The 64,200-nt window shown below is 35.9% G+C and overlaps 1 protein-coding gene and 1 long non-coding RNA gene across 2 annotated transcripts; one reads left to right on the top strand and one right to left on the bottom strand.

The window, feature by feature from the left end:
• Nucleotides 1-5,328: 5,328 nt before the first annotated feature.
• Nucleotides 5,329-61,121, top strand: LOC141567303 (uncharacterized). The gene is made up of 2 exons (XR_012489865.1): nt 5,329-5,479; nt 61,052-61,121. It is a non-coding gene; the product is annotated as an uncharacterized LOC141567303 (long non-coding RNA).
• Nucleotides 34,978-51,399, bottom strand: GABRA6 (gamma-aminobutyric acid type A receptor subunit alpha6). Its single transcript, XM_019740780.2, has 9 exons — nt 50,988-51,399; nt 50,667-50,785; nt 49,998-50,065; nt 47,907-48,127; nt 47,740-47,822; nt 47,305-47,448; nt 46,740-46,892; nt 45,226-45,485; nt 34,978-36,535 (listed from the first exon to the last, which is right to left on the bottom strand). Exons 1-9 carry the CDS (start codon nt 51,023-51,025, stop codon nt 36,260-36,262), a joined length of 1,362 nt encoding a protein of 453 aa, XP_019596339.2. The 5' UTR covers nt 51,026-51,399; the 3' UTR covers nt 34,978-36,259.
• Nucleotides 61,122-64,200: the final 3,079 nt, after the last annotated feature.

The raw sequence follows: 64,200 nt of genomic DNA, 5'->3' as shown, positions 1-64,200 counted from the left end.
AATTACAGACTTTTTTTTTTTTTAAATAACGGAAAAACTTCTTATTTTAAGGCATTTCCTTGAACAAGAGGGCTTCTGTAAAATGTGAATTTAAAAGACATGTATAGTATAGCACATTTGATAACAAAACAAATTATGACTTTAGCTAGCTACCACAGAAAATTTCCAGGGTTCCTTTTTGAAATTGTAACGAAAAAAAAGGCCTATATTGCAAAATACAGTGAAATGTATCAGGTAGATATAAGTTTAGATAAAATAAATCTGTTAGATAACCTGCATTTTATTGTTGTTTTACTATACAAATGGTATTTGAAAATTCTGTGTCATATATGATACTATAAAATTTTAAGCTTTTTGTCTGACTGCATTAATTATTAGTTATATAAACTGAAGGCATAGTCTGATCTCAAAATTTGATAGACTGTACTAAAGTATTATAGCAATAAACTCTGCTTTAGTCTGACTACCAGTGTAATCTCATCTCTTCCTTTTCCTTTTCCTTACCAAGTGAAAGGAGAAAATTTGTGAGAGATGATGGTGGAGGGCAAGTAGGCACCAGATTATACAGGACATTGTAAGTAATAGTAGAGACTAAACTTCTTATTTAAAACAACGGGGAGCGATTAAAGGGATTTAAATACGTTTACATGGATCAAATTTATGTTTTACACAGATTAGTGTAGCTACAGGTTGGGGAATGGATTATAGAAACACAAGACTGAGTCAAGTAGACCAGTTGGACACGTTTGTAGCTGGAGGAGAATTAACAAACTTGGTGATGGAATTGTGTGTTGCAGGGCACAGGGAATGAAAGTACTAAGTTAAGGATGACTCCTATGTTTGGGTAACTGACCATATGGAAAGAGGTGCCATGCACTGTTAGGTTATTAGAACAAACAATTAGTAATGCCTCCTTTATCATCTTGATCAATTGATGAATTGTGAATATTGTCTATTACATAACACCCCTTATATCATCATTCATTATATTATGATGTAAATATTTATGTCACATAAATTATAAGCAAAAGGATATTTAAAATACCTAAAATATGTTTAAATGCCATTCACAGGTCTTACATAATAGAATAAGACTACATTGTATATTGTCATGAAAGTCATGTAAGTTTTGGACATCAGTTTACCAATTGAGTATAGACTCTTCAAGTTCTCTATGCTTTTTTCTCAAATGTCCAAACTATCTTTAATCCCTCTCAGTGAATTTTACACTTTCAATACTGAATGTTTTAGTTTCAGAAATTCCTTTAGGTTTTACATAATTGATGACTTTCACCCATCTCCTCATTCTGTTCATCTTTTATATCTGTAGGTATTAGAAATTCCTTGTTTGCTAGTTCCACAATCTCTGTCACTTCTGAGTCTTTTCTACTGACTACTTTTTTCTTCTGGCTATAGCTCATATCCCCTCCCCCCCTCCCCTCACACACACTTTCTCACATAACAATTTTACAAGCGATTTTGAGTATCACATTGTTGAGAGTTGTATTTGTTTTCTTACATTAATGCACTTTATTCTGTCTGGCAGTAAGTTTCTTGCAGAACATCTGAATCCTTTCAAAACTCATTCTGATGTTTTGTTAGAGCAGACCTATTATAGCCTTTACACCACTCTATTTACTTTACACTACGGCAAATTTGGCCTTCCTACAAAGTCATGGTCTTCTGTGCTCTTTGCTTAATGGCCTGAGTGTTCAACAAAGAATTCCTTTCCTGGCTTACTTAGAACTTAAGATCCCCCAGATCCAAGCGAACTATAAGAATGTTTTAGTTCTCAGGACCCCAGTTACATTTTGCCCTGCCTTGTAGAGTTTCATTCAAGGTGTGAATGGTTTAGTATTCAACAACAGACACACGGGGCCCCTTTGTAGATTTATGATGCTTTACCTCTGCATGTCTCTTTTCTCTGGTACTTTGACCAGAAATATCAGTTGCCTCAGGCTCTTCAAAGCCCAGTCTCTTGTCTACTCAACTGAATAATCTGCTGTGTTCTACTTGGTTTTCTTATTCCTGAGCTGTGGTCCATAAGGTGCCTCTAGGAAGCCAAGGTAATTGTAGGGCTCACCTCACTTTTTATTCTCTCTCCTGAGGGCTCACAGTCCTACGTAGTGTATTGATCAATGTCTGCAAGCAGTTGATTCATACATTTCTCTACTTTTTCATTTATCATTATGGGACATCAAGTCTGGCTCCACTTCATCATGGCTAGAAATGTCTCATCTATATTTAAGTAACACACAGAGTCTCAATTACTTGTTTGGTTTGGGAAGGTGATATAATTCCTTAATTCTTATTTTATTTATTGATAAATGTGAATCTGGCAGAGACTCTTTTGTGTTCATACACACACAAAAATGTCACTTTCCTCCTGCTCTACTTGCAGTAAGAAGTGGCCATGTGACTGTCCAGTAGACTGTGAATGAAAGTGATGATGGCGTGTCCACTTTCTGGCTTGTACATAGAATACCACTCAGTGGTCCACCCTTTCTCTGTCCCAGTTTGTTGAGTGAATGAAGAATGATCCAAGGATGGGTTTTCAAAACAGAAGGCTGACTGTGCAGAGAGCATTTACATTGCATGAGCGCAAGTGAACGTTGAGTGTGGAGGCCTCTGAACTCTTAGGGCTGTCACTGTCAGCAGGCAGCATATCTTGACTGAATGAGTTAATGAGAATAATACCTAGATAGCACATTGTTTTATCATGCTAATGAAGTTAAATAAAATTAGAAACATATTTAAATAGATACACTAGTTAAGTGCCTGTTAATGACAATTCTTGTTGTTACTATTCTTATTAATCCTATCACATGCCTTACTACTTTTAGTAAAAATAATCATTGGTATTTTAAATCAATATTAACATGCTAGATAATATTTTATAGAGTAAATGCAGAAACACTACAATTTTGTATCTCCACATGTGCAACAAATTTATGTAAAATTTAAGATCTTGAGTTATAACATTTTAAATTGCTTTTGAATGGAAAATTTACTAAATGGAAATTTATCAAAAATAGGAGCTTTCAAGGCTGGCACTGATAGGTTCGTCAAAACCATCCTGTCCTTCGCTGTGCTAATCTAAGATATATTCTGCCTTTAGAAACTTGGGTCTCAAAGCCTCTTAGACGTAATATTGTGTACTCAATATGGCCAGAACAGTCATCTAGAAACCAAAGTAGAGAATTTCATGCTGATGAAGAAACTATTGAAAGTAACTATGAATCAACTCAGATGGTGTGTGAGCAGAGAGGAATAATTATTCCTTCTTGTAACTCCAGGCTTTCTCCTTCAGGTGTATTTTCTATTATTAGCAGTTAAATAGACTTTAGAATGTCACTCGAATTCTCCATCTCAGCACTGTACTTTGATGATTAAGCAGCCACAAGAGGTAGTAATGATCTGAAGTTGCTTTTACTAACAGCTGTGTTTAAGTCAAATCAGGGTGAGGTGGGTGTTTAAGAAGGTGGCAGTTACCTTAACCTGCAGACTAAACAGGTTGCAAAATGTGGTCTGTGCAGGGTGCAGGGGGGTGCCATGGCATATTATGGTATGTTTCCAAGTCCTCTCTGATTCCTGACAGTTACCCCAACAACTGAACATCTCTAACACACTGTAAAAAGCCCAGCTGGTAAAATCACCAGCCACTTATAATATGGTAAAAACCGTACATTCCGCAGCCTTATTGTCAAAGTAATTGGTTGTTAGTGGTTTCCAAGCTTGACACTTTATTTACACTTTATTAAATAAACACTTTATTTAATTTAAGCAAAAAAAATTTTTAATTGTCACAAAAATATTTGTTTGTCTTAGAAAAATCTGTTCATGTTAATAAGTTTGGATAACAAGTTTGTATTCTTCATATCATAAGAGAAAAACAAAGCATTTTGCTTTTGACTGAAAGTTTTCCAACTTTGGTGCCCCCTGGTAAATGGCTGGAAAACCATCATGTCTCTTAGGAATCACTGAAATGGAAATGTGGGAAGAGCAGGTCACAGCATAATCACTTTGAGATAACTGTATAACACTTTATTTCACAGGGTACTTAGAACATACACATAAAAATAATGATGCACTGAAGATAATATGTCTTTACATTTACATAAAACAATGAAATATGTGTAGCTATGTAATATATGTATATTTTGTATATATATGTAATATATATATGTATATTTGTGTGTATGCATGATAGTAAAGTATATGACTGTTACAATGGATCTCTTTTTAAGGGCTCATCAAATTACCTAGCCTAAAATGCCCTGCAGCTGTCCTGAGTCTGACTGTCTGTCTGTCTGTCTCTCAAACGCTCTAAAAACTGAGCAAATTAATGGCATAGCAGCTGGAAGGCCATTGTTGCCCAGGGTGTTAAGTGCCATTCTTCTCCACCAGAGAACTATGCCTGTTTTTGTTTTTGTTTCTCTCATAGTCAAGAAGCATTCAATTTGGTAAGATTTCATTATTCTTTAATAAATATTTAGCAACTTCCTACCATGTGTAGTCAGTCTAGGAAAAGTCGTGCTAGGAAAAGAATGGTGAAGAAAAACAGATCTTCCTACTCCCATGGAAGATCCAGGCCCCTGGGAAAACTTATCAGTTAAAAAAACTCATACAAATACATAAAACTGCATTTTTGATAAGTGTTATGAAGGACTGGTACTTGGTCATGTGAGAATATATAATAAGCAAACTTGGCTGAATAAGGACAGTCAGGAGACACTGTTCCCAGAAACTAATAACTGATTTGAAATCTACATAAAGTAATGAATTAGGCAAAGAGTGGACAAAAAGTTTTCCAAGTCCAGTGAACATACATATGCAGGTTATTTGAATAAGTTGGAAATCTGTGTCCTTCACATGGATTGAAAACTATTTCTATGAAGAGCTACATTTCTGTTGCTCTCATTTATACAGAGCTTAAATAAATCTAATTAGGGAAAGCAAAATGAAAATTAAACCTCAATTTAGCTCCTAACTACATGTTTTTGTTTGTTTTTGAGAAGTCAATGTTGTTTGTTTTAAAGATGAGGTTACATTTTTGGGTGACTTTTTTTTCCCCTGACAATATGCATTTCATTTTTTACATCCATCTGATTTTAATTGCCCTTCTTTATGACAACAATGATAAAAATGCTAGTTCACAAAGGTAGGAAATAAAATAAAAGGTGGAAAAACTTTCATTGTTGGACATTGATACTCATGCATTAATGATTAACAGGATTCTGCCGGACTCGTTGACCGAACTGGACTTGAAGCATTTTCTTTACTCACAAGATTGTTTTTGGCAAATTTCAGGTCATCCGTAATCTGAGAGGTGATAAAGGAAGAGAAGTCCACAGATCAGCTTTAATGTCTTTTAAGAACAATGAACCTTCAGAAAAGTTGGATGCTGCTCCCATGTGCCATTTTCACCTGAAGAGAAGTCAACAGGATTCACCACTAAGAAGAACCTCCTTCAGCACAGGTAAGTCCACTTGATGGCCATTGATAATTCATTGTATTGGTTTAGTGGACATGTTAGGTAGTACTCTGAGGTGGCTGAACGGATGCTGTTGAGTAATAACGTTTATTTTATTCATATGGGTTAAGTAGTTTACTAATTAATCCAAGCAATTTATAAAGTCCTTATTGTCAAACTATTCAAGTTGAACATTTTTCTTCTCAAAGAAGTGAAATGTATGTTTGAATTTCATTCAAATATCTCTTAAGATTTTTTGCTATTAAGCTATAGGTTGTATAGTGTATAGTAGAAAATTCTCTTGACAAAACTTTAATCAGTAACTTTCAAGCCAGTGAGCAAGCATTATTTGAGGATTGCTGACAGCATCTTTTATATCAGTCAATGCCCATGGGTTACAATGATAGAAGACTTTCTTATTCCAAGAGTAGCAATCCAGACTTGTTACCAAGCTCCCAGATGGCCCATACTTTTCTTACAGGTAAAACTTTGCTTGGCAAAGATACTTTTGATCATTTCAAAGATCTCAGTTGCCTTTGCAGTTTCTGAAAGTAGTTTACAAAAGAAGCAAAAAACAAAAACAAAAAAACACACACAAAAAAACGGATTTATTTTGATGTTGTTAGCATGCATACATAAAAGAAAAATCAAGAGTTGATAGCACTGAGTGAAATCAGTAGTTTCTTTGTTGAATGATGGAAGAAAATGGTGTCACTGCAGTTACACTATGTCCTGTGTCAAAGTCTTAGAATGTCAGCAGACATGTAATGGATGCCATCATTTCTTTTTGCTTTATTTTCTTCCTCTGCTCTAAGCCACACACAAGATTAATTTATACACCTTAGTCCACTAGGGTTCCACCAGTCAGAGGTCCTATTTTAAGAAAGCAATAAGCAGTGAAGTGTAATTAAAGTCAAAGCTTTTTTGTTGGGGCAGACCCAGACTTTAGTATATTTTCAGCAATTGCAGAGACTTTATCTCTTCAGAAATGGTTCACATTATCTAAAGTATGTCTCAGCATGGGACAAGATAAAGTGGTTCTTCAGTTTTCATTACTTCATGCTCCTATTGTCAGTAGACTTGCAATGGAGTAAGCGCCATATTGTATGTGTTATATTAGTTAGGGTTCTCCAGAAAAGCAGACCCCGAAGGAGATATGTACATATACATGAAATTTATTATAAGGAACCAACTCATGTGACTGTGGATGCTGAGGAGCCCCAAGATCTTCCCTCTCAAAGCTGGTTATCCAGGAAAGCTGGTGGTGCAATTCGAAGGCCTCAGAGCCAGAGCCAGTGATACAGATTCCAGTCCATGTCTGAAGCCCTGAGAACAGGGATTGCTGAGGGAAGAAGATTAATGTCTCCACTCAGCAGTCAGGTAGACAGCAAATTCAGTCTTCTTCCACTTTTTTGTTCTATTCAGACTCTCCACGGATTGGATAATGACCACCCACATTCCAGAGAGCGACTCACTTTCCTCAGTCTATCAATTGAAATGCTACTCTCTTTCAAAAGCATCCTCACAGACAAACCCCAAAATAATATTTAACTAGGTATCTGGGCATCCTGTGATCCAGTCAAGTTCACATGTAAAATTAACTGTAACAGCAGCCCTGTACATTCAGAAGGCAAAGTAAAAAGCAAGCATATGCAATTTATCAAACTTTGTCTTCTTAAGAAGACCCAAAGCAAATAATGATAATGATAATAAGAACAAGATATCATAGTCATAATGCCAAACTGTCTCATTTTAAATTCCCATCAAAGTGTAACTGTGTGGGTGCCAATATCATGTAAATAATGACAAGTATGTGTTATGTGAGTCTTCCTTCAAAGAGCCTGTCACAGGTTTGGCAAGAAACAAAACCATAATGATGTAAGTTTATATAATAATTAGTTTCTCACAAAGAAGGAGAAAATTGTCCCTGCATCAGTACTCCATAAAATCCATTTATGTTGACATAATTGAGGAGATGCTAAGATCTAACTACCATTCTGGCAGACAAACAGATATCATCAACTTGAAATTAAAATAAGTCCCTGAAGATGAATTAATGAGATAAATGATATTTTCTGGATGTAGTAGTTGTTTCCCCATGGTGTTTATAGCTGTGTCTCCTCCGGACACTGCTGACTTTTCAACCTTAATTGGCTAAACACGTTTGTGAAGTGCCTTATTATCAAACTCATTATTATCGTTGTCAAGAATGTGCCAAACATCGTACTAATTGCTTTGTCAATCTCTCTATATATTTTGTGGCCACATAAGTATTCACCGAGCGAGAGAGAGAATAGATATTACTGTCTTCACTTGGAAGTGTGAGAACTACGGCTCCACCACTCAAAGTCCATAGGGCCTCCTACTCTCAAATAATGTGTATATTATCCGAAAAATGTGTATATTATGATTCATAATTGAATTTATGTTTTCCCACTGACATCATGATTTCAGAGATTATAAATTTTTCTTTCCAAATACTCTTTCATTTCCTAGAGTATCTATTATTTTAAACCTATTTTCATATTTATGCTGGAATCCTTTACATCAGTTCATCAATACTTTGTGACTAAATTAGAAAAAAATATTTATTAAGTAACCTAGATAACCAGAAAATTCACTGACTTTTTTTTATTGATGGAGAATTGTAAAACTTTATTTAGCAGAACAGAAAAACTACTTTAATTTTTAAATTTTTGATAAAATTTCCAATAAACATATTAGCAAATTGAAATGTTTATCACATTAATCGCAGCTACCATTTATTGTTCATCGTGTTCTAATTACCGTACATATATTTTACATATATATGATTTCATTTCGTCTTTTCAACTATACTACAAGGTAAGATGCTCATTTCCATTTTACATGTGAGAGGATAAGAGAATTGAGACTCTCAATAGTTGTATAAATACATATATATGTAATTTACCCAAGATTACAGAGGTAGTGAACAAGTGGGTATTTAAAGCCAAATGAGACTGATTTGAAATAAAATATTTTAATCATAATGCTACACTTTTGTCCATGAAAAATATCTCTATTAATTTAAGCTCGTATTCCCATCATAGAAAGTATAGCCTACTGTTCCTTAATGAACACTACTTCAAAATTTAAGTATTTGATGGTGTCTCATTCTCAACAGACTTAAAGATTAATGCCACCTAAGTGGTCATTATAGCAACTCAATGGATCAAAAGCAATTTTAAAATGAAATAGAATAAAAATAAAAGAAAATATGTGGGTGCAGCAAACATAGTAAAGGCAAATATATATGTTCATGTATATGTATATAAAATACTCGTTTTTATAGTGCACACAATGGAAAATGTGCACCACAATGGATACCTTACAAAATTATTTTGTATGTCTCTCTTGCTTCTAAGTTTTTTATAGTTCTGATAGGGACCTAGGTTATCCTCTGTAGTTTCAAAGTCAAGACAACTTGGAAAATAAAAGAACAAGATGCTGAGATGATCAGCAAACATCTGGGGATACTCTCTTGAATATTCTGAAGTATATGTAACTCAGGAAAATATAAATCCCATAATCCTTCCTTCCTCCTATTTCCTGAAGTAAAGCCTTCTCTGGAAAGCCTCATAAATCTGGTTTTAAATGTACCCCTGTGAGATCAGTATAAGACATCACATTTGATCACTCCTGCACAGTATTGACCTAATGAGAATAATACATTCATCCAAATTCCCAACAAACTCTTTCCCTTGGTTTCTTCAGGGGTATTCACTCTGGGGTCTACCAGCAACCTCTCCTCTTAGAAGGAGGGCCCTGTGAACATAACAGTTTCATTTAAGAATCAGAATGTTGACTTCGTTTGGAAACAAAAACCCTCATTACGGTCATAGGCTGCTTTTCTGCACTTTGAATTTGCCCTTTTCTGGCATTTACTTTTATGTGGAATCTGTTTGTAAATTTAGCACAAGTGCTTTATTATGACTTGATGAAGAAATGACATCACCCCACACCAAGTGACACGAGAGTATAGTTGTTCCTACTCTACAGGCCAATATATTTCACGTATCATCACATTTTGGAATGTTAGAGTTTAACACAACACCCGACCCTAGAGCAGTTTCTTCAGAAAGTGGCAAGTGAGGAAGAAAGGGCAAAACCATGACCCTTTCTTACTAAAAGCCTAACTACTAGATTTTCAAATGAAAATAGATAATAGAGCTTGTATACTCACATCAGGATATATGATTACTTTCCCTATGTAGTGGGCATTTCACATACAACAGACCTATATACCCCGGGGTCCTTTGTATTTGTTAGTCCTTTCTCTTGCAAAATCTGATGTCCTAGAGAGACACACTCCATTTGGAAATTTGGATCCAGCAGTAAAAGTCTCTGCTTTTCAGAGTATCACACATCTTATTTTTAGTACGAGAGGCTAATCTGTGTGACTGTTTCCTTCCTCCCTTTTTCCCTCCCTCCTCCCTCATCCGCATTCCCAACCTTGGAATCTCTATCACTTTCCAGTGTGTTAAGATGCTTCTCACATTTGAAGAGCTGTTATGAGCTGCAGAAAGGAAAGAAATAGCAGGTGTAGACTGGGAGAATGCAGTGTGAAGATTCTGTAGCAAAGATGACGCTTACAGAAAACTTAGAAATAATGAAGCTGATGAACTGTACCTGGTTCCCTGTACATAAGTCAGTATTGGGAAAAGTCCAGTGTAGAAAAATCTCATATACACCACATTTTCATACCATGAGCTCCCAGTGAGTAACAGGCTAAAATTAGTCCCCCTCGAAGTGTCTGTTAACTATCTGAGAGGTCTAGGGTTGATGCTGACTTGTCTTCAGGATCAGGTCATTCTCCCGCTTCTGTCCCCATGCTGCTGCTGTGATGACACTCGTGAATGCACGGTTCTGCAGCATTTCGTGACCACCCCACTGTGTCCCTCCATGAGCTCAGTGGAAGAACTCTGTTTCCACTTTTCTATTCCATCCCAAATGTGGAGAAAGACCATACTGCTGAAAAACCTCAAGATTCTCCTTTCTCATGAGAATTGACTGAAAGCTTGAGGTAATGGCAGGGAAATGTAACACAGACTAAGTTATAGCTTCTCTCTGAGAGCTCTGCCTTCCTGAACTGTTTCCCTGAAGCTCCGAGCTGTGTCCACACACCCAGAGGAAGATCACCGCTCTCCCCCTCCATAGGCCATGCTCTGAGATCAGCCCTGCTCTGGAGTGCAACTTAGGTCTCACTCAGAGAGGAGAACATTTTCTTCGCTACGATTGAGGCTTGCCTCCTGGATTGTCATTTTTCTGCCACAAGTCTGACCTCTTCTCAAGATATTTGACAGTGAAACATTTCATTCCTTTCAGGAGAAACTCATTTCTACCCATAATCATTCACATAATTTTATGACATCAATACTTCTAATCAGGTTTAAATAAAATTACTTAGGGAATGTTGTGAGTACAATTTAGGGGGGCCAAAACAAGCCAATGCCAGTTCCTTTCAGTGTCACTTCATCAACCTTGCAAATATTTGGGGGCTCTTGACTTACTGAAGTTCACCCAACAAGTATCCACTAATATAAAATTTATAAGTTTTGCAGGGTTTAGTTAGCCTGGTATTTTCCTTTTATGAAGCCACTAAAAAAGGATTTTTGAATCCAAATATTAGAAATGTGTTGCAAGAGAAGTATAGTCTGATAATTAAAAACTTTTTTATCAGTCCATGTTCAAAGAAACAACTCATACTCCTATTGTATAATATTTTTATCTAGTTGTTCAGGCAGATTTTTAAGGATTGGACTCTTGACAACATTTTTAAATAAGTCTGAGTTTACTTACTGACAAATGTCAAACTTTTAATATTAAATAGTTGTTAATTGAAATAATGTCCAGGCAATATTTCTAAAATGAAATATTCTGGAATCTCATTTTATTTTTCTCAACCCAGTAAATCAGTGAAATAACTCGTAGGATTTACAAAGACCTTGTAGATTTTAATTATCTATGAATTACCTCTGTTGTGAAGAATCAAAGAAATAGCATGGATTAATGGAACCCCCAGGAAATCTAACAGCCACATTTTATCCAATAAATTCATATGAACTGTTAAGATTTAGTTAGAATGATTAATTTCATATTGATTTACTTTACCTTATTCTAAAAAAAGTATAGGAAATGCTTGACAATATCTAAACAAAAAAGGACTTTCACTGACTGCATTCACATATATGCACACAATGCAACTCACACAATACATACATTATGGGAGAGTGTTTTGGCCTTTAAATTGGCTAGTGTATATAAATTAGTACAAACTAATGAAAATTTGGCAACAGTATGTGAGCGTGTTTCACACTTTTTTCAACCAGGAAATCTATGTCTAGAATATATCTTAAGGAAATCATTGTGGTCATGGACAATAATCTAGCAACAAGAATTACAGCATCTTTAATTTTCCTGAGAACAGAGTATGTATCAGTTTTGTTTGCCATTAAATCTCCAATGCCTCACATGGTACCTAACGCACACTCAGCTGGCAGTCAACATATATTTAATATATGTATAAATGGATAAATAAATGCATGCCCTCAGAGAACTAAGATTTATCTAGAATCAATGGTATTAAGTGTTAAGGATATTAGTGAATAAAAAAGCCAAAGTAAAGAAAATAATGGGCAAAATATAATACGTTTTTCAAATACAAGTGAAATATTGCAATGCATATCTAACAGAATTTCTAAAAGGTGAGAACAGACATAATGAGCTAAATCCAATAACCAAGGAGATAATAGTTATAATTATTAAAAATTGATGAAAACCAAAAAAGAATTAATAGCAATACATCCGTACAAATACACAATATAGTGAAACTTTAGGACCACAAACAACAAATGTATAAGCATCACGCAGAGAAAATATGCATAATTTCATTAGTGTTAAAAAAATGGAAAGAAAGAGATATATACAAAAATCCTATGTAATTTTACATATAATACATTTAAAAACTTTAATAGACAACAAATACTCACCAAAACTCTCTAAAGAAGGGAAAAATCTGAATAAGCTTCTAACTATCAAACAATATGAATCCATAGCTGAAATACAACCTATGATGTTAATAATACCAGATCTAGATAGATTTATAGAAAATTCTTCCAAACTCCAAAAGATAGATAATTTGTATCTCAAAGAAAATATTAAGAGAGTAGAAAATTGGGAAATATTCCCAAATATTCTTATAAGTATAAAATTGATGCCAAAGCAAGGCAAGAATGGTATGAAGAATAAAGTTATAGTCCAATCATACTTGCAAACATAGACCCCAAATTCTTCTAAAATTAAAAAAAAATAGAAAACTCTGATTATCTCATAGATGCAGAAGAAATAATTTTATGAAATTTAAACCAGTCATTATAAGAATTCCTGTAAAACTAGAAATCGATATTTTTAATTTGATAGTGTATCAGATATTTCTTATTTCTACCCCATAACATCTCAGTATCCTTAAATTTTGTCAATTGCTGTGACACCTATGTTTCTGAAGATGTAACCTCATGACTCTTCTCATCTTCAATAAATATTTCTCATTTTCTGCCCCAAAGTCTCTCTGATGTAATGGGTTAACCATCTACAGGAACCTACCTGGTACTAACATATACACGTCTAGGATTGCCGAATCATATGGTAGATCAATTTTTAATGTTTTGAAAAAACTTCCTGTTTTCCATATTAGCTGTATACCAATTTACATTCCCTACAGTCATTGAGGCAGAAGACTCATATTTTCAACATTTAGTCACCAGTGGTCATCTTGTGCAAAAACATGACTCCTTCAGAGTTGGTATATTATCTTTAAACTCTATCAGTCCTAGCATAGAGTCCGGTGTTTAGTAGATTCTCAAATAGAATATGTTATCCAAATGAAAGAAAACAAACAGAAAACCCTGTACCTAAAGAGAGACTTTAAAGAGCTCAAATGGCTTAAATGGCTAGACGAGAGATTTCTGCATCTTGTGCAAAAAATAAAAAATATATTAAAAAATAATTGGATTTTGGATTGGATTGAGTTAATATTCCCAGAACAGAGAAGGCTTAAAGTATTTAAAAACATCTTAATTAGAAATCCCTGAAAATATCTAAAATGAGATTTTTTTTTTTGTAATAAACAGTCCTCGTGTAACCTTAGTGACCATACCATCTGTTAAGCATTTTCGTAACATCAGTTAGAGTGAATTGCATTTTCTAAGTTTGGCCCATCACTCATCTGTTCTGTGTGGTAAATGGCATGGCATTTTTAGCATGTTCAAATTGCAAGTAATTTAGCATTTCTGAAAGTCCCTTGGTGATTTGAGTCATATTCAAATGGTAATTATGATTTGTTTGAAAATGGACCATAATGCGTGATTATTGTATCATATACATTGAAATGCATTTATTGACTTTCTAAGTTTTGAATACAGTAATTACTCTGAAATGAAGGAAAGCCAATTCTACTTGTTTTTATCAACTTCAAAATGTGCAAGTTAATGAGATTTATATACTGACAGTCTTTATTGTTTTACTTGCTCTGACTGTTCCAAACGTTAGCAGCCCAAATCAATACGTTATCCCTTTGAACTGGTGAGCATCAGAGGGATAAGTTAGGTTTTGTCTCATTTTTTGCACATAGGTAACACTTAAAATCTTGAGAACTAGTCAGAATGGAAAGGGTTTACCCCCCTGATCATATATTTTACGATTGCTCAGCAGTAGTGCCCTTCCCATACCCACCTCCCATCAGTCCCACGTAGATTAATGGCAGACTTAGAACCAATGGTGCAATGAAACTAGAACATTTACATTCCTAATACCTCACTAAAAATATAACGGGCAGTCTTTAATTTATTCACTTGTTCTTTCATGTGTATGTATTTAGCAATAACATTATAGAGTACACACCATTGCAGGGATGAAAGAATTCTCAATAGAAATGAAAGACGTGCTGTCTGCCCACACAGAGCTTATCATGTATATGGAGGAAATACAAGTAAAATAGATAATAGGCAGTGAAGTAGTTCCTCTTATCCATTTCAGTTACCCACAGTCAACCTTAGTCTGAAAATATCAAATGGAAAATTCCAGAAATAAACAATCGGTGAATTTTAAATCACATGCTGTTCTGAGTAGCACAATGAAATCTTGCGAGCCCACTTCATCTGGCCCAAGATTCACAAATCATTCCTTTGTCCAATGTCTCCACACTGTGTATGTTCCTTGTCCGTTAGTCACTTTAGTGGCCATCAGATAGACGGGTTATCAGATAGACTGTTGTGGCATCACAGTGTTTGTGTTTAAGTAACGTTTATACCATGTTTCCTCGAAAAGAAGACCTAGCCGGACAATCAGCTCTAATGGGTCTTTTGGAGCAAAAGTTAATATAAAACTCGGTCTTGTCTTACTATAATATACGGACAGGTCTTATATAACATAACATAGTAATATAAGACCCAGTCTTATTTTACTATAATATAATACCGGGTCTTATATTAATTTTTGCTCCAAAAAATGCATTAAAGCTGACTGTCCGGCTAGGTCTTATTTTCAGGGAAATACGGTAACATGTAACATGTAGCCTAATGTTACATTATTACACCTGTGTCATTCACCTCACTCCATATTGTCACATGGGCATTGTATCATCTCATCATCACAAGAAGAGTGAGTACTGTACAATAAGATACTTTGAGAGAGAGACCATGTTCACATAACTTTTATTACAGTATATTATAACCATTCTATGATATTATTGTTGTTAATCTTCTTACCATAACTAATTTATAAATTAAGCTTCACATAAGTATGTTTGTATAGGAGAAAACACAGTATATCTGGGGTTTGGTACTCCTCAGGGTTTTAGGCATCCGCTACGGGCCTTGGCACCGTATCCCCCACAGATAAGGCAGGACTTTTGTACACCAGTGTGTGCTGTTACCCAGGAAATACAAAAAATATAAGAGAATGTTTAGAAAAGACACAAGACTCAGTTTGGAGAAAAGGACAAACTTCCGGTTCGAAGTGACAACTCAGTTGAGAGCTGAAGGACAAATAGGAGGCACCTCCTCACTTGAGTGATACAAGCAGAGATTGATATTAGGTTGGTGCAAAAGTAATTGCGGTTTTTGCAGTTGTTTTTAACCTTTGAAATCGCAGTTACTTTTGCACCAAACCTAGTATTTACAGACTTAATATACTCGTATAAGATCATCCCTGAATCTGAGAGGAGAAGCAGTCTGGATCATGTGGTCCACAGAGGGTCCAAACTGTCATCACTGTTCCTAAACATCACTACGTCCCACCTTCGTTGGAAATTGCTGCATTCATTGTTAAATGAGTCAGGAGCAGGTCTCATCTAGAAGGGATAACCTTGTTGTACTTTGGTTCTCCTTTAAGACAAATGCAGAGTTCTGCAGCCTTTCCCTGTTTAATCATGTGTTGAATCTTAAGAGCTCTTTTTAGGACACTTTCTTTAAATGAGTTCCTTAGCAAATCTAGATGTTAAAAATCACACGTCCTCACCTGAGTACACTTCAGAAGGCTTGGTGCTGTGCATGAGTCCTCATTAGGAAAGTGGCAGAATCTTGACTGTTATTTAATTTAGAGAAAATGATGCCTCGAGTCTGGGCATGCCAGCTCGTGGATTTAAAAATAAATGTGAGCTCTCAGATCAGGTGGACTTAGATAGCTTAGGCTGTGGAATTCTGAATAGGGAAAATGATTCTGTGATTAGGACAACTTAGGGGGACTATTTTTATTCATTCTTTAGTTTTGCATTTTTAAAGGATCTTCATATTATTTGCATATTCACCGCAAGGCATGTTTAGTATATGAGTGAGACTTTTCAAGGCATATATCTTTTTGTATACCAAATTGGAACTGAATATAATTGATCTGTAATTAGAACTGTGTATGATCTTTGGGAGTAAATCTCTTCCGTTCAGAGGGCTTCCGTTTTGTCATCAGTAAAATAAGAGAGTTGATTTAGAGAACAAATGGCAAACACCTGACAGAAACCATAATTTTCACATTTTGCACCCATGGCAGGCAGCACTAGTCCATCACAGTACTCTTCTCTACTGAAGTCAAGTGCAGCTTCAGAATCATTCTTACTACAGTGCCCTAGGCAACTGTGAATCAATTAAAGGTTGACCAGAAGATAAAATATATTTATCATCCTTCAGCCATATCTCTTAGGCATCTGATACCACTAACAGTCGTTAAATAGAATAATTCTATAGAGTACTATATCAGTTTTAGTTTTTAATGTTACTTGTATGAAGGTATAGATATCCATTAAAAAAAAACACCCTCAGATATGAGTGAATTCACATGGTTCTTGACCCTTTCAGTCTCACCTATTGCACATAGCATGATAATCTCAAGATCCATCCATGTTGTTGCAAATTGCAGTATTTCATCTTTCGTTATGGTTGAGTAATATTCCATTGTGTATGTATACCACATCTCCTTTATGTGGTCATCTATTGAAGGACACTTTGGTTGTTTCCATATCTTAGCCACTGTGAATAATGCTGCAGAGAACATTGTGGTATATATACCTTTACGGATACATGTTTTCAGATTTGTGGGATAGGTACCCAGGAGAGGGATTCCTGGGTTATATAGTAATTCTACTCTGAATTTTTGAGGAACCTCCAAACTGTTTTCCATAGTGGCTGTACCAATTTACATTTCCACCAGCAATATATGAGAGTTCCTTTATCTCCACAGCTTCTCCAGCAGTTGTTATTATTTGTCTTGTTGATGACAGCCATTCTAACAGGTGGAATATAAAACTGAAAGCAACAAAGGAACAAGACAATCAAGTAAAGAAACAAAAACTTATAGACACCGACAACAGGTTAGTGGTTACCAGAAGGTAAAGGTGGAAAGTGGGAGGTAGAAGAGGGAAAAGGGAGTCAAGTATATGGTGATGCTAGAAGAACTGACTCTGGGTGGTGCACATACGATGCAATATATAGAGAATGTATTATAGTAATGTCCACTTGAAACCTATATAATTTTTACTAACCAGTGTCACCCCAATAAATTTAATAAGAAAATAAAACCCTCAGGCCATCTAAGACTAGAAGAATAACAATCACTGCGTATCCCATACCTAGCGATAGCTACTATTAATATTTTGAGAATTTTTATGTTTTTAATTTGGATACAGTACTTCCCATATGAGCAAGATTTCTTTATTTTGAACATCAGTAGATTCACATGATACATTCTCAAGTCATTTTGATGATATTCTTTTTCTTTTCTTTAAATGTGAGTTCTCATTTTTACTGGCCAATTCTTGTTTTTCTTTAGGAAAGTAAATACTAATCTGACCACTTAGGGTTTTAATAACTAGATCCCAAAATGGTTCTGTAATGGGAAGGACTTTTATTGCACTGGCCTTAGAAGGCCTCAGATCCCCGTACAGAGGGTCAGTCTGCTGAATCCTATGGCTAGAAGGTACCTGTGGCATGTTTTACCTTCATGATCCAAACTGTGATAATCTCTTTGGAACTTAGGCCAAACTTTCTACTCATTGTTGGTTAATACCTTCTTTTTCATCTTGCTTACAGCAGGAGAGTAATCTGTCTAAAGCTCGCATTGGATCCTGTCACTCTCTGGCATAAAATACCTCTGTGGGCCTCCATTTTTCTCAGAATGAGATACAAATACTGCAGTGTTACATGCTACATTATTTTTGATCTTTGGTGACTTCTTTGTCTTTGTCCTTTGGAGGGTCTATCCCTAACCTGCACTGCAGGCCCACAAAACTGCTTTCAGTGATCAAAGGGACCATGCCCTCTTTAGACCTTTCAGCATGATGTTCCCTCTTTATCTGGCAAACTCCCAACTTCCAGAAGTTTGTCTTCCAAATGTTATAGCTCGATCATCGTTTCTTTGTAAAGTTTTACCCTCAGGGACAAATTTGGTGACTCTGTTTATTCTCCTACATGATTTCAGTAATAATGATTACAACCATTGCAGAGTATAGAAGACATTGTGGGTACTTGGATTCACCTCAAGAACAAAAGGCTTCTTACTGTGAATGTAAATAATTCTTCACCTGAAGACTTTTGGGGTAAGATGCAGGTGCAATGAACCCATGTTTAGGCCCAGTCAGAAGAGAATTACTGTCCTGGGAATCTGTTTTCTCCCAATGGCAGCCTGTGAGTTGGATAAATACCATCAGTTTCCTCACCTCATGGAGTAGACTGGGGGACAACTCTGAGGCGTGACCTTGTGATGTGTACCATCTCCTTGAGTTTCCCTGCGGGTCTGAGCTCACAGTGGGAATATAAGTGCTGTAGCCTCGGAATGTAAGTGCTGTGGGGTCACCTACTGCATAAACTATTTACTCTCAAATCCTTGTCTTAGAATCTGCTTCTGGAGAACCCAAACCAAGACAAAGACCAATGAGACAGCAATTCCTCGCACTGCCATTTAATGAACATTACCTTACTTCAGGTACTATATGAAGCAGATTTCATGCATTATCTCACTTGATCCTAGCAACCGCATCGAGAGACTATTCTCTCAGAACAAATGGAAACTGTTGTTTTTCCTTTGTAGCTTGGATCTTATTTCATCTTATTTTCTGATATTTATTTATTGTCTTTCTACAAGACTGAGCAACTTAAAGGCAGGAGTCATGTCAGTAGATGTCAGCTAACTATGCATGTATTTTGAAAGAATTTTTCTGATTTCTTTAGAAATTTCTTGAAAGCCAAGAATCTTTTGTTTTTTATTTCTGTCTGAGAATAGAAATGTCAGAATAATTAGGCTCATACAAGAAAATGGGTTATTTAAATTGTAATTTTGGCAAGAAGACCTTTTCCTTAATTAAACACTTTTACAGGAAATCTTAATACATTTTTCAAAGATGGTATTGCTTTTGAACAATTTCACTAAGCAAAATCATCTAGGAATGCTCAATTATTTGTTTTTATAACTAAAACCTAGTGTTATAAAGGACATGAAAATAGTCTGAAACACTAAATAAAAGATGTAAAAATAGAAGAATGCTAAAGAGTAGAAAAATTAAGAGGACTGAAAGAAAAGACAATGATAAAAAAAATTGCATCCAAATAAGTTCATTTAGCCCATTTATAACAATAGTGCACTATAGTGAAATAATTTAATCCTGTAATTTGGTCTAATATAGAAATAATTATAATTTATAAATTTTAAAAAGTAAACTCAATTCCTTTTCACTACCTTCTCTCTTGTAAGAAATGCAAGCCTGTAAGTTACATGCCTATATGTTAAGTCAGAGGGAATGTAGTGAAAGGAAATATAGAGAAAAGAGAATCTCTCACTAATATATTTTTAAAATGAAGATACTAGATGATTTGCAGTTTTAAAAACATGATAGTACTTTAAAATGTGCAAATTTTAGAGAAATGAAGTACTCTCTTACAATCTCTCTGTCGAACAACCATGTGATTTACCTCCCAATTAAGTTTCTAGGTTTCTCATAATGTATTTTAGAATATATACATTAGAATATATACATTGTTTTATGTAACAATATGTTATTTTTGTGTGTTATATAATGGTTTGTTTTCTTATTTTTGAGTTTTAAGAGGTCTTTGTATATTTTGAGTAATATTCTTTTATCAGATATGTCTTTTGTAAATATTTCTCCTGTCTGGGACTTGTTTTTTTATTCCCTTGTCAGTGTGTTCACAGACCAGAAATTTTCAATTTTAGTGAAGTCTAGCTTATTTTTTCTTTCTTTTGTTATTGTGTCTTTGGCATTGTATCTAAAAAATTATCGCCAAACCCTAGGCTATCTAGATTTTCTTCTGTGTTAGCTTCTAGTAGTTGTATAGTTCTAATAACTTCTAAGATAGTTCCTTTGGGTTTTATATTCATAAAATCATGTTATGTATTTTTTATCCTCTATTGCTTGTACTTAATATTTTTCCTATATTTGATTGTATTGGCTGATTCTTCCAAAACAACTGTATGCTATTAATGTTGACTTTAGTCCTTTATTTCCTTCCTGTCTTTAATAGGAGTGCCTCTGGTGTTTTGACAGTGGTGATGCTGATTTAGCAGTGTTTTTATTATATATATTTTATATTAGATTGGTGCAAAAATAATTGCAGATTTTGCAATTATTTTTAACCTTTTAAACTGCAGTTACTTTTGTAACAATCGAATAGATACTCTAAAGCTAAGTTTTAAATTTGCTCTTTGGTCCAAGAGTTGTTAAGCAGGGAAAAGTTTTCTTTCTCTGCTCAGATATACTTATTTCTATTTTTCCAATTAGTTTCTGACTAGATTCCACTTTGAACAGTGAACGATTTCTATAAAATGTCTACTTTCTAGAATCTACAAAAGTATTTTTTTCGAAGCCTACTGTGTTTCCCCCAAAATAAGACAGGGTCTTATATTAATTTTTGCTCCGAAAGATACATTCGGGCATATTTTCAGGAGACGTCTTATTTTTTCAAGTACAACAATCTACATTTATTCAAATACAATCATGTCCTCTTTTTCTGGAACATCATCATAATGTACTAAATGCGTCCGTCTGGCTGACGATCTTAACTGGGGCTTATTTTTGGGTTAGGCCCTATTTTCAGGGAAACATATGCGTAATATGTGGTCAACTTTTGTAAATGGCCCACAGTTCCTTGAAAATAAAGTATACTCACTATTCACATAGTTATTATTTATCTTAACTGACATATTATTTATTTTCTTGTTTTTGTCAAGTTGCAATATCGTGGGCTGAGAGAAATGTTAGTTATACTACTGATTTATTTCAGTGAATAAGTCTTTGCTTTTCCTATTGATTTTATACTCTGGATTTTGTTCCTATAACTTTTGATCCATAAAGATTCATCACATAGAGATTGTAAATCCCTTAAAATAGGACTCTTGAAAATCATTAGTTATTCTGATTCTTTGAATAGGATATAAGAAAATACTTATTTTTATATCAAATTTCAGTGTGTGTATGTGTGTGTATATGTGTGTGTGTGTGTGTATTTGCACACCTCTATTTTCAGAATAAAGATCATACTTTCTCTTATCCTGTATATGTTAATGTACTTTTGAGGAGTTGGGAAAGAGCTACCCTTGTTTGTAGGTAAAAAATTTTGATTTTTTTCTACAAAGGTGTTATTTGTACAATTATTACCCTAATGATATTGATCTCAGAGCATGAATTGCCATTGTATTTATCGTAGAAGGAATAATTTTACCTTCATACAACCTCGTTCTTTCAACCAAGTCCTTCATTATGAACATGAATTTCAAAATTATAAGATAGCCATCACAGGTTAGAGGTTTAATCTAAAGTCCATGGAAGAGGATGATTTAACACATGGAAGATTGATCTGTACACTCATCTTACAGAAATATAGGTAGCGATTTTCAATAATTTGTGTCTTGTCCCATAAATATTTGAATGTTTTATTGGTAGTTTATATTAAATATTTTAAAGAAAGGAAAACCAAATTTTGGTAAACACTTGATAATCTTTGCCCTTAATTCTTGAAGAGTCTTATGACATATTACAAAATTTTCTTTCCTAATCTGTGTACGAAACAACCCAAAGAGAGTCAAAACGTGCCTCTATGTATCCCACTGAGATGAGCAAATGAGATCCTTTATAGATGACAGCATTGAGGTTCTGTTACCAGTGCAGAAGTTTATACTACACTTATGATAAATTTTGAACTCCTGACACACTAAGTAAATTTATTAAATTTATGAGTTTTATCTTGCCTGCACATATCCCATGTTAAAAAGATTTCACAGATACATTTGGAATAAATAATTCAGCACAGCAAGTGATATTATATATCTTAAGTTCAGGAATAGAACTGTCACTTGTGTTTTATGACAGTAAAACGTAGCTGTATTGCTAGACTGTGTTTTAACTCCAGCACTTGTATCATTCACACACAACCACACTTAAACTCATTAGTAGGTGAATTTGTTGAGGAAAATAACATTTTAGTGATTATAGATACTGGTGACTATAGCAGTGACACAGATTCTGCAGAGGTCATAACTCAAATTACCAAAGAAATTCTGCTGATGGCAGTTACAGAAAACGCCTTTACATAATAGAGATCCTGTTGTATGTTTAAGATCAAAGCAACAAATATTATTGACCATTATATCATTGACCATTATATCTTGTACAGTACTTTGTGTAGTAGATTCTTGATTCATGCTTGTTGATTGATGGATATATCAGGTTGCTATATACCCAAGCTATTAAAAAGGCATCTCTTTATTATGGATTATCCACTAGCTACTACTTCAATGTGCTATTCTTGGGGAACTATACACACAAAATTTAATGAAACCCTTTCTCTTGGATAGAGAGTTTGTATGTAGAGGAATAATACTTTTCCCTTCTCACTGCAGCGAAATCCTCCATCGATTTTGAGTAAATGAATAATGACTTAATAAAAGTGCACACACACACACACACCACACAATAGTTAAAAATGAGGGGTTGGTTTACAATAAGAACAATACAAGTCAACCTTGTCCTATGGCCACCATGTCACCTTAGACTTAATTAATAGGATAAGAAATGAGATAGTAAACCTTTATATTGGATCAAAATTGGTTGACCAGTTATTTTAAATTCTGAGCCCACACTTAAAAAAAATAAATACATAAAGGCACCTGTCAGCTGGAACTAGGTGGAGGGAGCTAGCAAAGGTGCCCATCCCTGGATACCACCCCAGCAGGCTCCCCAAATGTGTGTCAAATCGGATGCCTGCCCCTCAGACAAGCACTGGCCTCTTCCATACAAAATCCCAGAGCCCCTCCATCTTTACTTCCATGCTAGGCCCTGAGAAGCTCTGAGTTTTGAATCCCATCCCGACTGTGTGTTACCATGCCAGGGCTTGGGTTTAGGGAGAGTTTGTGTCCCAGACTGTCATATCAGCATTCATGTGGACTCTCTCTCATTCGTCCACGCTTAGAAGTTGTTCAGCTGATTTTTAGGTATTTTTGAGAGGAAGTTGTTCCATATGTAGCTGTGGATTCAGTGTGTTCCTATGCAAAGTGTGTTCAGGAGTCACCATCTTGAATCAGAACCTGAGTCCATACTTTTTATTTTGTAGTTTATTTTTTTAAACTAAACTTATTGGAGTAACACTGGATAATAATATTTCAGGTGTAAAATTTTATAATATGGCTTCTATACACCCCATTGTGGGCTCGCCACGTGAAGTCTAATCTACTTCTGTCACTAGTCACCATATATTTGACCCTCTCTACTCTCTTCATCCTTCCCGTATCTCACTTCCCCTCTGGTAACCACCATTCTGTTGTCTGTATCTATGAGTTTGTTTCAAAATTGTAATACTCGATATATACCAATAAAAAAAGGTGAATACCAATCACATTTTACTTCTGCAATTATAAGAGGTGCTCAAAGTGGTTACCATCAGCATAATTTTAATACAGTTTTTTCCTTTCTTAAAATATGTACACATTTTTTTGGCATCCTCTGTATGTATAAATACATATGCATGCATACCATGGCATATATGTTTTAATGTAATATATGTTTTATACACACACACACACACACACACACACACAGTGGGTGGCAAAAACTGTATACACATTTTAAGAAAGGAACAATAACTGTATTAAAATTGTAATAATATATACCGATAACAAAAGATGAATACAAGTCATTGTATACATTTCACCCCCATTATACCACTCTTTCGTAATAATAAACAAAGAGAAGGTTCTAGAAACATAATGAAGGTAAAAATCAACATTTCAGATATAAATGAAATGTAGCTATTTTCAGACTAACGTCTTGGTGATTATAATGCTTTCATTCTGATTTGTTTTCCAAGCTGTCATGAAAAGCATGTTCAAGTGTTATATTATCACATGACGTTACCTGAATATTAACAATTAAGCTGCCTTTAAGAGATACGAAGCGATAGAAATTCTGAGTGTTCTTTTTTTAACTACACTTTTGCATTTACTTGTAGATTTTGGTCAGTAAAATGTTCGCTCAATTATTAAGGTCAACTCATTAATAAAATGTGAAAAAGTTTTTTCCTTCAGCCCTTTTATAAAAAATTCTAGCCCACTGTGAAAAATTCACCCCAGGAATTGCATTATCTAATAGAGCAAAGAGTGGGTTAATTTAAGTTATTATTTTGAAACAATAGCTAGCAATTGAATAAACACTATTAGCCATGCTATATGATGAGAAAACTTCTATCAAGCCCTTATATATACAGCCATATCCCCAGAAAAGAAAATAAGAATGTTGAATATGTCTGCAAGATAAATAGAAGAGGAATATTGGAGCAACATCTCTATAAATAACCTAACAGGATTTTTTCCCCTCAAATTCCCTTGTTTTTAACTATCCTTTAAACTGCTTCAGCATCTCTTTCAGTATTTGCTGCCATTTTAAGATTTTTTTCTCCAACCTCACGACATATAATCTCAAAAATAAATAAACAGTATAAGCTAGAGGTTTAGGGGTTTTTTTGTTTGTTTGTTTGTTTGTTTGTTTGTTTTTCCTCTTCTGTAGTGGCTCAAGAAACACATCAAGAAGAGCTTTGGAAAACAGCGTTCGATCTGCATCATTGTGCCATAAATGGAATTTGATATAGAATTATTGCCTCTCTTAAGATTTACAGAAGGCAGAGAGAAACTGTCTACATTATAAACTTAGCTTTGAATAAATATTCCAAAAGAGTTTTAGAAATGCACAGACATGGGGAAGTAATACATTCCCTTTTCCTTCTTCAAAGATACTTTGAACATTCTTTTCAGTATTTGGGAGCTAGGAAAAATACTTACTATATAAAGGGGAATTTCTGAAGTCTTTGACTTTCCAGAATGCTTCATGTTATGGTCAGCAAAATAGAGATATAAGAATAAAGATTTTCTTCTTATTCAGACAAAACCTATTTCTAGACGAGAGCTTCAATTTGACCTTAAAAAACAGCACACCCCATCATGTACATCTAAAAGGGCTGTGAAATGCTGCTTTCGGCTACTGTAGTTTGTCTGAACCGTATTGTCATATTTTATGTATTTGTATTTGCTTTTTCTGTGAGTTTTGCCCAGGTTTTGAATCAGTTAAAATATCATGGGTAGAATGTTGTAAAATGAACGAAACTGAGAGCCCTCAGTTCAGTTCTATACAAATCACGGTAACTGACTCACTATGAGAAATTCGGAAAATCACTTGAGCACCTGTACCCTCTAGTTTCTTATTTACAAAATGAGAATAATGGTACCTGCTCATGCGGATTTCATCATGATTGTAAGAGGGTAAATTCAGAAAATAGATTTCAAGTGCTTTGAAACGTGTAAAACGATCAAGGATAGCAATAAAATATTATTAATAAAAGCATGAGGATAAGTGACATTTTATACAATGAATAAACCCACAAATAGGGAAGAAGAAGAGAGAAGGGACGCTAGGAAACTTTTGGAGGTAATGACTATGTTTATATCCTCGATTGTGGTGATGGTATCACTGAAGTATGCATATGTCCAAACTCATCAAATTGTATATATTAAATATGTGCAGTGTTTTTTATATAAATTTTACCTCAATGAAACTGCAATTTTTAAAAAATAAAACTAGAGTACATGCACAGATACACAGACATAGATACACATACATACACATACACACACACACACACACAAATACACTAAAGGATAACTATGGATCTCTTTTTTACTACGTCAAAAATAAGTAGATAATCACTATTACAAATTATTGATGTTGCATTCCAAAACTCCTTTCAAATAATCTCAGAATTGTATTGATTTTTAAAAAGAAGAGTAAAATAAATGAAAACGAAACAACAAAACTTGCAGGAAAATTTGTTTTATTATTTATTTTTTTCCTATGGAAGCAAATAAGTCAAATTAAGTAAATATGACCTTATAGATATGATTGCTTGAAAGAAATCTTCTGTACAGCATTATTTAGGTTCCTTTGCTTTGTCTATTAGTTTAAAATGTTAGTCTTTAAAACTAATTATTTTTAAATTATTTGAACTTTCTGGGCTTATCTTTTTGTAATTGACCTTGTAGATAAATACTTGATTGATTCAGAAAGGAAATCAGGCAGGTGCAATTACCATGTCTCTCAGGAGTCTAGAATGTATACTAAAAGAAAAAAGGAAATACTTTTGCCACTCAACAAATGGAGGGAAATACCCATGCATCTATTGATACTCCTAAAAGCTGTTTAAACATTTATTTTCTAGTGGAGACATCATGGTAAATATGAAATGGGGGCTGTCGTTTCTTAAATCATTTAAAGAAGAAACGATTTGATTCACTAATTTGTTGAGCTCAAGAAGCTGGTAAACTGCATTAGTTATAACCTGATGACTTTTTATTTTTACCAAATACATATTCGTAGCGGTGGCCTCTTAGCAATTAGTTCTCTTCAGTGAGTCAGGCATTCTCTCTCCCTTTTTATAAGTCTCACCCTATGGATATTTCTAGCTTTCCCCCATATTTCTTCTGCTAGAGCAGTTTCTACTGAGAAAGTAAATGAACAAATTTGGAGAGTGAGCCAGTTTGGCAAAGGTTGCTCTTTTCTTCCTGGGTTACTTACCACCCCTAGCAGAGCATGGCACTCACTTACCCATGTCTTCTTCATTACTGCCCTATTGTGTTCTAAATATCTCCATTAGCACGTCTTTCCTAGATTCTAATTATTTGTTGATGTTTCTCTCTTTTCACTAGACTGAGTTCCTTGAGGGCATAGGGTACCTTTTACTGTTGTTTTTTTTTTTTTTTTAAATTTCAGTGCAGCTCTGGCACATTATAAGTTCTCAGTATGAATGAGTGAAGTTTATGTTTCACATTAATAATGGAAAATAAATTCAGAAAAAGGGAAACTACAGAAAGCCATATGTACACTATGTATTGAAGCAGAAATCAATCTATGCACAATAGAGACTTTGACACATACAATTTATGGTCACCACACTTGCTAAATTTGTTTCTGTTTCTGTATAGTCCTGTCTCTGTAGGCTCTCTCTTGAACTTGATGGCCACACTTGATATGAATTAAATATTTGCACAATATGTGAAGAATGAGTCACACTCCTTTGACGTAGATTATTCTGTGGATATTTTGGTTTAAAAAACTGCAACCTTCATTTCAATTGGTATTCACCATATGCTATGATTTGTTGATCTCCGAATATATGCCAGGCACTGTAGAGGAATCTCTACATTTAAATTTTAATCCTCATGAATATAATGAAGAAAGTTCAGTACCCTTATTTACAAATGAGTATATTGGAGCATGGAAGTGAAAATTACGATACTAAATTTATAGATAATTGTGTGCATATGTTGGTGTTTCTTTCCTTGTCCAAGTGACTTTCAGACAACCTGCTAATGAATTTCAAAATGGCCTAATCTAAATATGTTTTTGCCAATAACAGTGAGAAAAGAGCCAGCAGTTGGACAATTAACAGGAATTACTATAAGAATAATGTATATACTGGATAATTGGCCCACTTGAATTATCTGTATGGCAAAGGCAAGGGCACTCCATCCTCATCTATTCTAGACTAAGTATCACTTTCGTAAGTCTATCTAGAATAGACTTATAAAAAGGGAGAGAGAATGCCTGATTCACTGAAGAGAACTAATTGCTAAGAGGCCACCGCTACGAACTTGTTAGCATATACAAATGCTTTCTACTGGCTTCCTGCTGCTCGGTATTCTAAGCCCTTTCTCATAAACTAGCTCATGATATGTTGGCTAACAGAGAGAAGCAACAGAGTATCCTGGTTCAGACACCAGATAACCTGGATGCAAATTCTGACTCGGCTTTTCTCTGCTGACTGTGAGCAAGTAATATGAGCTCTTTCCTTGTCTGTAAAATGTGGAGTAAAGATCTTAATGATACCTTCCTTAACAGACTTTTATAAATTAAATAAGTAAACAAATCAATAAATAAAATCAACTGCTTAGTGTATTATATGACCTGTAATAATTCTTTCAGGTAAGCAAAGCTGGTGTTTTAGGTCCATTAGAGATGGAAAAAAAAATACAGCTTTGGAGAAGTAAATGGCATTCATTCAAGAATTTATGGAGCATCTATAAGATATCAGGTATTGCAGTAGGCATAGGGAAATAAAAAAAAAGAGCTCCCAAACATAGCTTTCAGGTGTCCCCACTTCTCAGGGGGCTCCTAAGGGGTAGCTCTGAGGCAGGTACTAACAGTTTTTTCAACACTTAACCATAGGTCAGATGCTATTTTACATACTATATGTATTTACTCATTTGATCTTCCCAACAACCTTATAAGCTAAGAACTATTATTATTACCAGTTTTTAGATGAGAAAATCAAGATTTGAGATTTTAAGTAACTTGCCTAAGATGCCATATTTAAAAAGTGTTTAACTGTGCCAGGTCGCCTTCACAGTGCATGTTTTCTGCTGTGAGATACACAGAAAAGCACAGATCTTTAAAATAAACAAATCTATAAATAGCTATATTCCAAAAGAAGAGAACCCTCTCCATGTGTCAGTATTCCCTTAGTGGGAAGTTGGTTTTCAATTCATGTGGCGGCATAGCAATGGGAATCATATTTAATCAACTTGAATATTCCTGTGGAAACCTGGGCCACCCGCTAAGCAGCAGAATCTATGGCTGCATATAGCAGGGCAGAGGCTGTGTCACTGATCAATGAGCTGTAGCTGCAATGTCACCAGTTATGTGTCCAGCTTTGCAAACCAGAAACGTGCTGGTTGCCTGTGACCCAGGAGTAAAGCAGAAGCACCTGTACAAGTATGTGGAGCTTTCTGTGCAACTTGGGCAGGTGCTTTAAAGGTTTGCAGATGACAAAAATGGATTCTGGATCTGTCCCACCATGAGATACTTGTAGTTTTAACATCACTTGTGTGAGCCTCAGTTTCCTCTTTTGTACATTGGCCGTAAGTAGAATCTACTTCACTGCATAGTGGTAGAGATGAAATCAAATCATACATGTAAATACTTATAAAAATGCCTGACTCATGCTAAATAACAAGTGTTTACTAAAACCATTTTTACTTACTTTAACTGCTTTTGGTAGTAATTTTAAAAGGTGTCACATACTCTTCTGACATCTTAAATGGAGGTCATTGAAAACATTATAAAATTAATATAAAATAATAGACATTTTGGATGTTAGACGACTTTGGAAATCATCTAATCAAGCCCCCCAGTTATACAATTATAGAAATGGAGGCCCAGAGAAGTAAGTGACCTGCCCGTGGGTCACCTAACGTCGTGCACAGATCTCTTCCAAACACTGATGACGTCAGGGCAGTGCCCCCAGTGCACAATGAGCCTGCAATTTTGTGACTGCTTTTTATATTCTTCTGTCTCTGTCATTTGTACTGTTGGTCTGATTCTAAAGTCTCCTTATTTTTCCACATTTTACTCCTCTTAATCACTTTGAGTTAAGAAACAAATTAATTAGTGTGAACTAGGTTTAAAATACGAGTGAGGAGGCTTTGAATGAGGGTAGAGTGACTCTGCTGTGACTACCTGTGTTTTGGTTTATTTAGACTATTCTGCAGTTGTGTTTGGTGGGGGAGTTGAAGTTTTCTGAAAAATTAAAATCCCTAGAAAAGTGACCTACAGATAAAAGTGAGTCATGTTACATTAACATTTGGATAATGCAAAAATTAGACATTGAGAACAAATTAATAAACTATCACCACCATCAAAAAAAACACACAAGAATAACTAATCCAACAAGTAACTAAATTGTGAGGTTGTAATGTATTCAATTAGAACTAAAATATACACATTAAAGAAGGCAGTCTGTCAGTTAATTTTGTAATATTTGAGAAAAAAGCAAATTAATTGTAGAAATGTAGGGAAAGTCTATTCGCATATTATCTTTCTGACTCTGCACATAAGCATCTATTCTGGAAGAATCCCCATTCAGAGGAACATTATATTATCATAGTGCTGATCTCCCGTTTCCCCCACTATTTACCCCCATACTCACTATACATGCGGTCAGAAAGATGAATGTGGCTCGGCGCCTGGAGAATTTAACAATAATCGTCATTTATTTTCTGGGACAGAAAGCATTAGACTGCCAGAATCATGAGTTAAGGATATTATTAAACCATAACACATAATCAAATAGCCAAACTTTATGGGAAGGTCTTTGAAAATGTACCCTTTGGGTTACTAACACCGTGCATCATTCAAACTTTCAACAGTGATTTGTGGTTTTCTTTTGTTTTTGGTGTGATAGCACACATTGTATTTTTGTACCTGCTAATGTTTGTTATACACAGATCCATCATTATATATTTCATAGACCTTACAGGGAGTGCTTTTAACCTTAATTTTATCAATGGTATATTAAGGCTTAATACCAGCACATAGGAAGATGACATAATGATTATAGTATTACTATGGCACCTTATGTATGCCTGGCACTGTTGTAAGCAATTTATATATGCAGACTCATTGGACAGTAACTTACAGAAATGGGATTTTACCAGTAAGTGCTTTCTGACAAGTCTCCCACTCTTGCATTCTTCATGGCCCTCCACCAGCTCATTATGGCTCCTGAAATTCAATCATTTAGGAGGCATTTTAAAGAGCTTAAACTGGACACCAGAATAGTTTAGGTCCCGGTCTGTCTTCCTGTTTAAGCTATTGTCTCTTGGATGTAAATCCACCCTTTTATACTTTATAACACTGGCGCTCAACTACTATTTTCATCTCTCTGTTTAAGATGCTTTCTACTCAGTTCTGAGAGTAGGAGGCGCTATGGGGAGATGAGGCAGAAGGTAAAGGAAGGGACGACCTCATTCCATCCTTAGGCTGTTCTTATATGAGAACTGTCCTGATAGTGACCCGACCCTCTCCCTCCCCACTCTGGCAGCAGCGCATGTTCAGCCTCTAGGTTCTTATTTCGTTCCCAGAACTAGCTTCATCGTAACTGCACTGTCCCATTCTTAAAGGTACTAGCAGTTTTTTCAACACTTACCAGCTCCTTGGGAATCTTCCCCGAGATAATGACCCCAACCCCTTCATTTTCTTCCCCATCCCGAAGGAGAGTAGTTGTTTCTCTATCTGAACTGTACTTCATACTAGGAGATTCTGAGATTTATTTAGTCATGTTTGTGCTCTTTCATGAAGCACTGATCTCCTTTCCAGTGGAAAACAAGACAGTAGTAATTCATAACATGAAGTTGTACCACGATGAATTAAAATGATCACTTCTTGTTTGTTGTAATGAAATGTCCTGAGAACCAAGTGTCTTTAATTTTCCTAGTAGTTACGATGACTACGAGAATTGTGGGTGGGACGGCCTCTTCTGACTGCCCTAGAGAATCTACAGACAGATAAGTATAAGCTTCTGACTTTTAGTTCTTATTTCAAGTAATAGCGAACAAAAGAACTTTTACAGCAGTCTTAAAAGAATATCTTATTTCTTGAAGCTGCAGGGCTGGCTTCTCTTAAAAAGTAGATGTATATTTTAATTGTGCTAATTGTAGAATTACATTATAAATCAAAATCTTACAGTTGTCATGGGAAAGTCAAGACAGTATTTGGGAAGGAAAGTGAGGCTAAAACTTGTATGGTGGCATTTGAGTGGACTCAAACAGTGCTGAGAATCTTAGAACTCCAAGGCTTTCTAAGACTTTTTTAGTGGAAGCAGTGAGAAAACTATCCTACTTGTGGATTAAGACTCTTCAGTAATTCAGCCAGCTAAAAAATCTCCAAATTAAAAGCTGAGCTACTGACTGAAAGAAAAGGATAATAGAAGAAGGAACTTATTTATATCAATGAGTCATGTAACTAATTACAGAAATGGGGAATATAGAAGTATGCATATTTTTCTTTGCTTGCTATTATTTTTGTAGACATAAATATAGCTCTCTCTATCCATAAAGATCACATAGATATTTAGACATATTTGTATTTGTTTATATTAAGTACTTTCTTTTGACTTCCCTTCTCCTGTTACCATACTATTTTATACAATGGTGTTTCATCATAAAAAGACTTGCAGTTGAGTCTTGGGAAACAGAATATTCATGTGGGACTGTAGTAGAAGATTAAATATCATTACTCAGAAATGAATACTGTGATTGTTGCCTAGAAATGGCTAGAATGGCTATTTGGATTTCTGTATCTCATTTTTGGACAAATGATGATAACATTTCTGTATGAAGGATAATTGCATCTTATTGTTATGAAATAATATAAATATGTACAGAAGTGCATATATGGTACTGAATAACCAAATGGGTGAATTATATTAGTTAATAAGCTTTTATCTGCTAGGTCCAAATACAACCTCTGTACTCTATTTTGCAATACTGGGGCTGAAACCCTTTTCATTTGTTCTCTGCTGCTGGGATTTCTCTCAGGTTCTTTCCATAAGAGTCACTGGAGAGAAATTAGAAAGCTGACGAAAAGGGAAAAAGAGAATCCTCCCTTTTGTTGACTTGCTTTGCCTTTTAATGTTACTATTCGCCTTTGGACAACAGTTGATTTTAGCCTCCAGTGTTTTGCACTCCCAAAACTAGCCTCAATATGCCCTCCCCAAGGTGTCAGTTTCAGGCAAACAGACCGTTCTCTTTGCAAGTCTGATCCCAAATGTGTAAGTGTTGTCCTGTGCCGTCCCGAGATGTTATTAGCACGTGGGCAGAGAGCTCAGAGGCGCTCTGAGGAGCCCCTCCTCAGCTTCCCTGTGATACCAGCATCGCAGGGTGCACCCTGTCCTTGGAGGTCTAATCCCCAGCTCTGGGGTTTTCTTCTCTGAGCTGCTGAGCTTCTGTCACCATCCAGGTGGTGGTCTCTCTTTATATGACTGAGTCAAGCTCTATAATTGCCCAATTTCTACCCTGTCATCTTCCTTTGGTATCTGCCTCCTGAAGTTATTATCTCTGTGTTATTATCTCTGTGTTTCTCCTTTCTTTAACAGTTCCTTCTATGTTAAATTCTTTTAAAACACCTAATCTGGTTTCTGTTTTACACCATTTGAATTTAGTCTCTAATAGCTGTGAGGACTGGTGTAAGTCATATCTCAGTTCTGAGACTCAATCCCTTACTGTTTAATTGGGGGCTGGTTATGGAAGGGATAGTATAAATAATACTATGGTTGTGTTTTCTGGGGAATTCTAATCCCAGCACTTCTTCTGTGCAAATGACACTTATGGCCATGTGAATTTGGAAATGTTAAATACTACAGCAAACTACAGGAGACTCATAATACACATAAGCATAATAAAGGCTCTGAGAAATCCAACAGAAAAGAAACCTATTTCACTTTGATTCAACATCTCTCCCTCCCCAATTTAATTGACTGGCAAAACTGTTTCATTTTCAGTTGACTTCTATTACCAGCCCATGACATACATTGAGAAATATTCTCTAGCATCCTTAATTCTTCAGAAGTTTTATACTTTTATGAATTGTTTCAAGATCCCTTCAGTGAGGAGAAATCTAATTAGTATAATATCTAATGATTTTAGTTGGTTTTATGATTTGTTTCATCTCTAAGCATAAATGTTGACTGAGAATAATGTCCTTTGCAGTAACATGTAGAATGAATGCCAAAGAAAGGCAGGAAGGATGTCAGAACACCAGGGAAGTTATTACAGGAAGTGAAAAAGAAGGTGAGAGAATTGTTGAGAGATTGAAAAATAGAGTCACGTGGGATAAGACAAGGACATGCATGGTTATGGGTAAGTGAACAAGCTGTGGCTTCACGCTGCCCGGCTAGGATTGTCAACTATAGCGCCGGAGAGACACTTGATTTTGAACAAAATTACTTATCCTCTCTGCACCTTGGTTTCTCATCTTTAAATGATATAATAGTAGTATATACTTTACAGATTTGTGAGGAAAATAAAATGTAATATAGCATATAAGATAATTAATGCCTATGTAGCATTTAATTATTTAGTGTACTTCCTAAAACCGAAGCAGGCCCTGTACAATTAGACTAACTTAATGTAGACAGAAAAGGATAGTAATGAAACACATGTAAGTTGTTCAAAACAGAAGGACCTTTAGAGAGCAGCTCATTCACCCCATAATTCTATGGACATAAATTGAACTAAATCTCCCTAAGACCAAGAGATTTGGTCATGAAGTTTATTGATAGGAAAGCTGAAAGGAGATCTCAGTCTCCTCACCCTTAGTAGAGTGCTATTTCTATTAAACTCTACTTTATTTGGGTGTAGAATTTTTGCATTTTCCGGGATAAAATCAAGAGTAGTAATTCCAAAATATTTCTTTCTGGGGTAGAGCTGAAGGTGATCTCACCAATGTTTAAGACCCAGCAACAGCTAACGAGGGGTTTATCAATTTGGACAGACCACACCGCATGCTTTCTCCTAGTCCTAGTTCCTACTTATTTCCCTAAGTCTCTCTGTATGGAAGAAACATGGCTAGAGTTAGCATCAGGAAGAGCTAGAATAGTAGAAAGGGAGAATAGTCTTATTCATTTTTCAGCTTTATTGAGGTACAATTGACAAAATTGCAAGATATTTAAAGTATACACATGATTATTTATATGCATATGCATTGTAAAATGATTCCCCCCACTGAGTTAGTTGACATATCCATCACCTCAAATATTTACTTTTTTTTTCTTTTTTTGGTGAGAACATTTCAGTTCTTCTCTCATCAGATTTAAAGTGTACAATTCAGTATTATCAACTATAGTCACCATGCTATACATTAGATCCTCAGACCTTATTCATTTTATAAATGAGTGTGTTGAGCAGGAGGGAGATGAAGGACTGAATACAAACTCGTCTTTTTTTTAGAGCTGGGTGACTGAGCCTGGTCTTTCCATACCTTCTACCTCTTAGAATCACCAGGGACAGTAACATTGGGTAACCACTTCATTTCTCTTTACCTAAGGAAACTCTTCTCCCCAGCTTTATTAAAGAGATCCAGACAACCACGCTTATTGTTGGTTTATTCAGTGTTATACTCAGAAAGGTAGAAAATGTAAGAATATAACCACGGTCATAATATATAAGGCTTTCTTAAAATCACAGTTGTTTCCCCATGAAATAATGGTGAGCGTATTGTTTTAAAAGGAAAGCTTAACAAGACAAAACAACGCTGTATTGCAGTCTGACTAAAGATCTGTACATATGTATATGTAATTTATGATCTATGTATAATTCATATGTATACAAACACCACACTTCATTGAGGTAAAATACCACAACAAGGTTAAAAACAAATGGCTAAACTCAATCCAGGCTTTACGATGCGCCGAAAGCCATTTCACTAGCATAAAATCTTCCAACATGCTTATATGAACCTAGTGATAAATATTTAGACTATTTAGAGTTTGCTCTCTTGAAAACTAAGCCAGAATTCACATATTTTAAGGAAATCTTCGGAAGTGTCAGTATTTCTTATTTTATCTGCTTTGTGGTGAATGTTGTTCACAGTGACAATGAAAATATTGACTAACGAAGGATAAGGATTGGCAAATTTACCTTGAATCCATCTTATCCTTTTGTAAAATTTTTCTCTAATATACAGAAAAATCCCATTTTTCAGTAACCTTCAAATTCCAATTTTGAGGAATAAGATAATTGCTTTTTGGCTTATACATGCTTACTGAAAGCTATGCATTCCAGATTTTCAATTTCGATTTCATCTTCGGAAATGCATCCACACAAGTCTCGATGCTATTTTTAAAAAATATTTCAGATAATGAGAACCGATATAATACACGGTGTCCTGGCTGCAAGCTATTCAACACTGCTGCTCACTTCCATTGTGTCTTTGGAAAGATAAACTATCCAGTATACAAGGTTGAATCCTGCAAATGCAACTGGGAAGAGAATCCGCGAATACTGGTCTATTTTACTGGTGCCTCCCAAGGCTGGAGAGAGTGGTGGGGGAGTGACAGGTGTTGACGGTAAGATGGGAGTTCTAGTAAGGACTCTGCTGGCCTCAGAGGATGGAACTATTGGCAAGTTCAGGGAGGTGATTCTTTTCTTCAGCTGATACTTGCAGTCAGGATGCTGTGGGGGGAAAAGGCATAAACATTCAGCCGAGGCAAAAGAATAGACATCACTTATTTAGCCATTGACTTTTTTCATCATTAACAGGTATTTATTGACCACTTACTATGTAAGAGAGAGTATCAGCCAATTCTTATAGTATTTGATGGTGCTACTTTTCCAAGACAGTGTTAAAACAAATTTTAAAAAACTGATTTGCTTCCATCCACCATCCTATGATTGACTACATCAGCAGTTGATGCCAAACGTGCCCTACATCCCAGAAACTGTGTTGAGCATTGTATTAGGTTGGCACAAAAGTAATTGCAGTTTCAAAGGTTACAAATAATTGCAAAAACCGCAATTACTTTTACACCAACCAAATACCATTAAGAGGAGATGAGCCAGGTTGCCAAAGTTTATCCATCCCCCGATTATGCATAAGCCTATCGGGCAATGAGTGTGGGTAATGAAAAGGCATTTCAATCTGGAGTATGTGGACAAATAGTTAATACAAGAAAATAACAACTCAGTTAATAGATACCATTCTTCTGGACACATTCCCAGTTTGCGTCCTCATCTTTGCACAGTCATAAATTTGAACCAGCTGAGATCAAAAGGAAAAAAAATAAAAGGTGCTCATGTATGTCCAAAGCCAGGGACAGAGAATAAATGCCCTCAGATTGAGTAGGATGACTGTGCACCCCATGAAATACAACTGCCTCTTCGTGCAGAAGTTCTGCATTGAGAACTGTCTGCTTCCCATTCAGAACTTCTCCACTGTTATCCTGCCATCTGAAGTCACCAAAAAATGATTCATTTACTAACCTCAGAATTGTTATATGTGTTTGCCTATCATGTAATTTTCTGTTCCATGGAAATCGTAAGACAACCAATTTTTGTCTCGAAAGGGATAGTTAGCACATTAATTGACAGATGAGAAAGCTCAGGTCTAGAGAGGGGAAATTCCTCAGTCACAGTCGCACAGCTAGTGATAAACCACACTGATCAGTTTCAGTGCTTGTTTCATCTCAAAATCATCTCATCTTGACTCTGAACTACAGGGCCTGTTCAGAGACTCCAATTCTCTTTGCTTTGGAGCCTTTCCCACTGTTGGATACTGGAAGGCCTTCGTCTCTGATTCTTACCTGCTCTTGTCTACATCCTATAATAGTTACTCTCCTTGTGGCCAGGTTGTCCTTCCTGGGTCCCTGCCTCAAACACTTGCTGTGCATTGTCCTCGCTCTTGTAAAACCACCTTGTTTCCTCCCTGTCAGCAAAATCACCACTTTGCTGCCTGGCAGGGTATGTCCTCACGTGAACAGACTCCTGTGGCTTCAGCCAGCAACCCTGCGGCAACCGGATGAGGCAGCCACCTCTGCTGTGCCGGTGGAGCCGCAGGACCAGAATGACCCACCGATGTGGTGACATTTGGACCGCGGGAAACAACCCCAAGAACCTCTCCTCTCTCTAGATTCCCTGTCCTGAATTTTACTGTTTGATTTATCATGGAAATTACTGAGTATCTAAATAATAATAGTCATCAGAGAGAGTTCAAGCCCTGTATGCTTTTAGGGGCCATGGAAAACCTGTTTCTTCACTAAAAGCAAAAATGGATCTGTATAGTCAGATCTGATTTGATACGACTGTGACAAATTTCAAGCAAAGAATACCTTTATTTGTTATCTATGGACCCAGTATTGTGTTAGGCACTCTGGACAGAATTAAATAAATGATAGGTCTTGGAGGTAGAAGAGAATTTAAAATAGAGGGATCAGTCTACTGATCTTGGACAGGAAATCAGTGATACTTTCTATTAAAAATATATGACCGCTGAGGATTATTGTGCCCAGGGTCACCAGACAGCATGGGGACAGGACCAGAGCAGTTGGTGTTTGGGTCTCCATGCACGCTGCCTCTCTTACAGAATAAACATAGCACCATCTTACAAGACCTTTTCCTCATGTTTCTCAGACTACTTTGAATTTTCACCCATCAAATATGTTATTGATACATTCTTCACCCCAAACAGTGAAACACATCACAGTTTCATTCTTCGAAAAGAGGTATCTTGCTTCTAGATACATGGAGCCTTAACATATTTTGTTCTAGTAAAATTTCTAAGGATCATGATGGCGTAGAAAGAGGGCAAGCCTTTAGAGCAGATTTTCTTTCTAAATTCATCTTGACTTTTAGTAGCATACATTGCCTGTCTGAAACCTGTGTTTCTTTCTTTTTTAGGGACAAAGGGGGCAGACATGAAAAAGTTTATTGAGATGAGAAAGTGATTGTAAAACATAATCTACCATAAATGTATAAGTGTTGTTTTATCTTCCCCTCTTTTTTAGACATCTGGGGGTGAAAGTTATTTATCAATCTCCAGGCATTGTCACAATGTCACAAATGACTTAATGAGGATTGCCAAATAACCCTTGTCCAGAGTTAAGCAATATCATTCAGGAACAGACACATTGAAAAATGAAGCACAATGACATTAGCCTCGAATTATAGGTTTTCTACAGTAGGAGTCCCCCTTTTCCTCATCTGCTTCCCCAAGACAATCTCTATGGAAGATTGCATCAGCGTTAGGAGAGCAGGAGAGTCAGGAAGCCCTAAATTGCATGTCCATATAAACTACTTACCTGCTGTATGACTTAGACATTTCATAGAATTCATAGACTCCCCTAAGCTTCAATTTATAATTTATCATCTTTAAAGTTAGGGACAATTATTACTTCCTTTGGGAGTTTTGTTTTTTTCGTTAACAATTTGAGAAAGAAAATGTTATATATAGACACACACTTTGTACACGTTTTTGCCTACTTAAATGCTACAGCTCTTTTAGCTGTGATAACATACTTCCTTTTCAATATTAATTCTACTGTTCCTTATCTCCTTTCCTGACATAAACTCTCCTTCATGGTAGAGGGTATATTATTCTCATGCGTAAGTGTTCCACAGCGCCTAGCCAGTGCATAGAACGTAGTATATGCTTAGTAAGCATGTGCTGACTCAACATCTCATGAAAATATAAACAGTTTTCAAGATTTCTTAAAGTAGTCAGGCAATGAGAAAGGAACAAAAGGTTTTATGAGTATGTTACATTATATTTAGTATACTATTTTACATTATATTGCATTATAGGCACATCTAAATGCTCACCATTGACAAGCACAACCCAGCACTTTACATGTATTCTTTTGCTTATTCCTAGAAAGAAGCTATAATGTAAATCATATTACTTTCATTTTAGAGATGAGCAAATGAAGGCTTAAGTAGGAAGCTCATACAACTAATAATTGGCAGCACCTAAAATCAGTCCCTCTCAGGTGCCAGAGATCACACTCAACAGTTTTTAGGTTTCTTCCCATCAGCTTTACAATTTAGGACACAGTTTCCCAACTGCAGAACTATTGACATTTTGAGTAGGATAAATCTTAGTTGTGGGAGACTGTCCTGTGCATCATGGGATGTTGAGTAGCATCCCTGTCCTCTACCCACAAGGTGCCTGGAGCACCTGTTCCCCCATCTGCCTCCCGGGAGTTGTGGCAACCAAACAAATCTCCAGACCTTGCCAAATATCCTCTGGGCAAAATTCACCCACCACTGGTTTAGAGTTACAACTGTCCCACAGCCAAGCAGAAATGGGGGGATTTCTAGCAGGCAGCAAACACAATATGCTCAAGGAAAGGCATAGGCCTGGCTAACCCCCACGCTGGATAATCAGCTCCTGGATAACTGGGGAGTGGCAGTACAGAAGACTGGATTCCAATTTAGAAAGAATCAAATTGAATTTCTGAAATGAAAAGAAAGCCAATTTTGCAAGCCACTCAAGCTACAGGTTTGCATCAGACCCCGCCTGCTATATTGTAAGCCCAGCAGCTTCAGTTGATGGTAAAATAGGCTTTTGTCAGAGTCCAGATGAGGGCTCAGCTTGGGGCTGTCACCGTTTTGAGTGGAACACCTGTGGTTTCGAATTTTTCCAGGGCTCCCCTGCTGCTGAGTGCCATCCTGCTTTGGGTATTTTTAGAACATGGCTTTGTTTTAAGTAACACCATATTGCAAAGGTACTTTGACTCAAACTGGACTTTATGACAATCTATTATTTGATGTAGGAATAAGGCATTTGGGAAGTACTTAGAGCAATTTTGATACAAATTTAGTGAGTCTTAGCATATTACAGAGGAGGGAGCAGAGATTCGCAAGATAGAGATTCTAACCAGGGCTATATTACTCAAGGGACAAACAAAGCATTAGCTTTTAGAACCAGCAAACAGAGGAATCAAAAATAAGAGAAATATTTTTTGAAACTATCTAGGATTTGACTTTTTTTTTTTTTTAAGCTATCGTATCACTATGGAGAAAATAAGAAACCATCAATTTTTTTTTTTTTGCTAATATGCTATAGCTGGTACAGTTGCAAACAGAATTTCTAGAGAGAAGTTGCTTATTGGCAGTGATCTGGTGGGTCAATGGTGAGAGGGGCACGTCCTGAAATGATATTGGAGGGTGAAGAAAGGAATATTGCATGGGGATTTGTTAGAAGGTGTGGACAAAGAGCTAACCACCTAGACCTCTCATCCGATCCATCCCTACCCTACCCTTTCTATATGTCATGTGATGCCACAGACATGGGGAAGGGGCACCGTGATCTTTCTGGTGCTCAGAGTCTCTGATGGTCTTAATTCAACCCTTAATTAGACTGAGTAATGGTAGTACTCAAAGCAATCTTGGCAATATTTGGAACAGCGGAGGTAAATCTTTCAATATACTATATTTTACATCTCTCTGCAGGGCAACATAGTCATGACCCAGCAGATATCCCAGCCTTGAAAAGAAGCACAAAGAGGACATGTCTTATTTTCCTCTCTCTGCCCAATGTTCTAACAACTGACTTAGAGCTTCTAGAGCAGGCTCGTCTTTCTGTTCTCAGCTTAGGCATCACTTCCTGTAGAAGGATGGTCCCGCCAGACTGAGTGAGGTACGCTTGCATGGCTCTCTTTCAACTCACCACGTATCTCACCACAGCCTTTATCACAGCGTATTATCAGTATAATACTGGGCTCACTGATTTGTCTCTCTTCCTATGTGACAAGAAGCTCCATGAGGGAAGAGGCCCTACTGGTGTCACTCGCTATGTATCCTCCTCATTCTACACAGCGCCGGTCTGTCACATAAAAGTACTTAACAAAAATTCAGTGAACGCATAGGTACTAAATAAATGGGTGCCAGATGAAAAGAAAAAAAATAAATAAATGAATAAACAATAGAATCAGTATCAGTATAGCTATCGTCCTGACTGATGGCATTTTGGTCAATTTTGTTTGTAGATAATTTACCAAGAGCATCACACTTCCTGTGGGAAGAAAAGACACACTGGATGTGTTGATGGGTCATGGGGATTTGTCTTTAGGAACATAGTGATGAGGGCTTAGACTTTTAAATTACAAGGAAGCTAGCAAAACATCCGAAAAGGGATCAAGGTGCAAACGTGGTCTTACAAGCAGATACTGTGTTTCCGCAAAAATAAGACCATCAGCTCTACTGTGTCTTTTAGAGCAAAAATTAATATAAGACCCGGTATAATATAATATATATAATGTAATGTAATGTAATATAATATAATATATGTAATGTAATATAATATAATATAATACTGGGTCTTATATTAAGTTTTCTCCAAAAGACACATTAGAGCTGATGGTCTGGTTAGGTCTTATTTTCGGGGAAACACGGTAAGTATACTTCAGACACAAGTTCTAAAACACTTGAAGACAGGAATAACTCTCTAATGCCAAGATAGCATACCAGATAAAAATAATGAGGAAAGTTACCATAGAAATAGAAAAGAAACTGTGGACAATTTCTTCTCAAAACCTAAAAAAGTAAAGTCTCCAGTTCCAAATGCCTTAAAAGCAGAAAAATTATTAGTTTATGGAGCACTTCTGAGAGTTCAGTTTTAGGTGTCTCTTACAGGTTGAGTACTAGATTTAAAATAACCTGAATTTTTTTGTTATTATTATATTAAATTTTAAGATCAAAATCAGTGATAAACGTTTCTCCACATTCATTATAAGTAGTTTCTTTTGAAAAGCAATGAGTACATTAAAATATACAACCCAGAATCATATGAAATAGCCAAGCACTTCATTTCAATTTCACTACATTCGTTTGCTATTTCAATGTCCACCTTCCTTAAATAATGTTATTTTGATTACAACCTAACAGGCATTTTTAAATGTCATGGTATTTGAAAGAAAAATATGACCTTGCGATCATAATATACTATTGTGTTGCATAAATTGCAAATGTATAATTTATGTTTATTCCTCTACATTATATAAAGCAAACTGCCAAACTTGGATGTAAGTCAGTAAAATATAAACATTCTGTGTAATCATCTATATTTATTTTTGATACCTACAAGATTTGTCTTGTTAGATTTGTTTATATTTGTTTTTATTTTTACTTTTTGTCCTAGCCTTTCAGAAACAAAATTCTTCTTTTTGTTGCCTTAAAATATTTTAAGTAGAGCCAGGTTTAGAAATATATATTTTTCTCAGAAAAAAAGTCAACTTGCAAGGATAAGTACTTTGACAGGACTTAAATGCAATTTTTTATCCAGCTTCCAATGGACTTGCTCATTACATGTTGCTATTTTAGAAGTGTTACGATAGTTTATATGAAGACCTGAGATCTTAAATTCCATCTTATTAATAAGTTATAACTTTACAATAATAGACTAAGGGAATGATAACTCTATGCTTTCTTCAAGGATTTGGAATCATATTCCTGTCAGTAATACATATTTCAAAAAAGCTGAAGTAACGAAGTTGGTCTTTTTATTTCAATATCAGTTCAATGAGCATATTCAAAGTCATTGGAGTTATTTTCTTTACCCTGTTTCTCATGAATTTGTCTTTTCATTTTTACTGTATTTCTCAAATAACGAACTGTTAAACTGAATTTAGATAAACAGTAGTTCTTCATTTATAAATACATGTTAAGATAATATTTGACCTTTGGATAATATGTCAACTATATAGCTATAAATCTAGATTATAATAACCTTTCAAACATAAAATAATTCTTAAAAATATTCAGAATTTATCTTTTCTGAAAACCATAATTTTCAAGTGTTTTGGACTGAGTCTTCAGACTAACGGTTTTGTTAGAAAATTTGTATTTTTGTGAGCTTTCAAAACACACATATATAAAAAAAATACATTAACTCAAGGGAATAATTTTGGGAATGACCTCACCTACATTCTGAAAATGTTTTATCTGGTAGTACTGTATGCACTCTTATATTTAAGTATTTGAGGAATTCTTGGCGAGGGAAATGCCTCAGCCTCTGTAAAGCTGTGGATATTAGGTTCTGGAATCAATTCCTAAGTTTTCTAGTATTTCTTCTCTGAGTCTCTGTTTTCAATTTGTAAGTTGAAGACTGGATCACTGACGGCAATTTTTTTTCCTTTTTTTTTTTTTTTTTTTTTTTTTTGGTGAGGGCTATTTCAAGAAAAAGCAAAAGATATTTGAATTATATATATCCCCTTATCATGGAAATAGCCTTGTCTTATTCCTTGGAGAAAATGTATCTTCTCAAGCAAGATTCTTAGTTTATCAAAGAAAAGGTTTCCAGTAAAAGAATTATAATCTTTTTAGCCAATAAATGCTTAAATATTTGAGTAGTAAAACCCATGTCACTTTATATTTTTTATCATCAGAGTTAACCAAGAATTAGCTGGACTGCATGTGCTTCTGCAATTTGGAGATGTTCATGAGAATTGATGAACTGTGCAGAAATTTACAGAGTAAAGTATCTGCATTACTCAATTTTACAGAGCAAAATTTTCCTCTTTTCAAGAGCTACTGTTGGAGTTTGTATTGAAATAAAAAATATATACTTGTCAATCAGTTCTATAATCCATTCTGTAAAGAGTGTGTGCAGCTTAATTGTTGTGAGAATTTAATAACATGTGAAATTGAAATTGGGAGGCACATTTATGACCCTTGAATTATCAATGCTATCATTTGTTTCTTACTCAAGACCAGGGCTTAGCCACAGCAAATCTAAATTTATAAGTTTTTTCAAAGACGTTAGTCAGTATTTCTCGTTGACTCTAAGTCTTTGAATAAAACCACATTTATATAAATGCATTTAATGTATGAACATGAGCGTGACAGTGTTTTCATATGAATCAAAAACTTGACTTACGACTCAGTATTCATAGAACCTAATACTGACATTTTGCTCTCATGAAATAAACCAGCAAGCAGATTTCTAACAAAGATTGTCCATTGCAAAGGAGTCTGTGTTTGTTTCCTTAAGACTCTGAAGTCTCAAAGCCTCATTAGGAACTTTTATTTTTTTATTTTTATTTTTTTAACTTTATTCTCCCTAGTTGGTATAAGTGAACCTGTTCAAAGGAAACATCTAAAGGCTAAGAAGAATTTTCTTGTCTCTGAGAGCTTGGAATCTGCCAGGACTAGTGAGGGGGATGAAAGAGGAATGCCAAAAGTTTAGAGCAAAGATAAATGAAGGATCGTTGCTTGGCTTTTTTTCTGTGAAGCTTGAAAAAGAGTTGGCCTTGGACCCAGAGTTATATAACTCATGCTCACCTAATATAACTTTTCGACTATTTAGTTGTTTGCAATCACTGGGTTACCTTTTCCTATATCTGGATAACATTAGAAAAGTAAACAATTACCAAAACAATCTCAGCTTCCAAGGGTTCCGTTACTTTTGATATTGTCACTGGGGGTGAGGTTACAATCTGTGCCTTCCTTTTGTCCTTCTGTGTCTGAAGATTGGTAAAGTAGTTGACAGCTGCAAACTCGATGAGAGCAGAAAAGACGAAAGCAAAGCAAACAGCTATGAACCAATCCATGGCAGTAGCATACGACACTTTTGGCAAGGAGTGCCGGGCACTGATGCTTAAGGTGGTCATGGTTAGAACTGTGGTGATCCCTAAAATGGGAGAGAATGAGAAATGCAGTATTAGTGTTTGGAATCCAGTAACAACCCTGAATGAGAACATGTTGGAGGAGGGGAGTAAACACTCTCCAAACATAATTATTGTTACTATTTATAATTGTTCACAATTATTAATCATTGGTATTATCAGTTTTGTATCTTTCAATACCTAGTGTGGTGACGTGTACACTGTAGTTGCTCAAAAAATATTTTTTGAATTGATTTAGTTTGACTACTGCAAAATTTAAGTCATGAAAAATTCTAGTTGCCTACTTCTTTAGAAAACTTAAAGCAAATTATTATCTCTGAAGTCATAAAACCTTGAACTTCTGATCAATTTTAATAGCTGATAATATCTTTCATCATATTTAAGAAGTCTATTTGATATGAATAATAATCATAAAATGAGTTTCCTCTTTTTTTTTTCTTAATAATTTCTAGCTTGGTTTTAAGGTAAAATATTTGCTCATGAGTAAATAATGTCATCATTCATCTGCCAGCACTTTTCTGTCTTGCTTATGACTTGGGAAACTTATATAATTTTATTGTGGTTAACATCATTATATAGATACTATTTTATAATTTGCAAAAAGTGATCTATTTTAATACAGTAAATTAAAAAGTGAAAATTCATCTGAGATTTCAGTTCCACTCAAGTCTTCCTTATGAACTATTAAATTTATAATCATGAGTAGTCAGAAAAAATTGGATTTTGTTACTGATGATATTTTCTGTTACAGCTTTTTTTCTTACTTTGTTTCATCAAAATTAGCAGTGATTCTATACGTCATAAATGGAAGTAAATATTTAGGTTGAACTATGGGAAATTGGGAATATTTAAGTATTTTTAGAGCCAGAAAAATAGCAATTTTTTTATGGTTCAACCTAATAAAAATGTGATGCAATTTATATGTTACTGGGTTCAACATCTTAGCTTTTGCCTTTACAGATTTTCATGTCACTTTTTACATGTATGCTTTTCCTTCTTTATGAAAAAGCAAATTGAGATTTAAAACAAAAAAACAAGGAAAGAAAAAAAAAACCGCCTAAATAGGTCACATGAAAGTCACAGGAAACCAGCCAGAATTCTTGAGTAGGGTCATTTTACATGGTATGTGTGTCTGAATGAGATACGAGTCTATTTCCTTTGTGGACTGAAAAAGTGCACTGCAGTGAATATTTCTGTAACTACACATGCCCTGAGAGCTGGAGGATGAATGGAACTAGAGCCCAAAAAGTGAAGCATACCAAAGACAGTCCTGGCTGGGACAGACTCTTTATTAATCCAGAAAGACACTTGGGAAAGAATGACGGTCATAATACAAGGTGTATATATCTGTATCATGAAGTAGCCCATCTTCCTTTGCAAGTGGAAATAAACTGTCATTATTACATATTCACCTGTTGGAAGACAAGTATATCAGTATTATTGTTGTTGACAGTGTGTAAAAAGAATGCAACTGGAAATAAATCTTGCAGATCTTTAAATTAACATGGGCTGGAAGAAAACAAGCAAAGGTATAGTTCAATGTATGACAAAGTCACTTGATCAGCAGATGACAGATATATCATCTCATTGTTTTCAGTGGAGTTATTTGTGTCATATACATACAAAACTACTTATTCCAAGGATAGACAAATCTTTATGTGCACATGGTTGCAAAATCAATTTAAAGAGAGCTACTCATCATCACTTTAAAACATCAAACTTATCTGAGGATGGCTAATACAGAGGAAAAAGAAACAGATGTTTTGAAAATGTACTCTGGAGCCACCTTGCAGGATTACATCCATGCATTGGTGAAATTCCTACCTGTGTTAGATTTAATCGTCTCACTAGATACTGTTTGTCCAATCAGATCGTACTGGAGGAGGCTTGAAGATTCTTCTGGGACTTCGACTGAGTAAAGTGGTCCTTTTTTCCATGTATATATGATTTCACTTTTGGGGTAAGCATCTGAAGTTTTAAACAAACATAGTGGTGAATCTGACTAGTTATGCTTTTTCTTTTTCAAAGCAAATTTTGTCCATAAATATGGAAATACAAACATAAATTATCTTTAATGTTTTTCTTTAATCTGAGTGACCAAAACCTATGACCACGGCAGATATGATTAAGTACGTAGATTCCTGGAATCACACAGAGTGTTACAGTAATTTCTCTTTTGCTTTCCAGTCTCTGATCAAAACCAAATAATTACATATTTTGAATGTCTTATGTGACTCTCAGAAGCTTTTTGTAACTTACAACTCCCAAACTTGAGTGGACAAGCGTGCCCATCCATTGGAAAGTTCACCAGCCTCATAGGACAGTCAGCATTGATGGTAAGCCTAGGGACATTGAAATGAATGATTCTGCATTCGTACAATGGACAAATCAATCGGGTAGAGGAAGTAGAATTGTGGAGACCTTACCTCATGGTGTATAGAATGGTTCCATTCTGCATTATTCTGAAAAGTTTATTAGGAGTTGTCATATTGTGGGCAATTGATTTTTTGCCATTCCTGAAAAAAGTGTCAGGTGTCCAGATTTTACTGACCATCAAGTTATTCAAACTCAGAATCTCAGTTGGCCCCCCAAACTTCAACCTCTCATCAGTCCACGTCTGGCGGAAGAAAACATCCATGGTGTACTCCTAAGAGAGAATAAGTTATTCATGCAGGCTGAGGAGATGGTCTGTTAATAATAGTTTATTCACTAGCTTATATACCCAATCGTAAAGCCGAAGGAATAAAGGAACTTTTTATGGAAATAACCTATTAAGAAAGCCATAATGTCAGTGAATTGTCATTTTTATCAAACTCAAAGTTTGTAATATTATCTAAGATAGCTCTGTGGTGTGCCAACCTCCCTCCTTAGCCTTGACCCGCCACAACATTCTTCCTCTGTTTCTGTCATCCATCTCTCCATCTATTGACCTCTCAATTCCCCCATCCTGAATTTAGAAGAAAAATATGAAAAGATTTCCATTCTAGGTTTAGTACTGGCCTCTTTAGCATCAGTTAGTCTAACCATTCCCCTTAGCAGTTTGTTTACCTTCAGGGGTGTCTCTGAGCCTCATGGGACCATTTAGCAAAGTTCCAAGGGTAGATAAACTTTACCAGATAAGCTGCACATTCATAATTATTCTCTATTATTCTCAGAGAACAGAAAAACAAATGTTACCATCATTATTACTCAGAGCATTATTTAAGTATGCATAATCATAATTGTTAGTTTTCATTTGTGGCTTTTATGAAATAACATTAAAAATACTAACAGTTATAATAAGGACTATTGCAAAAGTCAATAATAAATAACAACTTGTAATTATATGAAAATATTGTCAACACTTGCTTTGCCTACTTTATATGTTCCTTTATAAGGCCTATTACTGCAAGTGGTAATTATATTTTTAAAAGTACAATTTGATATACAATGCATCCATATAATAATGGCCCTTCCTATAACAAGGCTCTATTGTAGAAATGTACTTTAGAAATGAGACAAATGTACAAAACAAAGTTCTAAGTACCCCTAGACCTATTAAACAGTAGAATATGGTTGTGGTTATTTATACGTGGATGACTCAGGATTCAAATAAAAATATGATAGTAAAGTAGTTGAAGATTCTGGATAATGATGACTCTCCTTTCTCTCAAGACTTAGACATTTATGTGTTAAAGTCTCCCTCCCTCTCTCCTCCTTTATTTTCTTTCTTCCTTCATTTCTCTCTCTTCCTCTTTTGTCCTTTCCTTTCTTGTCAACTCAAAAAGCAGAATGAAAAAGTCTCCAAAAACTATATATCCAGAATTACATTTTCCTAATAAAATGTATTGAGGCACCTCTTTAAAGGGTTCTGTTTCAGTTTTAGTATTTATATTTTACCTTTAGGGGGAAATGCTACCTAACAACTAAGCAAGCATATCATAATGCACTTTGTTTTAGAAGACTAGTTCGGGTTTTCATTACCACTTACTACAAATACCCTTTTTATTAATCCTACAGCCATCTGTACCTGGAACAGTCCCCAGAACACCTACTGGTCTATTCACAACATAAAAGGGGGAATGCATTAGTCTTTCCAAATGACCCCCTTTACTATTTTAATTAAATATACTGAGAATGATGTACTGCAAAAAACAGCTATGTTGCAAGTTCCATATTCTCAATATATTCTTACATGGCATAGCATGTTAGTTGGTTTTTCCACTTCAGACATTTACTAAGACTTCAAAAAGATGGGGAAAAGTTCCTCTTTGTAGGGAAAAATCAGTGCATGATATGTGGGCAAAGAGGATATCATTTTAAAAAATGCCTCAGATTAAAGTGTTCAAGCAGAGACCATAGTGAAGGAGGCTAAACCAGTAATCTGCTCTAATGGCCATGCCCTCCCAGCGTGAGTTTCCAGGTTGCATTAGGGGTCTGGAGCCAAGCTTGGTAACAATGCTTATTATCGTTAGTTTTGGGACTCAGCCCAGTCTCCCCCTGAGTAAAGTTCGCCTCCTTACTCAGAGCTCACTCACCATCTCCACATCTGACACAGGCCCAAAACTGGTCACGTAAATGTCTGTTTTGACCTCCGTGACAGCACCTGAAATTAGCCCAGAAGGATAGGATCAATTATCACCAGTCATGTTAAGGAAACTGAACGAATTCACTCTACCGCAGAGCCCCTTCTCACGGCCAGAATCTGCAACCTCTCCTAAGGTAACCCCGGTACAGAGAGAGTCCTTAAGTTTTTTAGCTCTGAAAACTCACACCAGTTGTCTTATTTTGAATTTATTCTGGCCAATTTGGGGAATTTAAGAAAAAGAAGAGAACTAGGTTAGTATTACAATAAAAATGATCACAGTAACTAACATATTGATACCTTTAAGGCTTAGAAGATACATGCCTAGAAAAGAGTTTTACATGGAGAATCTCATTCAACACTCACACAACCCTAGGAGGCAAATACTGTTCATACACTCACACTTCAGGTGAGGAAATTGAGGCTCAAACAGTCCAAATAACTCACATATAAGGTCACTAATAGAGGAGGGGCAGAGACTGGATTGGAAAACATGCGTGGGCTCTCTCCAGCACCCTTGGACCACACCACACTGCTACCCTTCTGCGGCCCCTGCGCCTTGAAATGGCAGGAAGGGGGAAGGAGTACAGATGGTTGGTCCAGTAACGACATTGCCTCTCACCTCCAAATCCTGGCCGTAGCCGATTGTCATAGCCTTCAAGCAAGTTGTCCAGGATCCGACTGATGTTCTCTGAGTAGATGTTTCCTTCATCTTCAAGTTTCCCTAGGGCATTTTCTACCCTGTGAGTAGACAGTCGGTGACCCTCTCTCCCCGCCACAGAGAAAATGTGCTGTTCAATCCGTCCTAGCCTTCCCCCCCACAAATACACACCATGGCACCCAGGCTTCTTCCACGATTTGGTGTAGAAGCTTCCCACTGGGTGCTTTCCCTTTCCTCTGAGCTAAAAGGAAAAACCAGAAAGAAGAAAAACAAACAACTTACCATAAAATAATGTACAGCCAGGGCAGAGGTGAGGCCATCCTGCAGTACACTGAAGTGCCCACTTCACCTTCTCCTGGTTTATCCTCCCCACCAACCAGCTCCCCTTTGCCAGTCAACTAGAGCGACCTTCTGGACCCCTCATATCCTGTTTCCTTTTTTTGGGTCCTGCCGGTAGTCTAGTAGATGGTGAGGTTGCCAGCAAAACTTGGAGGGTCCCCCTTGCTCTTTGTGTATCTGTTTCCGTCTTTTCACACGGAACAGGATGGCTTGTGGTCTTAGACTATGTCCTGATAGACACTCAGCTGCCTCTGACTGATTCATTTGGGAAATGAGAGTCTGAAGGGACAGTGCATGGTTGGAGAGCAGTGACAATAATCGAATAAGGCATTAGGGGAGATTAGAAGGAAGACATCCACAGCTAGTTTTGGCATGGAATTAGCAGAGCCCTGTGAGAAAATCTGGAAAGCAGTGGCATCTTGCTGATTGAGATTATGTTGCAATGGGCTTAGCATTTATTATTTCTATGGTTCACAGAAGGATTCCTACACAGTTCATCCTGCTGAAAAAGTCTAATAATATCGGGATCCTCTTGGGTTCTCTTTCTGGTTTCATCAGCTTTATTGCCTCAGACATACCTTTCCTCTGTGTTTAAACATTACCCCTTATTACTTATTGAAAAACAATTACAATACTGGCCATCTCCTAATTGGGTTAGTGTATTCTTCAAGTACTCTGCTGTTCCTTCCTGTCAAAGGTGTGTCGTCTCAAAGAAAGATATAAATGGATCCTACCACTGTCTTTAGAAGCCTGGCCAGTATCGTGAATGTTGCCTGTCAGAGGTAATGTCTGGAAATGGCTGGTTAAGGTTCCCCATGTTGAAATGCTATAATAATAAAGCACCCATAGACATGGTTCGTCTTGATGTTGCTGATGCTATCTTACTAGGCTCACCACAGGTCAAAACAAAATTGTTGAACCCAAGAAACAGCATTCTTGACCCGGTCTGGTAGGAGGAAATTGGAGTAAAAGAAGTGTCTTAAAGTGTTAAAATTGTAATCTTTAAAAATTAAGCAATTTACATATATATAAAATTCAGAACCAGAAGAACAAGGAGCGAGTGTCTCATTTTATCATCGTCCTGCCAAATCAAAGCCACTCGCTACCCGCCGAAATCACCTAAGTCTGTATCTTTGGAACCCCCCAATTCTACAAAGGCAATGGCAACTATTTCAGACACAGGGCAGGCTTAAGAGTCATTTCTGAAGACGTAACATAAGTCATTTGAGGAGCATTTCAAGAAATTAGCTGTATCCAAAGAAAAAATGGAAACAGGAAGAGTGCAAGATTTCCTATGAAATGTGTATATATTTGTATGTGTGTGTGTTTATATATATATATATATATATACATATATATATATATATATGATTATTATATATATGATTATATATATGACTATATATATATATGATTATATATATATATGATTATATATATGTGATTATATATATATATATATATATGATTATTGAATTGAATGGTTTTATGGAATTTTCTGGTTACTCATCAAAAAACTTGAATTTCCTCCAGCATTCCTGGAAAGCGGTATTCAACATCTGTTTTCTCACATGTTTTTTCTTGTGCTGAGTTGAAACTTGCACTCTAGTCCTAGTTCTCACTTTTGGAGTCATTCATAGTAATTTCTCAGGGAAAGACCACATGGCAGCCATTTAAACAAAGATACCTATCACGCCCTCTCTCATTTTACAAACACTTATAAAATCCTTTCCTATTCATTATAAGACCTGGTTTCCTATCTCTTCTGATTCTTTTCTCTCTACTTGAAACTTACTCCACCTGATGACCACAGCATATTTTCAACTTGCTCATGTCCCAGAGCTAGCTAGTGTCTCTAATTCCAAACGATGCACTTTTACACACTGTGCTTTATATATGACAGATCCAATTCTGTTTTCTAAAGTTAGAGCTCTTAAACTCTCTTGACCAGCATTATTTTTTATATTGTTGTTAAGGGAAGCATGACCTCTCAGTGGACATGGTAGAAAATCCCCGTGCAATCCCTTTTAGGAATCCAGTGCAATAAGGATAAAATTGCTCAGGGAAGCAAAGGATAATAAAGGGACAGTCTTCTGGACAGCAGCTTCAAATTGTTCTGGCTTGGTTAGGGATAGTATGTTGAACAGATTATAGTGCTCTTTGGTGGCCCCCAAAAGTATGGCAGACAATATTGATCTCCTACCTCAAAACACACATCGCATAAGGTCAACAAGTCATGTGTAAAAGAACATAAGTATATGAATCCATGGTTTATACCTGTTCAACTGGTATCAGTTTAATTTAATCTTTATCAAGTGCTTGTCATGTGCTGAGAATGTAGGAATTTAAAATAAAATAATGTTCACACACAATGTGATATATAGAGGATAGATTACAGAATTGTACCCTTGAAACCTATGTAACTTTACTAACCACTGTCACCCCAATAAACTTTAATTAAAAAATAATGTTCACACTCAGGAAGCTCACGTTTTAGACATTTATAATCAACATAATAGAAATAACAAGATGCCGAGTGCAAAAAATATGGCTTATGAACCCTGTGCTGTGGAAACACAGAGTGAGGAGGCATCTGTGTGGGAGGGGGGGGTAGTGACTATTTTATGAAAAAGATGACATTTGGACTGAGTTTCAGCAGCTGAATAAACTTTTAACCGATTAGAAAAGGCCATTCCAGGCTGCATGATGAGCTCAGAGGTATGGCAATTCATGTTCTGTTTATGAACAAATAACTCTGAGAAACTGGAATATCGGAAAAAAAGAGGAATGTAATGAATAAAAAGACTGGAAGAGAAAACTGAGTCCAGTAGAGAGAGATTTGAATGTGCCTCTCTGAAGGATTTGCAAGAAGGCATGGACATGTGTAGCGGAGCACAGGGGGGTCCCTAAGAGCACTTTGTTCCATGAGAATCACACTGCTACTTCATGGGGCAGGGCCTGACCTGTTGTACTCGTGCTACTTGATCCTGTCTCAGTTTTCTGTTGATTAGACCACTTTGGAATCGAGTAACTAAGGTTCATTAGCAGGCAAGTTTCTGAGGCAAATAATTGATCATTTCTAGGCTTTATCTTCATCACCTACAAAATGGGATTGTAGAATCTTGGTGAGGAGTCAATGAAAAACGCGTGACGGGGTTTATCACATGGAATTTCCCATAGTAAGCAAGAAATAGAAACATCCATCAGCACTACTGCCGTCATCATCACCATCATTATCATCTCCATCATCATCCTCATCATCACCATCATCATCATCACCATCACCACCATAACCATCATCATCATCATCATTGTTCTTGGCCAAATCAAATCTTTTCTCGCCAGCATTTAGTAATGGGGTGGAAAAATTAGAGTTTGGTCTGTCATTTACCAAGGTTGCCTGTGTTGGGGAGGGCCTGGTCGGCCAAGTTCATACAACATGAGAAATAGCTGTGGAGAGAGAGAGAGAAACAAAAATGCAGTTGTACAGAAAGAAGCAGACGCATGTCATTGAAACAGCCCTCCCCCCAAAACAAACAAAAAACCAGAAAACTGATTCAACAACTGCTTAGATTTCTTACAGCCTTCATAATCTGGGTGTCATTTCTGCCCTTGAGTTCCTCCCGAAAGCACTGTATCTTTATTATAAATTCCTCTTTTTTGCTCCAGGAAAGTGGGTTAGTGTCACTAGTTTCTAAAAAGAGCCTTTTAATTCAGAAGACTGCATCCCAAACTTGAAAGCAAAATTTCACATTATGAAGATGCAATATGACACTTGGAAGGACCGCCTGACCTGCTGGAGAGCAAACCTAGGCAAAGTTGAATCCTGACCGCCTTTCCTGGGTCTTCTGGAAGGGAACATGCTCGTTGGCAGCTACTTGATCTTGCTGCTGAATGAATCTCTCTCACATCCATGGAGGAGACTAAACATTTCAGTAGACTGCACGAACTCTTTCAGGCCACTAGGGGACCACTGAGCATCGTCTTCTGGCAGGGCAACCCATGCCCCAGAATCTGCTTGCCTGTTGATCAGGTGCTTGGAGTCCAGGAGAGAGGACAGAATTTTGGGTTCAAGCCCAGTGATGAGCTCTGGGGAAATGTTATAGAAGAGCAAGCAGAATGGAAGTCTATTAATGTAGATTCTGTTGGTCTTGGATAAGATGTAAATTCCAAACCTACTGCCATGTAAAGGGATCTTCTCAAAGCAAGTGATAAAAATAAACATTAGAAACTGCCATGAAAATGTCAGAGACCTTCATGGGAATAATTTTGTCCATTATGTTGTTACATTAAATGACTTAATGTTTCTTCTTAGGATAAAATATATTTGCCATTTATACAGGAGTGATTTAATCTGAGAGAGGAAAAATAAATGATGGGGGAGATTTTCAGAGAAGAGGCTAAGAGGTGTTTGATGCACAATTTGGAGCTAATGACTCATCAGTGACTAATGATGTTGCACAAAAGAAACAGACAAACAAAAAAAATATGTAAAAGCTCTCTAACAAATCCTGACCATCAAAGAAACAAATTAATTATTTTAAGATAAGACTTTTAACAGGCTTTGGAGAGAGTATGCCAGGGGTAGAGTATCGAAAAAAAATGTCAGAATTAAAAGAACTGTATAGCTCTGTGGACTCACTGAGAGATTGTTGCCATCGCCTGTTTTGTTATTATGGCACTATATCAATAAGGAATGTGTTAGACATAAAAACAGAAAACCCAACTTGTTCTGGTATAAACAAACAGCTTATTTTTCTTACAGTAGAGATAGGGATGGAGGTAGGCAGCTCCTAGCTTTGGTAGTGAAGCAACAACAGCTGACATGGCTGAATTTCATGTTGTCGTCCTTTGTGGTTGGAAAATGGCTACCTCAGTGTCAGTCATCGTATGTGATTCAACAGAGGAAGTAGAAGAACTGAGTCACATGGCCTTCCCTAGCTACAGAGGAAGTTTAGAAAGTTGTAAGATATTCCATGCTTTCTGAAATGTGACTGTATAAATTAAATGCTCAGATGAATCCTACAAAAAGCTTTTGATACTTCCAATGGAAATCTAGGAAATTGGGCTTATTTTAATAGCAAGGGATATTCCTTTCTTTTGGTTTTGTCAACCTTTATAATGTAGGTGGCCAAGGAAGGTGAAGATTAGGACTGAATGTTAAATTAGCCATAAATGGTCTGTTACAGGAAGGGAACTCCCTTTAGGTAGATGAATTACAAGATACCCCTTCCTCTGGGCTGAAGGCTTAAGAGAGTAGAGTACATGCTACATTTCCGTTGCCACTGGCATGCACACCTTTTAGGCCCATCAAAATCTACACAAATACAACTATGTGCAGAAGCCTGGTGAGACGCTTATGAGGAGTTTGAGAAATATTTTCTCAGTATTTTTCTACATAATATCTTTCTTAATATTTTAAAGATAATCTGCTGATTGCATTATCTCCTAATATGGGTAACCCAGCCTCTGTATAAGGGCTGATAGAAAGAGCGACCTGACATTCAATTAAAGCCCTCAGGCCATCAAAAGGCCTAAATAGTTGAACCATATTAGTTTAGTTCCTCTCAGGATTACCCTTTCTGGGTTGCATTTCTAAGCTACAAACTAATTAAACTAATTATATATATTATATATATATGTATAATAACTAATTATACATATATGTGTGTATATATATATATATATGTATATATGAAACGTTTCTAACAGGAAAGAATAACAATAACTTAGTATCTGTTGTATTACTTCCTACCTGGGAAATTTCTTATAAAATTATGCGATAGGGAAATAATTGTTTTCATGAGAAATTGACATATTTTTCTTTCCACAAACTATGTAACAGAGCATGTTTCCCCTTTTGATTTTGCTGCCTGGAAACTCAGAAGTCAAAACTGAATTATACTTGACTTTTTGTTTTTGTTATTCTTATTCCTATTTTTATGTTATTCTTATTCCTGTTTTCCTATTTCTATTCTACACTTTGGATTTGTCTTTTTTCTATGAGGCTCCTCCATACTTTTGGCACAGTATATAGGATATAAATAAATTTTAGTAAATGCAATAGTTATTGGTGATTTCTGGGGCCACACACTCATTTGGATCAACTTTATACATATTACCTACTGATTACTTTATCTGGAGTAGTGTTTAAACTAAAACCCAAGTAAAATGGAAGAACACAGAATGGAGAAGACATTAACCATAGGAGGAGAGTTGGATCCTGAAGATTCTAGAAAAATCAGACATTAAACTGGAGATTATGTTTTAGAGAAAAGAGGCCATTAGTATGAAGCTCCAGCCAATTTATACTTTGTAACTAAATTAGTAAAATGTCACATATCTTTTCATTTTTAATGTAAAAAGGGAATATTGTTTTATTCATGTCGTTTAAAAATATTACCCTTTTTCTTTATTTTTTAAATAGAATTTTATATTGGCTTCTTTCACTTAGCCATATGCGTATAAGTTTCCTCCATGTCGTTTCATGGCTGGATAGCTAATTTCTCTTAACATTGAATGCTCTTGTATTATTATATTTGGATGTGCCACAGTATATTTATGTATCACTACTGAAGGACCTCTTGGTTGCTCCCAAGTTTTGACAATTATGAATAAAGCTGCTGTAAACACCCATGTGCAAATTTTTGTGTCAAAATAAGTTTTCATCTCCTTGGGATAATTACCAGGGAGCACAATTTTTGCATCATGTGGTAAGAGTAAGTTTAGTTTAGTAAGAAACTGTTTTCCGAAGTGGCTGTACCATTTTGAATTCCCACTAGCCGTGAATGAGGGTTCCTGTTGCTCCACACCCTCACCAGCATGTGGTAGTGTTCGTGTTCTGGATTCAAGTGGATGTGTAGTGATATCTCACTGTTGCTTTACCTCGATTTCTCTAATAACATATGTATGATTTGGAGCATTTTTCCATATGCTTATTTTCCATCCATATGTCTTCTTTGACAAGGTGTCTTGTTAAGGTCTTTGGCCCACTTTTTAATAGAGTTATTTGTTTTCTTATTCTTGAGTTTCAAAAGGTTTTTACGCATTTGGGATAACAGTCTGTTTTTAGATGTGTCTTTTGCAAATATTTTCTCCCCAACTCTGGATTATCTTTTCATTCTCTTGACATTGTCTTTTTCAGTGCAGAAGTTTTTAATTTTAGTGAAGTCCAGTTTCCCAATTATTTCTTTCATGGATTGTGTTTTTAGTGTTGTATCTAAAAAGGTATTACCATCCCCAAGGTCATCTGGTTTTCTCCTATATTATCTTTTAGCAGTTTCATAGTTTTGCATTTTACATGTAGATTTGTGATTCTATTTTGAGCTAATTTTTGAGAATGGTACGAGGTCTCTGTCTAGATGATGATGATGATGATGATGATGGTGATGGTGATGGTGATGGTGATGGTGATGGTGATCATTATTGCATATGGATGTCCACTTGTTCCAGTACCATTCATTGACAAGGTGTCTTTGCTCCATTGCATTACCTTTGCTCCTTTGTCAAATACCAGTTGATATATTTATAGGGGTCTATTCTGTGCTCTGTATTCTGTTCTTTTAATCTGTCTTTTCTTTCACCAGCACACTGTCTTGATTTTAGCTTAATAGCAAGGCTTGAGTCGGGTATCATCATCCTCCAACTTTGTTCTCCTTCAATATTGTATTGGATAGTAGGGATTTTTGACTTTTTATACAAACTTTAGAATCAGTTTGTCAATACCCATGAATAACATTATGGGATTTTTATTGGGATTGCACTGAATCTGTAGATCAAGTTATGAAGAACTGACATCTTGACAATAGTTATTTTATTTTGAAGAGCTTTTTCAAATAAAGAAATGTATAGAGAGCAGTTACCACACAATAGGGAATAAGTATATATACGTAAAATTTCAAATGTTTCTCTAAATCATGTTTTGAAAGAATCTATTATGAAAACATATACACTGCATTTTTTTTTCAAAATGTCAACAAGCATTTAGATCTAATATGTACTAGACCTTACATGAGATTCTACAGATTCAATGAAACAGGCTTGGTTCTGTCATCATGAAGCTTTATTACCTATCTTTTGGTTTATCTTTTAACTACTATGCTAATATTTCTTTTGATCTTCATCTATTTGAAATGGTGTGGTTAAAATGTTCCTCTTTTTTTGTATTCCGTAATTTGATTAGCAAATAGGCAGCGGCCAGATACTGAAGTGTTTTTTAAAGGGGAGACAACAAGAAAAGCACGACACTGCATCTGCCTCCAGAGAAAACATCTCAAGTACGCAATTACCATGTCGCAAACAGGTGATTAACTGGCAGATGCAGAGGTGCAGAGACAGTGGGAATGCGGTTTATGGAGACCTCACATGACGGCTCACTTTTCTTCCAGTTATCAATGGGTTATCTGTTTTTGTTTCATTTGTAAAATCACCTATTCTAGACCACTCTTAGTCTACTTTTCTTTGGAAAATAATTTGAAATCTTAAGTTTTGTTTTATTTCTTCCTCTTCATTTTACCTTTGTGTTTCCTCCTTCAAGCAGGTGGCAAATTCTGTCCTTCTTTGTCTCAGGAGAGTTTGTGGCAGGGGCAGAAAGCCATGAATACACTTCAGCTTCTAGATTTTGTTTCCAGAAAGCCCTATAGTGATCGGCATCAACAAGGTGGTTTGAAAAAAAAGACAGATTACACTCAGACTACAAGTAGATTCCCCAGGCTAGGGGAGTAGAGACACATGGAAGTATATGTCGGTCTGGAAAGAACAAGGTTGCTGTGCCATGCTTCCCACCTACACCACCTGGGAGTCAAAGCGCCAGGATGGAAATGGTGGCCTGGTAGATCAGGCAAATAGGACTGCAAGCATATGTCTGTCCCCCAGGAGTAGCTCAGGAGACACAGAGAACCACTAGATTTCACAGGGCCAGGCAGGCAGAGACCATGGAAGTTCACTGTCAACTCTCTGCACTGATGCTTGAGAACAGATGCCCTGTCCTCAATCCAGGCCTTGGCACTGAATAAGACCCAGTTGCTGTAGCATCAGGGAGGAAGAAGTTTCATTTTTTTTGCATGCCAGAATTTGTCAAGAGAGATTTATGTCTACAACTAATGTCTAATATTCTGGCCTCCTGTTTCTTATTTGCCTTTTGTTTGAATACTGCTTCTTTCACTATTTCATATTCCTTTTTCAGGGCTCTGTTTTGGGTCAAACTAGGAAAAGGATTTGTGGAGAAAACAGGAGCTGTAACAAGAAATAGAAGCAATAATCAGTTTTCTTCTCAAAAACCTCTTTTGGTCTCAGTCTTTAGTTGCAAAATAATACTTCATTTTTTTATTGGTTGTTGGGAGTATTGCGAATTATGCTGAGGCTTGATGCCTAGCTTTTTTTCATGATGCAGTCTGTTACACTGAGGCACATCCCTCAAAGATTTCTGAATATATAATACAAGGAATGGATCTGTTATGATGACTATCACTTTTGATTCCTCTTTACCTTTCAACTCATACTCCAAGTTGCAACTTAAATGTCAGTTTCACAGCTAAATCTACCTATTCTTAATATCTTCCCTCATATAACTAGTTTTGATTCTTCAAGTACATACTTACGCAGCACATGTTACTTGTATTGTGCTCTTATAATGGTAGTTAAATATCGTTTATATAAATCTTTGGTTAAGGGTCTCCCTCCTCCTACTTAGAATGTAAACTGATGTATAAAGAGTTATTTCCATAGCACTTAGTACAATGTTTAACACATAAGTATTTAATAAATATTTCTTGAGTGAGTGTGTGAACGAATGAACTTTGTTTCCTTTCTTCCCAATTATACATGTATACCTGATGTGTGCATACATATATACACATACATATTTCCATCAAAAGACGACATTTTAATAACTGCCATTTTACATCAGATAGAAAAAAACTCAGGTAGTAACATTTCACATGAGAATAAAGTAGATTGGAAAACTGCCAGTTAAGTGAAGGATTTTTTTTTTTTTTCCCTTTCTGCAGCCTCTGCTCTTTCCAAGCTTGCAGAATATTCCAGGAATGCTTATTCAGGGACATTTACACGACCAGGTAAGACCATGGTATGCTATATAATTCAAGGTTGTTATTCAGTTATGCTTCTCTCCTGGAGTGCTCTTTATGTATTTGCACATCTGAGGGAGATTTACGGGGCTTCATATTAGCTTTTTATGCAAAAAAAAAGTCATTGAGAAAAATTTAATTATGTACCTCCAACACCCACAGTGTGCTGGGTAGCAGAATATGAATGTCAAAAAAGAAAATGAATAAGGCAAAAGAAAAATGCAATTCCCAAAGTGTCCAAACCAACCCATTAAGAACTACTTGTAATTTGTCACATCACATCAATCAGTTACATTTGAAGGTCTTGGAAACACAGTCCCTTAAGATTTGTGAAAGATGAAAGGTGGTCTCACTTTGCTCCACAGTTCCTTATTGCTCAAGAGTGGTGCCTTCATTTTAGCTGCTAATAAAAAAGAAATATTACAGGCATACCTATGAGATGTTGTGGGTTCAGTTCCAGACCATTGCAATAAGGCAGGTATCACAAGAAAGCAGGTCACACAAAATATTTGGTTTCCCGGTGCACATAAAAATTAGGTTTCCACTATGCGATAGCCTGTTAAGTGTGCAATAAATAGTATTATGTGTAAAAAAACAATGTACATACCTCCATTAAAAGATACTTGGTTGCTAAAAAATGCTGATAATCACGTGAGCCTTCAACAAGTCATAGACTTTTTGCTGGTGGAAGGTTTTGCCTGCACGTTGATGGCTGCTCACTGATCAGGGTGTTGGTTGCTGAAGTGTGGGGTGGCTGTGGCAATGTCTTAAAATAAGACAACAGGGAAATTTGTTGCATCGATTGATGCTTCCTTTCATGAGTGATTTCTCTGTACCACGTGATGCTGTTTGATAGCAGTTTACCCAGAGTAGAACTTTTTTCCAAAATTGGAGTCAATTCTCTCAAACCCTGCCTCTACTTTATCAGTAAGTTTGTGTAAGATTCTAAATCCTTTGTTGTCATTTCAACAGTCTTCACAGGATCCTCACCAGGAGTAGATTCCATTTTAAGAAACCACTTTCTTTGCTCATCGATAATAAGGAACTCCTCATCCATTAAAGTTTTATCATGAGACAGCAGCAGTTCAGTCATACATTCAGGCTTCACTTCTAATCCTGTTTCTCTTGCTATTTTCTACCACTGCTATAGTTACTTTCTCCACTGAAGTCTTGAACCCCTCAAAGTCATCCGTGAGGCTTGGAATCAATTTCTTTCGTACTCCTGTTAATATTGATATTTTGATCTCTTCACATGAATGAACAGATGTTCTTTACGGCATCTAGAATGGTGAATCCTTTCCAGAAAGTTTTCAGTTTACCTTGACCATCTCCATCAGAGGAATGCTATCTATGGCAGCTGTAGCCTTTATGAAATGTATTTCTTAAATACTAAAACTTGAAATTCAAAATCTCCTTGATCCATGGGCTTGAGAATGACTGTTGTGTTATCAGGCATGAAAACCACAGCGATCTCAATGTACGTATATGGGTTTGGTTTGTGGTTCCCCAGAACAATTACCATAGTAACATGAAAGATCGCTGATCAGAGATCACCATAACAAATATAATAATAATGAAAAAGGTTGAATATTGTAAGTATTACCAAAATGTGACACAGAGACAGGAAGTGAGCAAATGCTGTTGGAAAAATGGCGCCAATGACTAGCTCGACGCAGGTTTGCCCCAAATCTTCAGTTTATATATAAAAAAAACCCACAATATCTGTGAGGTGCAATAAGGTGAAATGCAATTAAACGAGGTATTCCTGTATTCTAGAGGTGAAACCCAGTTACAGGGAGTTTGTTTCTATATAATATGACCTGAATCAGAAACCTCATAAACACATACTGAGTATGTTGTCCTCATAAATGTAAAATAAACATTAAATGAAATTTTATTATTTCTGTTTTATTTCTATTTCTGATGCACAAGACTAGGAAACAACTTTTAAAAGGCATGCAACTTGCTTTTATGATGTGATGTATTTTGTTTAAATCCTACTTTTATTTATTGCTTACATCAGAAAATATAATGCACAATAATAGTGCTTAATTTGAGTATTTAATTAAAATTAATGGGCTATAAAAATGTTTACTTGTTGCAATAATATTATTCAAGCATGCCAATAAATGCCAGTGTGTGAGAAATTAGAATATAAGCGGATATGTATATTATTAAGGAAACTAGATATTTTATCAGTATTTCATTTTTATTTCATTTTTGTATAATAGAAATGTGGATGTAAATGCATAACTATTTCTAATGTTTTTCACTAGGGGTTATTTATAAGGAAATCTCAGTGACTATTTCAGTATTGCATTGCCAGAAATGTGCTTATTTTTTTTTAGTGTAGATTCGTTTTTCAGGTAAATGTGTAGATCAGTCAGCCATAGTAGGCCCCTGTGTACTCTGAGAAACTTCCAAGAAACCTACAGGCTATGTTACATTAAAGCTGGGAAAGAATCAAATTTCAAGCATTCTTATTAAATTATAGTCTCACTTGGTTAGTGCCCACTGAGTGTCCACTGATAGATCAGAAACTCAGCAGAAGAAATGATGGTGTTCTTAGAATTGGCGTGAAGGTAGGAAGGGAGGAGGTAGGGCAATAGAAAAGGGTAGAGCTCTATACTGTGGGCAAAAGATCTACCCAATTTTGTTACCCCCTTTTTTTAGTCAGGCTTCTCTAGAGAAATAGAACAATACGGTATAAAGAGATTTATTCTAAGGAATTGGCACCCATGGTTATGGTGGCTGAGAAAACCCCACAATCTACAGTCAGTAAGCTGGAAACTCAAGAGAGCTGGTGGTGTAAGTTCCCATCTGTGTTTCAAGGCCTGAGAACCAAGGGAACAAATGGTATAAATTTTAGTCCAAGTGCAAGAGAACACCAATGTCCCAGCTTAAAGACAGTGAAGCGGAGAGCGAGAGAGTGAATTCTGCCATACTCCACCTTTTTGTTCTGTTCAGACCTAAGTGATCAGATGATGCCCCACCCCACTATATTGAGGAGGGCAGTCTGCTTGACTCAGCCTACTAATTTACTCGACTACTGATGATAAATGCTAATCTCA

This window comes from Rhinolophus sinicus, linkage group LG10, assembly GCF_036562045.2.
Source record: "Rhinolophus sinicus isolate RSC01 linkage group LG10, ASM3656204v1, whole genome shotgun sequence".
NCBI classification, from domain to species: domain Eukaryota; kingdom Metazoa; phylum Chordata; class Mammalia; order Chiroptera; family Rhinolophidae; genus Rhinolophus; species Rhinolophus sinicus.
The sequence above is the reverse complement of the archived record's forward strand: the minus strand, read 5'-3'. Positions and strand labels throughout refer to the sequence as shown.

Excerpts from the sequence above, each read along its gene's own strand:
- GABRA6 (XM_019740780.2), bottom strand. The coding sequence starts at position 51,025 with ATGGCCTCACCTCTGCCCTGGCTGTACATTATTTTATG. Across the intron at positions 50,786-50,987 it reads TGGCTGTACATTATTTTATG|GGTAGAAAATGCCCTAGGGA; the intron begins GTAAGTTGTTTG and ends GTCTACTCACAG. Across the intron at positions 47,449-47,739 it reads TCCACTCAAGTTTGGGAGTT|ATGCTTACCCCAAAAGTGAA; the intron begins GTAAGTTACAAA and ends TTAAAACTTCAG.